At 35.1% G+C, this 72089-nt stretch overlaps 1 protein-coding gene and 1 long non-coding RNA gene across 2 annotated transcripts; one reads left to right on the top strand and one right to left on the bottom strand.

Annotated features, from left to right (window-relative positions):
- Positions 1-25167: 25167 nt before the first annotated feature.
- Positions 25168-28233, bottom strand: LOC132253357 (uncharacterized mitochondrial protein AtMg00810-like). The gene is made up of 2 exons (XM_059735133.1): positions 27540-28233; positions 25168-25247 (listed from the first exon to the last, which is right to left on the bottom strand). Exons 1-2 carry the CDS (start codon positions 28231-28233, stop codon positions 25168-25170), a joined length of 774 nt encoding a protein of 257 aa, XP_059591116.1.
- A 3707-nt stretch (positions 28234-31940) lies between these two features.
- Positions 31941-40923, top strand: LOC104877707 (uncharacterized). Its single transcript, XR_009465250.1, has 9 exons — positions 31941-31960; positions 32515-32580; positions 33152-33187; positions 33311-34192; positions 35244-35350; positions 35434-35630; positions 36583-36679; positions 36782-37168; positions 40683-40923. It is a non-coding gene; the product is annotated as an uncharacterized LOC104877707 (long non-coding RNA).
- The last annotated feature ends 31166 nt before the right edge of the window (positions 40924-72089 follow it).

Below are 72089 nucleotides of genomic sequence, written 5' to 3'. Positions count from 1 at the left end.
TTTTAAGTTATCTAAAAAGATAAAAACCATTAACGGGTCACACTTTCTCTTCATTAAAAGCTAAAACAACAAAACTTCCAATTTTTGCATGTGGAAACTTACCCGGCTTTCTTTACTCCAAGAGACAAAGAGCCTAGCCACTCATCCTCTTAGGAAACATCCTCAAAGTTTGATTTGCTAGAAATAAAAATAACGAGAAAACAAAAATATGAAGGAAAAACAGAGCAAGTGCTCTGTAAAAATATATTTCTTCTATGATCCTCCTCTCGTGGATTACATATATCGGATCTATGATGGATTGATTCATTCTTTACATTGGTTCAAAGATATATATAGAGAAGATATTTTCTAAGAAATATCCCAATAATATCTTTGACTGATTATAAGGAGAAAATAGAAATTTACACAAAATATCTTGAGAAAAATCTAACTAAGTCGGTTGTAAATATCTAAGTTTACACAGGTGGATTTCGCAACTCATTTCGCAACTGTGAAATGGGCTTTGGGCTGCGAAATTTTCGCACAGCTTAATGCAGTTGTCTTCAAATGGCCATAACTTCTTCATTTCAACTCCAATTCGTGCACCGTTTGAAGCGTTGGACTCCTGACTTCGCGAGCTTCGAAACGACATATAGTATGCATCTCCAGGAAGTACTCAAAATGTGTCCAACAATTGCTGTCCTTTTGAATTCTTCATGTTAGATTTCTCTCTTTGCTTTCCCTCTTGCATTCATGATTTGCTTTTGGCAAAGGACTACAAAGCTCCAAAGCTTGGATTCTTCTTGTAAATGAGCTTCCATTTGCTTTGCCATGGATTATATAGAACTCTCCCTCATCTTAGATTGCTTTGGTGATCAAAAAGCTATCAAAAACACCAAAACTTAACATAATTTTGATTAGAAACGATTACAAGGGTCCTTAACATGCCAATTGAGTTAAAAGGTAATAACTACTACTCAAAAGTGTTTAAAAGAGTTAATTACAAGCTATAAAATAGGACTTTTTGAGTAGTAATCATTAAGCTTTAGATTTTTTAAGATAATAATTTTGATATTTATATTTAGATTTTTTATGTTATTAATTATTATATTTATCTTTTTTAAAAGGCAAATGAAACAAATAAATTAATAGTGCTTAGCGAAAAAGCGCACCACAATACATAGGTTTAATTATTATATTTATCTATAAATTTTATATTATATTTATCTTTAAAATCTATCTATTATAATGTTTGTTTAAAAAAGAAAAAAAAAAAAAAAGAAAACCAACGAGTTGGAAATTGATTTAAAAATTCTTTATTTTTTATTACACTTTATTTTATACTATTATTTGATATAATCTAAAATAAAAAGTAGAAAGGAGAGAAAGAGAAAAATAACTACATGTATGCAATGTAAAAATAAAATAAAAAATTAAAGAAGGAGATAAACCAAATCATTAGCCTGATCGTATTTTTTTTATTTTTTTTTTATAGATAAACACACAGAAAATATATTAAGAAAAAGGGTGCTTAAGAGGCAACCCAAAGCATATAGAGAGTATACAAGAGACGCCAAAAGGCAAGAACAAAAAGAAGCAAACACTTATCAACCCTCAACTAGAACCAAACCAATTAAAAAAGTTTATTAAAGGTAAAGGTCCTACATCTAAACAAGACCTAGACCAAGACCAAAGATTACAAACAAACGAATTTTTCATCATTTGAATTGAAAATTCCTCATTAACAAAAGCTATCTTGTTTCTTTCCTTCCAAATCATCTAAAATAAACAAAAAGCGGCTGCCAACTAAGCCTTTCTATGCTTCTTGCCCACAAAGGAATCACGCCAACCTAAGAGTGTCTCTAGCTGAAAGCGGAAGGACCAAATTAACACCAAACAATGTAAACACAAGCTCCCACAAAACCTTCGCCTTAGAGCAATGAATAAGAATGTGATTAATCATCTCCTCTTCAACACAACACAGGAAACATCTGTTAGCTAAGTTCCACCCCCTCCTCTTGAGTTGATCTAGGGTTAGGACCTTCCCCCATGAAGCTTCCCAAGCAAAAAAAAAAACCCACCTTAGTAGGAACACAAGGGCTCCGAATGATGCTCCAAGGAAACGGGACTGCACAACTAGGTTCAAGAGTATTATAAAGGGATTTACCAGAAAAAATCTCATTCTTTGTCTCTTTCCACACCACCTTGTCCTCCAAACCAACAACTAGTCTCTTTCCTTAAAGAGTCGAAAGGAGCCCTCTCCACCGCCTCCACCTCTCAATCATTAAAAGATTTAGAGAAACAGGAATTCCACCCCCTGTCCCCGCCCCCTTTCTCCAAGGAATCCCAACAATCTGCTACCCACGCATCTTTAGAAACTGCTAAGTCAAACAAAGAAGGAAAAGAATCATGAAGGGTATTATTCCCACACCATTTGACCTTCCAAAATCTCACCCTTCTACCATCCCCCACAAAGAAAGTAATATTTTTAAGCCTCAAGGAACCTTCCTTTCTAATTTCCTTCCAAAACCCCACCCCATAGCCCTCCCTTATTTCACAAGTACTCCACCCTCCTCCTTCCTCCCTAAACTTCCTACTAATAACAAGCTTCCACGAGGACTCCCTTTCAACCATATAACGCCAACTCCACTTACATAAAAGGGCCCTATTGAGGATAGAAAGATTTTTAACACTCAATCCACCATTCTTTTTATTTGAACAAACAATTGCCCACTTTACAAGAGGGGGCCTCTTCTCCAAAGCTCCCCACCCCAAAAAAAGTCCCTTTAGATTTGTTCTAGTCTCAATTTAACAACTCTTGGTAACGCAACAAGGACATGAGATAGATTGGCATGCTAACCAAAGTACTCCAAATGAGAGTAATTCTCCCTCCCTTAGAAATGAATTGCCTCTTCCACAAGGCTAGTCTTTTCCGAATCCTCTCCTTTACACCATCCCAAACCACCACCGATTTGTGCGGAGCACCCAAAGGGAGCCCCAAATAAGTGGAAGGAAGAGCTCCCACTTTGCAGCCAAGCTCTAGGGCCAACAACTCTACATTCTCTACTCTTCCCACCGACAAAAAATTTCACTCTTATCCAAATTGATACTTTTCCCTGAAATGGCTTCAAACCACATTAGCAACCAACTTAAAAAAGACATTTGCTCCTAAGAAGCCTCACAAAAAACCAGTGTATCATCAGCGAACAACAAGTGAGTAATTTGGAGACCGTCGCCACCCCTTCCCCTTATCCTATAGCCTGTTAGGAAACCCCCCCCCCCCCCCCCCCTTGCTGCTCTATTAATGAGACAACTTAAAGCCTTCATCCCAATCACAAATAAGTAAGAGGATAGGGGGTCCCCTTACCTTAACCCCTTAGTCTTTGAAAAAAACCCATTGGAGAGCCATTAATCAAAATTGAAAACGTAGCCGTGGATATACACTAACTAATCCAGCCAGCCCATTTCTCCTAAAAACCCATTTTTTGCATCACTATCAATAGAAAATTCCAATGAATATGATCATAAGCTTCTCTAAATCAACCTTACACAACACTTCACTTTCATTCCTTTTCAACAAAGAGTCTATGGCCTCATTAGCAATTAATGCAGCATCGAGAATTTGTCTTCCTTCAACAAAGGCATTTTGGGTTAATGACACCACCTTTCCCATTACCTTCTTTAGCTTATTAGTTAAGACCTTTGCAAGCAGCTTGTACAATCCTCCCACCAAACTGATGGGTCTAAAATCTTTCTAATCATTTGCGTCACCTTTTTTTGGGACTAAAACCAGGAATGTGGTGTTCAAGCTTCTGACGAATCTTCCCCTCTCATAAATGTTTTTGAAGAAACCCATTAACTCATCTTTAACGAAATCCCAACAGAATGCCAGAAAGCGAGGGTGAACTCGTTCGGACTAGGCGTCTTATCCCCATTCAGCTCTGAAAGGGCCAAGTAAACCTCTTCCACAGAGAACACCTCCAAACCGGCTGCCTCCTCAACCCCAATTTTGTCAAACTCCAAACCGTTCAAACTAAGGTGCCAACCATCAGGATCCGATAACAGATTCTGGTAGGCCCTAACCACACCCCTCTTAATTTCTTGTTCTTCTGACAACTAGAGGCCATTAATTTTAATCTTTGTCAAACAATTCCTCTTTCTCTTAGAATTTGCCATCCTATGGAAGAATCTTGTGTTCTTATCTCCTTCCTTCAACCACGTTTCTCTTGATTTTTGTCTCCACGAAATTTCCTTCATAAGTGCCCACTTCTTGAAATCCTCCCTAGCCTCCTTTCTAGCCTTTAACTCCTGCCCGTTTAAAACTCTTAGCCGCTCCTGATCATCCCAAAAGGACACTCTGTCTACAGCCAGCCTCTTGTTCACCCCTACTTTTTCAAACACTTCCTTGTTTCAAATCTTCAAATTGTTTTTTAAAGCCTTTAATTTTTCTATCAGGATAAAGCTATAGGACCCACTAAAGTTGAAACCTTGCCACCAGTCCTTTAGCATCTCCTTAAACCCCTCCTCCTTCAACCACATAATTTCAAATCAAAAAGGAATTGGACCTCTCCTTACTCCACCCCCATCTAACGGAATTGGAAAATGGTCAGACACTGGCCTTGGGAGAATACACTACACCACCCAGCTAAAATGAGTCTTTCAATCCTCCAAAACCAGAAACCGATCCAGTCTTGACCTGGATTGACCATTCAGCCCTCCACTCCACGTAAAGGGCCCCCCTGTAGAGGCAGGTCTTTTAAAGCCGACTCATCAATCACTCCGAAAACCTTCTTCATGGACCTAGACATTCTTCCTTCTCTACTACGCTCACTGCGAAATCTAATCACATTAAAGTCCCCTCAAATGACACCTAACTCTTCCCAAAAAAATTCTCTGTATCTTTTCAAGGTAGGTTCGTAAACCCTCGTAAATGTCCACAAGAAGCCATCATCACAATTTTTAAAGCGACACAAAATTGAGAAAAGACCCACCTCCATGCCTATTAACTCTAAAACTTTGTTATCCTAAATAACTACCACCCCACTAGTTGCTCCCCTTGCATTCACTGCTCCCCAACCTAAAAATAATCCCACTCCAAGACTATGCACTAACCCCCAAGGATATGTCTTGAATTTTAGTCTCCTGAAAATACACCAAATCCACTCTTTGAGACATGATCAAGGCCTTGATTATCTTCCTTTTATTTATGTCATTAGCTCCTCTAACATTCCAAGATAAAATTTTTAACTTCATCTAAGGGTTGAGAGTTTGGCCCCACCTCCTCTAACCACAAAGTTCTCCTTACTCGCACCATTATAATTAATGGACCACTTTAATCTTTTTAGTTGTCGATCAAACTTAGTAGACCTTGTGGTTCCCCTCTTAATACTTTACTCTCTTTTTCTCTTGGTCCTTAGAAGCAAATTCAAAATTTCACATTTAAACCCTTCCGTTGAAAAACCCAAAAACTTGTTGAACCTCGCTAGACAACTGTCGTCCCATCGACAACCTTTCCCCTCCAAATCTTGTAGCAACTCCTCATCCTCACTCCCCACTCCTTCTTCAACTAGAGTCTTCTCCCCTCAGAGGTCATCTCCCCAGATCTGCCATCAGCCAAAATAATACTCAGCAGGTTCGGCTCCTCTCCACCATCCACGGAAGTCAACCCGCCAAAAGACCCCTCCTTCATCACAACCTGACCAAACCCAGAAGAACTAGTAGAAAAAGAGAGCTCTCGACCCCCCAAGGAGAACGAAAGAGTTTCGACGTACCTAGAAGCCTCTACAAATAGATCTCCATCAATCAACGACGCTCTTTCCACCACCTCAAGGGTCTCCAATGACAAAGCAGTCCTTGTCAACCCTACAAGAGGATCCACGTCTCCTCTTTCCTCTCTAGCCTTGCTAAGTGAAAACTAATCTAGAGCCCTAGAAAAAGGGACTGAAGACTCTGGCCCAATTAAATCCCCTCCTCCCATTGTTCCAACAACTTTGGGCTCAAGGTCCACAACCAACTCCCCCTTGCTGCACCTTTTTAAATCGTTTAAAGCAATGGGCCTAAAGACCTGACCCAAACCCACCTGCAGCTCCTTATCTTGTCCTTAGGCCTCCCTAAGGCCCAATCCAAAAGGCCCACAACTAAGACCACTCGTCCCTAAACCAAGTCCGCCCATCTGTTTAAAAAAAAAAATTACTTTTCAACCCCTCTCTCTTGGAAAGGAGAGTTACCTACCCTAAACCTCTCTTCAGTCTCTACAAAAGAGACCTCAACAGGAAGGGTAGTTGGGTTTCCTCTAACTAACGACACATCCTGTACCCCAAGTTGCAAGTTCAATTGCTCCACCTTCTACCTTTGACTCCCAAAGCAAGCAACACGTGAACTTCCCCCTTCTTCTTCTCCTTCCCATGAAACGCCCTCTCCATAGTTTCTTCCCGTCGGCACCACCTATGGGAAATTAGGTGGAGTCTCCCACCACAAATGAAAGGAATAGCACCCCGACCCCACAACAACCTGAGCAGAGTAAAACCCTTACCGCAACTTTCACCAAGATTTGAGCCCACTATAGCTCAGTCAAAGAATCGGTATCTTCATCCATTGCAACAAAGCCTCCACACCCATCGTCGATTCTTTTAAACACCTCATGACTCCACAAGTGAAGCGGGAGCCCCACTACCCTCACCCAGGCCTCATTAGCAAAGGAGTCCTTGCAAAGACACCCCACCTTTGGGTTTCATCTATCCAAAATAAGAAAATTCTCCTTAATACTTTTTTTGCCTCTAACTAGAACTCGCTCAATCTCACTTGGTGTCTCAAATTCAAATAGAAAGAGTCCTCTGCCTAACACAACAACACTCAGATTCCCCTTTAAAAGCCAATATTGATGCGTCCATCTCCTTACGAAATCCAACTTAGGTAATGGAGCTGAATTATTACCCCACCAGCCCACCAGACACTACTTCATCTTATGTAACCTTCCTCGCACTTCTCTTTCCCCCACCTCTAACCAAACTGAATCGCCTATTCTTCCCAATTTTGACTTTACAACATCTGCATAGGACTTTGTCTCCACCTCCTTCTCCCTCCACAAAACCTTCAAGCCCCCCTTCACCCTCAGTGAAACCTCTGGAACTCTAGTTTCCTTTAAGCCTCCTACAGGGACCACTCCAAGACCTCTTAACCTCTCGGCTAGAAGATTCCTACCATCAGACAGCCCCTTCCCTTTTGGAAAGAGAATGCTATTTTTTTTTACTCAAGATCATGGACAAAGCAAAGAATGAACCTTCTTGCCTCATTAAAACATCACTCCAGCCTATACTTCCTTTCCCCCTCTTCCCAACCAAGAACCCAACTTCAGTTATCAATCTCTCTACAATAGACTTCTACTCTTCCAATAAGCATCGCAAACTAACCTCCCCGAATCTAATCCATGAAGAGATACCTCTGCTTCTCTCCCAAATACAACCTTTTAACAAGATCGTATCTAATGCAATATAAGCATATCAAACACTAATCTCATACGTGCACCCATGTGGTATTATGTTGACACTTGACACAAATAGTTTAGTTGAAGTTAACATATCTATATATCATAGGATTTATCTATATTTCTTTTCTTTTTTTTCTTTTGTTTTTTTATAATTTTTTGTTCCCACTGTCACAATCTTAATTCCTTGTTCCCTTCCTTACAACTCTATGGTTATCCTACATCAGGATAGTTGATATGATCTTATTAGGTGTGGCATTGGAAAGAGTGGAGTCTAGTGAAAGTTTGTAAAGAATGACTTGTGTTGTAGTAAATAGAATTCAAGCAACCACTTTAGAGTCATTCTTGGTCGAAGTGGCTATGAATCTACTACATGCAATTGATTCTATGTTTATTCCATGAAGATATTGCCTAATGGCTTCCATTAAATGAAGTGAGAGGACCATTATATGTAATTTTTGTCATTGATTTTAACTAAAATAACCTCATTGTTTCTCAATGATGGTGTAAATATCAAATACCCATTTGAATTTCTTAAATATAAATACAAAGTAGATTAGAGAGAAACAAAACTGATCTTTTGATACAAAAGGAAAAGGCTCTAAGACTAAAGATTGTAATCAGTGACTACGAATTTGATCATGATCTTTTTGATGCTCTATAAACTTAAAATTATCCAAGAATGGAATGGATCCAATACCAGACAACCATTTAATACTTTTAGCAAACAGACCAACAGTGGATATAAGATCACACTCCTGGTTAAGGCCCAACCCAAACAGAATTAGATTAACTCAAGTAAAACCTAGTATTGGGAATATAGGGCAACATATTTACCCATTTATTTGTTTGACAATAGGAGAAGACAGTTTGCTTAATGGCATCTGGGGCTGATTGGTCATCAAAATACCCAAGGTAAAGGGCAATGTTATGACCTGTCATTCTATAAGAATCATTTGAAAGAATCATGTGAATTAAGTTTTTGTATAATGAACCTTAAAATGTAGATCTTACAATTCCTTTGTGAAATTCAGTTTACATTTTGATTATTGGAATTGGTAGTTTGGGAATATTTGCATATATATTTCATCTGAGCTCATATGATTTGAGATCCTATGCACCCTTGTTGGGGGTTCTAAGGCATTGTACCCCAACCCCTAGAGGGTTAAGTTAGAGGCTTTTTAATACTATTGAACTTTAGATCTTTTAGACTGGTTGGTATAGTTTAACCATATTTTATTTGACACAAGGAAAAAAGTAAAGGAATCAAGCCATGACTAAGAAAAAAGAAAAGGTTATATTTGAAAAATTTATGATATCTGTTTTGAGAAAATGAATTTGGTTAATATGTTGTGAATATGATATTCGCTATTTTGATTTCCCTTTCGAACTTTTAGTTGATCTTCCTTGTTTTATTTTCCCTTACTAGGCTACAAGCTCATCCTATTTTCAACCCCTGAGGTGATTATAAGGTGTGTGAGGTGTGGATAAGACGGAATGGAATCTAAATTTAGTCTTGAATTCAACATGGGTGCAGTCAGCTTAGGATTATATCATGTTTTAGAATATATTGAAACCTAGATGCTTGAATATGGCCTTGGTTTTAGAATGTTGACTCATCTCTTAAAGATGTAGTCTTATCCTCATTTAACTTGACAAACAACTGCATGGCTCCAAACAAACCCTACATTTGTCAAAAGCCCTCAAATCAAGCTCTAGGATAGTGTTTTAAGGGAGAAGGTCCTATCTTTAATTGGTATACCTTTCCTTCATTTCCTCAAGATTATCTTGAAGCAAAACATTGAAACATGTTTTCTTTTTTTTTCATGGTTGCTATAGTGCTTTAGAAATATTAACAAATTATGTGTTTTGCAGTAAATTAGCTTTCGGGAAGGGAATGTCAAATGAAGAGAAGAAAAAACTAAAGCAGGAATTGAAGTTCCTCAAGATGGAGGATATATCATCCATTCATGGAATCTCTGCCACCTGACTTTGTTACAATATTGCGTACAGACTAAGAAAGGAAAAAGTAGTTCTTTTCTCAAATAGATGTTGACTGAAGAAATTGTTTCACCACTTTTACCCCCTTTGTTATTCTGTTACAGTGGGCTACTGAGGTCTTTATGTAGCAAGTTGGGTGCTCCACAACGAGTGCGGCTGCTAGTCTATGGCAAATATGCATTATATTGCCACTCCCCCAAACTGAATCCTGATTCTAGTAAAACTTAGTAAAACATGCACACAACTCCAGCAAGTTGTCCAAGAAACAATTTTGTTGTTAAGCTTCTGCCAAGTAAATCTTGTTCCTATTGGATTTTCAGATTTTATGGGTATGATCATGTTCTCCAAATTTAAGACAAACTTGAGTTACTTACAATTCTGGTTGCTTCTCGATAATGAATTTACTCATTTCATTGTTTAATTAATGACCATATTGTCAAGAGTAGTGGAATGGTCAGTATTTCTCATGTTTCAGAGGCACTGGAGGTGCTTTCTTGGATGGAAGAGACCGGCCAATTATTCAACAAAATGTTCGGATAATTTGTTGCTGCAACTGACCGTTTCTTGGTGAGGATTTGTTTTATCTTTTTCTACCATAAGCCCTTGAGGAGATAATATTGGCAGTTGCCTCAGAATGTTAGTGTTATATAAAAAAGAGAACGCAAAGGAAGTCGAATGTTCCAAGTAATTGTAATTTGAGGTGTGCGTTCAATTCCTAGTAGTTGTAAGAGATTGCAATGGAAAAGTAACCTAGTGTTGTAATTTGTTGAATCTCAATTCATTGTAACAACCCCAATCATATAAGAGTCTTTGAGTGGAAATTCATCCTATTTATCTGTCCTAAATTCCAACCATGAGAGGTCATATTTTAACCCTAGCCCAGACTGAAAATGAACTCAATTAGCAGTGTCTGACTGCTCTAGATTAATTTTGATAACATTGATTCAAACACAATATGAGGATTCCGACCTCGATCAGTTGGACCAGTTGGTGAGCAGGGGCAACTTGATGATGAGGGATGAGAGAGAGAGAGAGAGAGAGAGAGTAGAGAATGAAGGACTAATGCTAAGCATTAACATAATGCTGCTATAAATGATCCGCGAGTTCCCATCATTTCTCATCAACACCTTTTTCTGTGTTGCCTAAGCTGGTATCTTGGCAGAATTTTTTTACCACATGGTTACTTGGATAAAGGAAAAAAAAAATATTTGCAGTTAGCTTCTTCAACTGTAAATGAATCATATTTTTGAAAATGAAGGTTGAAATTAAAAACATGTTAAAGCCAAGAATTTGGAATTCTTGGCCCATTCTAATGTTTGAGAATTTTAGAAATCATCCTAGAGTAAGAGTGCATTTGACAGTGATTTTAGGAATAGTTTCTAATCTTTTTAACACTTGAAATTTTTTATCTTTCAAGCATAAAAAAACTAGAAACGCTTCCTAAAATAACTACCAAACATATTTTAAGACTTTAATTAAGATAGGTTTTTGAAGTTAAATTCATAATTTTAGAAGAGAATTTCTATATTACAAAGTTTCATTAAACATAGGTAACTTTCGGTGGTAGCTAAAATGTGAATTAGAGGAAGCAACAGTGTATTTATATCAATTTGTTTAATTCACAAAGAAATGGACGTTATAAATTCTAAGAAAGAGGAATGCATTTGGTGGATATGGATGCTTGAGGAAAAGAAGTGTGTGTTCAGAGTTGGAGGATTCCAGGCCTGAGGTTCCTGCCCGATGCAACATTCTAAGGAATTAGATAGATCAAGGTCTTTCAGAGCCACATATGCTAAAATTGCTTGGACATGTAAGAAAGTCTTTAGTGACTTAAAAAAAGTAGGCTTATCTTTTGGATAAGTAAATCAAAAGGGTTATCATTTTTGGTTGATCCATATCAAGGTTTTTTTACATGTGTTCCCAAGCTTAGCTTCCTAGTCATTTTATAGGTAAACCAACTTAATAACTTAAATTTAAGTTATTAAGTAAATTACGTATGCTTAATAAAATAACTTAATGATGTGACTTCAAGGCAAAGGTAACTTCAAGTATTAAGTAAAAACAATTAACTTATTCTTAAGTTAACATCTTCATTTTACTTTTTTTCCCTCATTTATTCTAATTACCTTTAGGATTATTTTTGGTACTTTACAACCTCCACTATTACTCAACCTTCTTTGCTATAATTATAATTTATGAGGTTATATGTCAATTTTATGATTAAGAATAAGATTTAAGTTAATTTTATCAAACAACTTTAATATTTAAAATAAGAATTAAATAATAAGTTTTAAGTCAATAACTTAAATATAATTTAACTTAAAGTCAACTTAAATTATTAAGTAATAAATATTAAGTTTTACAAAACACTTCCTTAGTTTTCCTTGTCACTTCATCCACTCAATAGTTAGAAGATATTCAATAAATCAATTTAATGATTTAATGATTTAAATTTAAATTGATGAATAAATTAAATGTGTTTGATAAAATAATTCAATAACATAACTTAATATAAAAAATAACCTTTTAACTATTAAATCAAAATAATTTACTTATTTTTAATTGCAAATCTCTTTTACCTCATATACTCTCTAAAGGCATTACACAACCATGAATCTTTAACAACTCATATTTTATAATAAATATTTTTTAATTATCTTATACATCTATGATATATGTCTCATAAATAAATATTTTTTTAATTATCTTATACATTTATGATATATGTCTTATAAATAAATTTATTACTAGGATTAGTCAAAATAAATATTAGCTAAAATTGATCAAATGTAGAATGGTGTCCAAATGATAAGAGTCCAATGGAACAAAGAATAAAATTATATTAAACCTAGGACGGTGTCCTAATAATTACAAGCAAAAGGAACAAATAATAAATTTATATATATATATATATGATAAGAGTCCAAAGAAACAAAGAATAAACTTAGATAGAACCTAAGATGTCGTCTCAATGATAAGAGTTTAAAGAAACAATGAACTTAGATTTAACCTAGGATGGTGTCCTAATTATTAGAAACCAAATGAACAAATAATATACAAAGAATATAGCCTAGGATGACATCCCAATGATAAGAGTCCAAAAAGAACAAAGAATGAATTTAGATTGGACGTATGATGGTTTCCCAATGATTAGTAACTTAAGGAACAAAAAATAAACTTAGTTAGAATCTAGGATTGTGTCCCAATGATGAGTTACCAAAGGAATATAGAATAAACTAACATAAAACCTAGGATAGGGTCCCAATAATAAGAGTCCAAAAGAATAAAGAATAAACTTAGATTCAACCTAGGATGGTGTCCTAATGATAAGAAATGAAAGGAACAAATAATCAACTTAGATAGAATTTATGTCACACCCCAGTTTTTTTTTTTTTTTTTTTTCAAACTGAACAATTGATACTCAAATACAATATAAGTGCTCTCAAAGATATGGGGATACAAGAATTTAAATGTTGAGTTCCTGCTTGATTTTGTGCAAAAAGAGAATATGCAAAATCTGTTATAAAGAGTGCATCTTGTATTAAACTTCGTAACTATTTGTTAACAAAATATGTTTTGTTTCACAAAAGAAACTTGTACTACATTAATTTACATATACCAAAATCCCATGGTTCACTACGGGTAGCCCATACTACAAGTGTACCTAACAAATATATATATTACATCATTCCTAAAAAAAGATTTGGTCTTTAATACAAAGGCAAAGCCTCAAAACACCATCAATGCGAGCAAACAACATCCAATCATAGTAAAGCAATGCTCAAGCATTATTTCCCGCATAGGTCTTTTGACCTGCATTTAAAGATGGAAGGGATAGGGTGAGTTCACAACTCAGTAGGAAAGTTTATAACCATCCTAAACATACACTTAAAAACTTTGAATTAAACATGTAATAGCATGCATGATAAACATTTTATAACCATTAACAAATATGCAATCATGTCAAACATGCATGCATGTGTTTGCTGGTTTCATCTTTACTTTACCTTGTACATCCTTTCACGACTGATAAACTGTCACCCCCACCAATCTATATATCATATATCAATGCTCCACAAGATACATTATCAATATAATAATGACTATTTTGGGACATCACCAAAGGGCAAGTCATACCCCGTGCCTTTTGGGACTCATACCCAAGGGCAAGACCAACCCCATACACCCACATCGGAGTGTCTTCCTCGAGGGCTTTAGGGACTTTCACCCAAGGACCCACGATCCCACATAAATAATATATCAAAGGATAATGCCTGTAGTATCGCACAAATACTTCCCACCAATCAATTCTTTGAATATCATCTGTGATTATTCCATATCCTTTTGTCAATGCAACCACACCATGAACCATTTCCACAACACAGAACCATGAATCTTCATACCAATATGAGTTCCAATCTCAATGTAACATTTCAACACAATAAACCGAGATGCAATGACACATTAAAACATTTTATGAAATCATAGAAATGACATGAAATTTCCAATAAATCTTTCAAGGAAAGAAATCAGATACACCATGGGTTAGCATAAAATTCCCTACCTTACACAGACTTTCCTTCTATGATTCTTCTATGTAGGCGATCTTTACCTATTACAAGGAATTGAAATGAAACACATAATTTAGACTTCCTAATGATGAAAATTTATACAATTTACTGTTGCTAATTTTTAATTCTAATGTTCTCTAATCTACATGCCTATAGGTTTTTAAATCAAATTTGAATTGAATTAAACAATATTTATAATGCATATTAATATTCTCTAATTAATTACCAAACACTAATTGTTTTGATTTTCTTAAAGCCTAACCCATTAACAAATCCCAAGGGTCCAAATAACCTAATTAATCACATGTTTACTAATCTATTTTTCAATTAAACCAAATTAAACAAAGATTTATGCTGATCTTACCATTAATAAAATATTTAAGCTAAAATACTTTAATCCTTAATTAATTTTGATTTTTAACTAAAACATGTTTATAGCTAATTACACTCAACTTTTACAAAAAATTTACCATTAATTTGTTTCAGTACACCATTAGGAACAAAAATGAACCGAAAGCACTAAATTAAACAACTTGCTTACCTCAAATCTACACTTTTTCTCTCTAGATCCTCTCTCTAACCCAAGTTGTTGTAGGTAAAATGGTGCAAAATGAGTTGCATGCCCTTATATAGGGCTCTCCATGCAGCCAAGTAGAAGGTGGCAGGCCACATGGCGGCCAGCAACCCACCCAAGTAGGAGGTGGCAAGCCACTTGGCTGCCACTAACTCCAACTTCCCAATTTTGCACTTTAGTCCTTCAGGTTATCAAAAATTAAACCCATAATTACCCATTAGTCCTTTAGGTTTTCATAATTATAATCATCCCCTAAGAACCTAATAAGCATGGTTTTCATTAACTAATCTAACTTAACATTAATCAAAGTTTAATTCATAATTAAACAGGATTAACACTAAACTAGTTTTAACATCTAATTGAGCACGTTTAAAGTTAAGTACTAAGATAATCATTATTGCCTATTTAATTCATTGGTGCTAGGTATTACAATTTAGGATGGCATCCTAATGATAAAACTCTAAAAGGAACAGAGAATAAACTTAGATTTAACTTAGGATTGTGTTCCAATGATAAGAAACCAAAGGAACAAATAATAAATTTAGATAGAACCTTGGGTGGCGTCCCAATGATAAGAGTTGAAAGGAACAAATAATAAACTTATATTGAACCTTGGATGGTATCCCAATGATTAGGAAAAAAAAAGGAACAAATAATAAACTTAACTAGAACCTAAGATGACATCCTAATGATAAGAGTCCTAAGGATCAAAGAATAAACTCAAATTGCGGCTAGGATGGTGTCCTAATGATTAGAAACCGAAGGGACAAATAATAAGCTTAGATAGAACCTAGGATGATGTCCCAAAGATAAGAGTCCAAAGGAACAAAGAATAAATTTAGATTGAACCTATGACGATATCCCAATGATAGGAAACCAAAGGAACAAATAACAAACTTAGATAGGACCCAGGATAACGTCCTAATGATAAGGATCCAAAGGAACGAATAATGAACTTAGATTACACCTATGATGGTGTCCCAATAATGAGAAGCCAATGGAACATAGATAAATTTAGATAAGAGTCCAAAGGAAAATTGAATTAAGTTAGATACAAGGTAGGATAGTACCACAATGATAAGAGTCTAAAGAAATAAAGAATAACATTAGATTGAACCTAGGATGATGTCTCAATAATTAGAAACCAAATGAACAAATAATTAACTTAGATGTAGCCTATGATAGCATCCCAATGATAAAAGTCCAAAGAAACAAAGAATAAACTTAGAACTTAGGATGGTGTCCCAATGATGAATAACCAAAGGAACAAACAATAAACTTAGATAGATAAACTTAGATGGTGTCCCTTGTAGAATTGAGTAGAAAAACTTATCTTGGTTGATGAAAATATCTCTACATCATTCTCAATGAGTAGATTGTTATCTACCTACAAGATCTTAGAGCGCTACCACACTTCCCTTCACCTTCTTGTACACACAAGACCATTTGTTATGAAAATATATGGTTACATCATATAGATGTTAATATCAAGACAAAAGTTTAAGAACACTATCTTGACATCTTATTGTAATATCTCACAAATGAGATGCACCACAATGGATAGGAGTACTCTAATGGATTTGATTATAACTACTGGTGAAAAGGTTTCCTATATTCAAAACAATGTTCAGACTATAAACTTTAGCTACAACCTAATCACTTTCCATCTACTCCTTTGTTCCTTTTGTAGACCAACTTCCATTTATGGGTTTTATCCCTTCGGGTGCTTCTACAAGAACCCAGACTACATTAAAATTACAACGATTCTAACTATCATTCATAGCTCCTTGTCGAGTTATGAGCACCAACACACTCATTGCTTCATCATAATATATAGAGTATAAACCTCCCACTATGATGAAGTACTTATGTATTGGAAGTAATAGGAATGTTGTATCTCTATACCTTTGGATTTATAGTATCTTGTGTATAGTGAAACTATCTTCTAATGTTTTTTAGTCTATATCAATGTTTGTCTTATTACATATCATACAATCTTTATAAAAAAACAAAAAACCTTTTTAAAAAATTCTGAACACTGTTTTACCGTTGTTCTTAGGACACGATTTTAAAAACAAGGTGAAATAAAGAATAGTTTTTAGAGAACAAGTAAAAATTGTTTTCACCAGTTTTTAAAAACAGTAGTAAAACACATAAAATTTTAGAAAAATAATAAAAAGAAATAAAATTGAATATGATCCCATTCCCTTTCTCTTTTTACGATATAATACTGATATAAAAAATTTTAAAATATGATTTTCCTTTATATTACATGTATTTTTCTATTTTTTTAATTTCTTTAAAATTTTTCATTACACAAATAAATTTCAAATCAAATTATACTTGATACATAAAATTTATTAATTTTTAAAAATAATTTAAAACTCAAAAACCAATTTAATTAATATTAAGAAGGAACTCAATAATATTAATAAGCTATAGACCAAAATTTATTTTAAAAGTATGATTTAGGTTTTAATAAAACATCATAAAACTCTTTCTTGTTCTTTAGTTTAAAAACATTTTTAAAAAATTAGAGCCTGTTTAGCGGAGTTTTTAAAAACAACTTTTTGTTTTTTAGAAACATAAAATTGTTTTTAAAAATTCATAATACCATTTAATTATTGTTCTCTGATTCTAATTTTTAAAATCAAAGTGAAATAGAGAATAAAATTTAAATAACAAGTAAAAGTTGTATTCATCGATTTTTAAAACTAATAAAAAAACACACATTCTATTATTTCTTCTACATAGAATCATTATTTTTCGATTTTTTTTTTGTTAGGCAAATCAACTTCAAATTAAATAAGACTTAATATGTTAGATTTGTTAACAAGTCTATTAATTTTTAAAAATAATTTAAAACTTAAATAATAAACTCATTAATATCATAAATTTATAAATAAAAATTGGTTTAAAACAACTTTATTGTTTCTCTTCTATATAAAATTATTATTATATGATTTTTTTTTTTCAATAGGCAGATGAACTTCAAATTAAATAAGACTTCATTTATTGGATTCATTAACAACTCTAATAATTTTTAAAATAATTTAAAACTCAAATAATAAACTTATTAAAACCATAAATTTATGAATAAAAATTGGTTTATAATAACTCTATTATTTATTTTATGCACATAATTATTGTTTTATAATTTTTTTTTCAGTAGAAAAATGAACTTCAAATCAAGTGGTACTTTTTATTGAATTTATTAATGAGTTTAAATTTTTTTTTGAAATAATTTGCAACTCAAAAATAAATCTAATCATTGAAAAAAAAAACATATATATCATGAGTCATAACTTTACTATTTAACCCATACACACACCTATTTTTTTGAAAATTTTCTCACTAGGTAAATAGGTTATAAATTAAGTAAGACATGATTAATAATTTTAATTATTTAATAAATCATTTAATTTTAAGAATGATTTGTAATAAAAATATTGGCCCAATCAATTGTAGATTAAATCAAAACATTGTAGAATATTATGTTCAAAATTGAATATTAAATATGCGCATATGTAATAAAAAACTTGCTCATTTATATGTTAAAAAAAAACTTTATTCATTATTCATTTTAAATAAAATACTATTGACAATTAGTATTATTCATTTTAACAAAAAAAAATATACAAATATGTTAATATCCTTATGTTTCTAATATATAATAAAATAGTATATTTTCTACTAAAAATATTATTTATGGTTTTATTATAATATTAGTATTTATATTTTACTAAAAACAATCTATTTTTTTAATTTATTTATAATTACAAAATTATTTTCATTTTCAATAAGACTTCAATTAAATTTAGTTAATTAATATTATATAAATTTAATTTTATTTATTTTTACAAAATGAAAATATGCGCATATGTAATAAAAAACTTGCTCATTTATATGTTAAAAAAAAACTTTATTCATTATTCATTTTAAATAAAATACTATTGACAATTAGTATTATTCATTTTAACAAAAAAAAATATACAAATATGTTAATATCCTTATGTTTCTAATATATAATAAAATAGTATATTTTCTACTAAAAATATTATTTATGGTTTTATTATAATATTAGTATTTATATTTTACTAAAAACAATCTATTTTTTTAATTTATTTATAATTACAAAATTATTTTCATTTTCAATAAGACTTCAATTAAATTTAGTTAATTAATATTATATAAATTTAATTTTATTTATTTTTACAAAATGAAAATATGCGCATATGTAATAAAAAACTTGCTCATTTATATGTTAAAAAAAAACTTTATTCATTATTCATTTTAAATAAAATACTATTGACAATTAGTATTATTCATTTTAACAAAAAAAATATACAAAGATGTTAATATCCTTATGTTTCTAATATATAATAAAATAGTATATTTTCTACTAAAAATATTATTTATGGTTTTATTATAATATTAGTATTTATATTTTACTAAAAACAATCTATTTTTTTAATTTATTTATAATTACAAAATCATTTTCATTTTCAATAAGACTTCAATTAAATTTAGTTAATTAATATTATATAAATTTAATTTTATTTATTTTTACAAAATGAAAATATATATTTAAAAAAAAAAAATATTTATCCAAGAAATTCGTTTTATAAAAATGACTTGCCAAATACCCTTATTTTTATAAATTTTTTATTTTATTTTTTAACTTAAAAACGGTTTTTAAAAACAAGCATGAGAAATCATGGTTGAATATTAAAATTATTTTTATCTTTTAGTAATGTTTATATCACTAGAATAAAAAAATTGTTTTATAATTAAAAAAAATTTATTTATCTTTAATTTATAGATAATTGTAGATTTAATTTTTATTTTGTTAACATGACTTAACTTGAATTTGATTTTATATTATTAAAAATTAAATTTATAAATGAGTTTTTTTGTTTAAAAAAACTATTTTTTAAAACATCTTGTCAAATACTTTTATTTAAAAAAAATTTAGAGCATGTTTGGCAGTGATGTTCAAAAGTGTTTCTATCTTTAAAAACACTTTTAAGTGTTTTTGGGATGAAAAATAAGGTGTTTGGCAAATTTTTAAAAACACTTTTGAAAATCCGGAAAAACACTTAAAGTGATTTTTAGAGAATCACTTGACAGGTGTTTTTTTTTTTAAAAAAAACACTTCAAAAAATTTGAAATATTCCAAAAATGCCCCCAAGTGATTCCCGATACCTTCCTTTCCCTTTCATTCATACCTCTCTCCTTCATTCTCTTCATCCATCGCTCTCTATCCGAGACTGCATAATAGGAAGACCCTCTGTTCAGCCAGAAATCGAATCGTTTGGATTCAAGATTCTATGCCCAATTTCGGATTGCAAATTATTCTACCCCAGCCTCTATCTACTCAAGTTCTTGAGAATTAACATTGATGAAAACATAGGTCGCCCTATGTTGCCGTCAATTTCGAATGAGAATGCATATCTGAACCGTGTGGTTAAGCCTATTTATGACCTTTGTGTTGAGGTTAAGGGAAGCATAATGGGAACAACAATTTCAATTGAGAAGAACAATGGTCCCATTTATGCATGTTGTAATAGGTCAGTTTTTCTGATCATAATATCAGTATTCAAATCCTTGGTCTATGGAGGAAGATCATTTGATTTTCAGGAGTTGGAATCGGCAATACACCAAGTGTTCTCAGTTCCCACTGTGTTTGCATCCACCAGGTGTTCGATGATTGGTCCATGAGAAGCCAAAGTAGAAGGAGGAAATCATCATAGAATGGGATATGGCAAACAACAAGAATACATGAAGCCATTCAAAGTGGAAGACGATATGTACTCAATCTGCTATAAGTTGGGGTTTTATCGTGTGGGTTTTGGGCAATCATGTATTGTTTTATTTGAAAATTATCTTTTATTCAATGTTTATTTTTTATTTATTGATTTAGATGTTTTTTTGTAAATATTTTTTAACATTTTATTATAATGATAAAAAATTATTAATTTTAATTAGAAAAGTCTTTTTTTTTGAGAAATTAATAGGTAATCATATATTATTTTATTTTCAAAATTATCTTTTATTTAATCCTTTTGTAAACATTTTTCAAAATTTTATTTAAATAAAAAATTTATTTTTAGTTTTTTTTAACAATATATATATATATATATTCTTTTGAAAAGTTTTTTGTTTATCATACTATTTTCTTTTTGTAATTAAAATTATATATCATTTTTGGTAATTTATTAATATTAAAAGTGTTTTTATACTTATACAATATATTATCAAAAACATTATTAGAATCATTTTTTCTTATTCTCATAAAACTGTTTTTCATAAAAACAAAACACTTTTAAGAACAATACTTTTATTAGAATTACTGTCAAATAGATTTTTAGTTATGACTTTTTTTCTCACTAATTTAGAAACGATCTTTAAATTAAAAATTACCCTATGTTCAAGTTTAAAAAAACATGGCTAAATAGACTTGAAAATAAATAAACTAGGACAATGAAATTAATTATTGGGACATGAAAATATTATATAAATTCTGGTTAAGTGAAGCTGATGACCTGACATATAGATGTACCATACTCATTCTTTAGTCTCGAGACTTTCCTCTCTTTCACCTCTTTTTCTTCTCCTCTTCTCTTTTATGGACCTTATTGTCGTCACGATCTCACCTTCTCGTTCCAAACAAATTTTTTCCCCTGCTAGCTTAGAAAGTGAAAGAAACTGGAGGTAGGAAGACGAGGCTTTTGTGTCTCATCTATGGTGGCGTCTCCCCGAAGTGGAATCTAGGGCGCGGCGGAAAGAAGGGGAAGTGAAAGGCGGAGGACTTTTGAGTTTTATTGGCCGAGAGGCTAGGGCACGGTGTGATTTGGTTCGATCTCGGTGTGGAAGCTCGGGGAATCAACTTATTGCGTAGTGGTTTTGTGGTTGTGGGATTTTGGAAACCTTAGATTTGGGTCAGGGCTGTGTGGTTGGCTGATTAAGCTAGGGGCGGGGCTGCCCTTGCGATTGACTGGGTTTTCATGCTGTCAAAACCACTGCCTTGGGATCGGAAGGACTTCTTCAAGGAGAGGAGAGGAAGCACGAGAGGTCGGAGTCTTTAAGTTTGCTGCAAGATAGAGGACTCGCATCAGGGTTCTTGGGAGTTTGCTCGCCGGAATCGGCAGACTTGCGCCGTCCTACAGGTGAGTTGAATCCCACCGGGTTCTTGATGATGTCGGTTTTGCTTTATACCAAGAAAAATAGTCGGGTTCTTGGAAAATTTGGTCTCCGAGCCCTTTTGTTTTTTATGAATTGTTCCTTTTTGGTTTTTAATTTTGAATTTATTCTCTCACGGAAGAAGCACGAGAGGTCTGAGTCTTTAGGTTTGCTGCAAGATAGAGGGACTCGCATCAGGTTCTTGGGAGTTTGCTCGCCGGGATCGGTAGACTTTCGCCCCCCTACAGGTGAGTTATGAATCCGGGTTCTTGATGATTGTGATGAAATTCGTAGGTTTTGGTTTAAACCAAGAATAATAATAGGGTTCTTAGAAAATTGGATCCGAGTCCTTTTGTTTTTATTTTTTATGATTTGTTCTTTTTTGGTTTTTAATTTTTAATTTTTAATTTATTCTCTCCACGGGTCTGATTCTTTGTTTGGGGAATTAGTTTTTGATGATGATTCTTTCATGGTTATTGTAGATCTGTTTTTTAGTCCATTCGTTTGTTAATGTGCTGTTGCAGAAATTGTAATTAAAAAAACAGATAGTTTTTTAATCTTTTTAAGTCAAATAAAACTACCTGTAAGAAAGTTCTAGGTTTTGAATTTTTGAAATTTCATCGTGTTCTTTGGTATTTTGATTTACCATGAACTTTTTTTACCTATCAAAAAAAAAAAAAAAAAAGGCTGGGCTAGAAATTCATAGACATCAACTTGCTCAAATCCATGATAGAAACCCTATCAAAGCTAAAGGTAAAAATCCTCTCCCTTCTCATCCTACCATTCATCAATTCAATTATTATAATGATTTTTTTCATGAATAAATGAACAGAAACAGATAAGTAGCAATTTTTAGTGAAAGATAACCTTGAAAATGGAAGTTTCTGAATCTAGGCTTTGGACAAAAACAGTATCACCATGATCTCTTCTCTCTTTTGAACTTAAAGGTCTAAAGCATGCATAGACTGTTATGTGCGACATATTTTTATGGTGCCAAAAACCTTTATCTTCCAAGAATTAGTGCATAACTATCATGAAATTCAGCAAAATAGAGTATGACTTAATCCACCTGAAAATTCTAGAACTAGAGCTTTGTTTTGTCATTGAGGCATTTTCTAATTCATTACTGAAAATTTTACATTATTATTTATTAGTACAGTATTAACTATCACACAAACTTGTATTTGTCTCTTAGAAGGTTTGAAACCTCTAATTGGTGATACACTCCTTGTTGCAGGGACACTTTTCTTTGCCATGAGCAATGCTGGTGAGGTGGGTAAATATCAATACACTTGAATATGATTGTCACATCATTTGGGGGCTTTTGACTCTGGAAGATTTCTGATTAATGTCATTAAATTTTTTCTTTTTCTTTTGAAACAATATGCCCCTTGAAGACTTGCTTTGAATAAATAAGATTTTAACTTGTTTAGCATTGTCTATTGTTGTCTTATTGCATTAGAGAGAAGAAAAAATTACACCTTGATTCCATTATTCTCCTTTTCAATTCTATCTAGTCAACATCCTAAACAATTTATCATCTTTGAAAACTTGAAGACCTTCTACTTCTAGCTTTATCTTGCAGAAGGACAATGATTCCTGATCTATCTGAATGAGGTTTAACACCAAGAACCAGATTAGGCCTTGAACAACTCAGATGGAAATTAAATCTTGTCTGCATCACTGCTCCATCTCCAAATTGACTTGAGCTTTTCTTATTTATTGACATTCTATTTTTGTACAGATTTTTATACACCGGATCTGTAGAAATTATATTGGATATTGCACAAGATCTCCTCATAGCTACTGATCAGTATCTCTTGCAGGGATAAAGCGTCCCTATGAGTGTACCATTGCCCATGTGAGTTAAGGAGCTCGATTTTTTGGATATGAATTCCTTTACTGCTTTGAATCAGATTGTGGACACCTGGTGACTCTTTTATTTTTATTTTCAAGGATATATCACTGGAAAATGTTTCAAGAATGCATGAGCTTTCAGAAGCCTTCCATGCTATTTCCTTAAGACACACATGCCTCATGTCTATCTTGGAGCAGTTTAGTAAACTGAGTTCTAGGGCCGGGTATGTGATGCTCTCTCTCTCTCTCTCTCTCTCTCTCAATCTATTTATATCTGCCATTTCTACTAATAGCTTACTAAGGAAGAAGTTGGAAATACTTTTGGAGTTGTAGGAAGTCTCAATGGAGGCAATTGCCTGGTTGTCCACTCTAAATGAATACCCAACTAACCGAAGCAAAAGGAGGATAGCGCAATGCAAGAAAAAAAAAACTATTTTTAAGTTCAGTGGTCATTTTAGCTCAACATTGGTCTATCACTGGTAGAAACATGCCTCCGAAAATCATGATTTTCCATTGTTAAAAAAAGCCGCCTAACCCACATAATTCGAGGCTATAATACAACTGACATTTGATTCTTGATCTCTAGCTAAATATTTTGTATAGAAAGTGGTAGAAAATAAGGCTGCAGGTTGCTTTCAGAAAATTGGCTGCAGGTTATACATGCTTCATCATGTACTAGAAAAATAAGGCACTAGTAACATATTGATACACTCTGCTCAATTTCTTTTTGTTTTTTTAAAATAGATACTTCTATTTTTATTTTTGTTGTTATCATGAAATGTAGGTTATTTACTTTTTAACTTTGGGTATAAATATACAAAAGGAAATCTATAAGTTGTACCTAATCTTACAGAACTGTAATTTAACTAATACATCATTATTGGGATTGTCTTAATTTTCTGTTTTTTTTCCTTTCTCTGTTTGAGAACAAGGCTGAAGGTCATTCTGTCCATGATCTTGCTGAGATAGTTGCCCACCTATCTTCATACTTGAAGCATGCTTGACCTAAGTCACCTGGAAAAAAATCAGGACAATAAACCTGGATTCTAACACTTCCTCAGTCCAATAAAAAATTAGAGCTTCTCTAATTGGCTCTATCATGTTACTCTGCATGCCAATAAAGTTTCTGCTTTCCCTTTTGATTAGTTACACAAAAATAATAATAATAATAATAATAATAATAATAATAATAATAATAATAATAATAATAATAATAATAATAATAATAATAATAAAAGTCACCTGGAAAAAAATCAGGACAATAAACCTGGATTCTAACACTTCCTCAGTCCAATAAAAAATTAGAGAAAGACAATAAACCTGGATTCTAACACTTCCTCAGTCCAATAAAAAATTAGAGCTTCTCTAATTGGCTCTATCATGTTACTCTGCATGCCAATAAAGTTTCTGCTTTCCCTTTTGATTAGTTACACAAAAATAATTGTAGGGATGGTTCTATCACTGAATCTTTCTGGTTCCAGCTAAACACGTACCACAACTACCATGGATTTAGAAAACCATTAGGATTGGAGAGGTGGCAGAGCTGCATCCTTCAACATTATTCCCTGCAGCACTGGTGCTGCAAAGGTATTAAAAGGACCTGTATCCATGGATTCAAAACCAATCTTTTGGGTTGTCATGAGCCACATTCAGTTGATGCACTACAGCCGAATCTATGATTCTGTCTTCTCTGGTTGATTTTCTTTGCTGGGAAAGGCAAAGGAATTATTCTGCAAATACCACATTCTAATAGAATGGATGTAGAGCATATGGAAGGGTGGGATTTAATTATATTGTTGATCAAAATATAAATGTCTTTCTTCTTATAAAGATTAATATTTTTTTCCAACAACCAAGGGTGTTTGATTTTTCTTTTTTCCTTAATTCATATCAATCCCAGTTGAAAGGCACGATGAGTACAGAAGAAACTCAAATTTTATAAAGGAATTCATTTTCCTTGGTGGATGTTTTCCTTCATTCATTAGAGTAACAATGGCCATACTGTTGCATCAAGACACTGGTAAAAGCTAATACAATGATTTGGAATTGATCATCTTTCTTCCACTTTCTGAAAAAATTAATCTAAGAGAGTTGTGTAAATGCAGTATATTACTGACAAGAGTAGCATTTTGCCATTTTTTTTCTTCATGGGATTCTATGCAGAAGAATTAGTGACTTAAATGGAGAGGGTTCCACTTTTCCACCCCTAAGAAGCATGAAAAGAATGTACAGGTTTTAAGTGGTATTTATGATTAAAAAAATGCTCTAAAGCAAAGTAATTCACACTCTCTAACACTAGTACTTACATGGACTTAGTTTATGTTGCAGGATGTTGAGGGATTGTAATATCTCAGGACCAATCCCCATATATATAGTAGAGATGACAGAATTGAGATTTTTGTAACTCTACCATGCATTTCTTTTCCTCTTTATTTTTCTTTTATGGCAAATTTGTTGTCCCTAAATGGTTGGAGTAGTGGATTATGTCAAGTATCATTAGCTTTCTACAGTAAGAACTTGTATTGTGGGCTACCATGTAAGGGGCTTCCTCTTCTTGTTCCTTCCCTTTACCCTTGACCTTTAATCATTAAGGCAAATTGTGCCTTTTTTTTTTCTACATTTTTATTTTTACATATGAAGGTAGAAAAAGTAGGAAAGACAAATATTTTACAATATGGACCAAAGCTATATTGGGAGACTGTATGTTGATGGAAATTACCAGCTCCTTTGGGTCTAAACTATATTTTTATCTTTTGACTCCTTAGTTGGAAGCTCTTTTTTCTCTGTCCCTTTTGCGAAGGGATCCTTTCCTCTTGTAATTCACCCCCCCCTCTTATTGAATTTGTTGGGTGGTTTTTCTGTGCCAAAATACTTTTGTGAGATTAAATTGGCCCTCAAATGATAATATACACACCCTGACTTTATTATTATTAAGAATGGGGATAAATGGCTGATCTAAGGGTCAGTAATTCTATGTTTATCAATGAGTTATGCCTCTTTTCTTTACCCTTCTATCTTCAGACTAATGACCTTTTATCTCTTGAGATTTATATTGCACCAAATTCAATTAAGCCATCATTTGGCTGAACTTCTAATTTGGTGCTTTATTATGACATTTGTACTGTTGTTTTCTCACAGAGATCTCAGCTTCAACAAGTTGAACGGAGAGATTCCAAATCTTGATGGCCTAACTGTCAAAATATGTTGTGAATGACCGAATACCTTGGCCTTGAGTTTTGTATATTATATATAGACTTTACAAGGATGCTTTACATGGAAAGCAAATAAAAGCAAATAAATTCCAACATGATTCTAGCCCTATACATGTAAACTATAATCTGTCAAATAATATATGCTAACTGTACAGAATAATAAATGGAGAAATAAGGAAACAATTGTGGGCTAAAATAAGGAAAGAAGGGTGGGCTAAATTAAGGAAAGAAAGGGTGGGCTAAATTAAGGAAAGAAGGGTGGACAGCTTGTGGGCTAAAATAAGGAAGGAAGTGTGGACAGCTTGTGGGCTAAAATAAGGAAGGAAGTGTGGACAGTTTGTGGGCTAAAATAAGGAAAGAAGGGACAGCAAAGCTGTCCTTTGACAGCCCCCCTCAAATTGATGCAGGTTGATCAACAAGCATCAATTTGCTACTTAGCAAGCAATGTCGATGACGAGGGAGAGCCTTGGTGAAGATATCAGCAATTTGTAAGTCAGTGGAAATATGTGGAAGAGTGATAACACGAGCTTCAAAGGCTTCACGGATAGAGTGACAGTCCACTTCAATATGCTTTGTGCGCTCATGATAGACAGGATTGGCTGTGATCTGAATAGCGCTTGTATTATCGGCATGTAGAGGTGTAGGATCGGTCTCAGAAAAATCTAACTCCGCAAGCAAACCTCGAAGCCAAATGATTTCAGAACAAGCAAGAGACATTGCCCGGTACTCAGATTCCGTAGATGACTTAGAGACTCTGTCTTGCTTCTTACTTTTCCAAGATATCAATGCATCACCTAAGAACACACACCAACCAGTGCTGGAGCGACGGGTATCCGCACAACCAGCCCAATCAGCATCACTATAAGCAGCAAGGCGAGTAGAATTGCCTACAGGGAAGAACAAGCCACGAGTAGAAGTGCCTTGAACATAGCGTATGATCCTACGAACAGCAGCCAAATGAAGATGACGAGGAGTCTGAAGGAACTGGCTGACTTGCTGTACAACAAAAGAAATGTCCGGTCTAGTAATGGTGAGATAAACAAGGCTACCCACCAACTTCCTGTATAAACTGGGATCAGCAAGTAAGTCGCCCTCCTCTTTGCGAAGCTTGACATTTAATTCCATGGGAGTATCAACAGAAGTAGCCCCTTGTAGACCAGCTGTAGCCACCAAGTCACTCGCATACTTATGTTGATTGAGGGAAATACCAGAGGGACTATGATGCACCTCAAGACCAAGAAAATATGTGAGAGACCCAAGATCTTTCATATGAAAGGACTCGGAGAGATGAGTTTTGAGCTGACCAAGTAAAGCAGAATCGAAACCAGTGATCACAATATCATCAACATAAACCAAAAGAACAACAATACCCATGTCTGATTTCCGAAGAAACAAGGAAGTGTTGTACTTGCTCTGCCTGAATGAAAATTGTAATAAAGTGGTGCGGAATTTATCAAACCAGGCCCTCGGAGCCTGTTTGAGACCATAAAGAGAGCGACGAAGCTTACACACATGTGAAGTCGGAGAGGGAAACAATCCCGGGGGTGGCTTCATATAAATACACTCTTTAAGATCCCATGAAGAAAAGCATTTTTGACATCCATCTGATGTAGTGGCCAATCACTGGAAGCAGCAAGAGCTAGAATCGTACGAACGGTAGTCATTTTAGCCACAGGAGCAAAGGTCTCTTCATAATTGACACCATATTCTTGATTATTCCCAAGTGCAACAAGCCGAGCTTTGTAACGATCCAAACTTCCATCAGATCGGACCTTGACTGAGTAAACCCATTTGCAACCTAGAGGAACAATAGTGGGAGGACAGGGCTCAATGTCCCAAGTGTGATTGGCCTCTAGAGCGGCAATTTCTTCCTGCATAGCTTGTCGCCAACAATCATGCTTAGCAGCATGTGAGTAGCATGTGGGAATATCAAATTTGGACAATGCAGCAGTAAGGGCTGAAATAGAATTGCCAGAACTGGAAGAGGGAAATCCATACCTATTCGGAGGTACAGACACTCGAGAAGAGCGACGTACTGAAGGTGCTGCAACTGACTGCATCTGGAGCGTGGTAGGATCATATATCGGGTGAGCCACCGAAAGAGACTGTGGGCGGGAGCGTCTTGTATACACAATGCCTGGTTGAAAGCGAGAGCTGATTGGATGAAGATCTGAGAACTGTTGCTCAAAGGAGGGAAGGACCACAGTAGAAGAGGATGACACAGTAGAAGAGGATACAGGAAAGAAATGTTGATTTTCAAAGAAAATAACATTCCTAGAAATACGTGTACGATGTAATGTAGGATCATAGCAAACAAATCCCTTTTGACACATATTATATCCTAAGAAAGCACATCGAACAGATTGAGCAGATAATTTATGTCGCTCATGAGGAGGTAAATGAACAAAGCATACACAACCAAAAATACGAAGGTGATCATAACTAGGTTGCTTAGCAAATAAGCGGAAATAGGGAGACTCCATATGTAGGACTTGAGAAGGTAAACGATTAATCAAGTGAGTAGCAGTTTTTAGAGCCTCTACCCAAAACATGGATGGAACAGAAGATTCTAACAAGAGAGTACGTACCACATCTAAAAGATGACGATTTTTGCGTTCGGCAACTCCATTTTGTTGAGGAGTAGAGGGACATGAACGTTGATGAATAATACCCTTAGAAGCCAAGAATGCTTGAAACTCAGTAGACAAATACTCACCACCGGAATCTGTGCGTAATGTCTTAATAGAAGTAGAAAATTGATTGTCAACATACGCTAAAAACTCAGTGAAAGTACGAAAGACCTCAGATTTAGAGCGAAGAAAGTAGACCCAAGTAAATCTGCTATGATCATCAATGAAAGTCACATAATATTTAAATTTCTCATATGAACTAATCGGGGAAGGTCCCCAAACATCACTATGGATAAGATCAAAGCAGTGAGATGCTCTACTTGCATGCAAAGGGAAGGGAAGAGTTTTACTTTTACCAAGTTTGCAAGAATCACACTCAAGAGATAAAGAATAACGATCCTTATTACCAGGTAAATCAGAGTTCAATACATGAGATAAGATCTGAGTATTGGGATGGCCTAAACGACGATGCCACACCATACTAAGATCTGAAACATTATTACAAGCAAAAGACTTAATAGAAGAAAGTGGAGAAAAATCTGGAACAGGTAAAAATAGTGGAAACAAGCGCCCCACTTTAGGTCCCTTTGCGATCGGCTTCCCCGTTACCTGGTCCTGCACAACACAACCATTACCAGAAAAATTAACAGCACAATTGTTATCAACTAATTGGCCAACAGAAATAAGATTCGTGGAAAGTTGAGGAGCAAGAAACACATCAGTGAACTTAGAAGAGGCATCGCCAATAGCAGCTATGGGCAAAGAGCTGCCATTGGCAGTCTGAATGGAAGATTGACCAGTGTAGGGCCGAACATGACACAAAGCGGTGGGATTATTAGTCATGTGATTAGAGGCCCCCGAGTCCACGTACCAGATTTTAGTAGAATTGTTACCTTGAAACCCCATTGCTGATAATGCTGAAATTAACATCTGTTGCACCATTTCTGGGGTGCAGTAATCTGGTGCAAGAGGTGCAGGAACAGAGCACGCAGTTGAAGGAGAGTCGTGTGTTGCAGAAGTTGCTATAGGAGGGATAATAACCGAAGTCTGAAATGCTTGGGCCTGACGATTCTGGGGGCGAATACGACATTCTTTGATAATGTGACCCTTCTTCTTGCAATAAGAACAAAACTTCTTAGGGCAAGTGGCAGCAATATGCCCATATTCCTTGCAGCAAAAACACTGCAAGTTTTTAGAATGCATAGGTGGTCCGCGTCCTTGGGCAGCATAAGCTACAGTTGCCGTCCCGGAACTGCCATGAGATTGCTCCAAAATAGCTTGAGTACTAAGGCTTTGCTCTTCGCGAAGTAACTCACCAAAACAAATATCAAGAGAGGGAACAGGAGATCTATTCAGTAAAGCGGAGCGGACAGATTCATATTCCGGACGTAGTTTCATAAGAAATTGATCACGCCGGGTAGTCGCGTGAATAGTCTGAATAGTTGAGAGAGCGGCAATAGGAACATCCGCTGTAACCAAATCAGCATATTCATGCCAAAGAGTCAGAAATGCCGAGTAGTAGTCCTGGATGGAAAGACTACCATGTTGAAACATGGCAATCGCATGTTCTAATTGAAAGCGACGAGCATCGTTATCCTGATGATAAACTTTCTTCAAATAAGCCCACATAGATTGAGCGGAGCGATGGGGCCGCAAGTGGGTGACAATATGAGGCTCCACTGAACCAAGAAGCCAAGACATGATGCGTGCATCAAGCACAGCCCATGAAGGAGAAAACCCAACATCCTGAGATTTTTCAAAAGTGGATGGTTTTTCAACATCCGTGCCATCAATATGACCCCAAAGGTCTTTTCCCTTGAGAAAAAGTTCAAACTGAAATGCCCAGGTAGAATAATTTGTGCCTGTAAACTTAACACACAAAGGTGCGGAATCCATAGAAAATAAATAGAACCCGAGACAAAAGGATTGACCAAAAAAAATCCCACAAGAAAACTGACCCACAACGTGATCAACACAGACTTGACCGAAAGACATGAGAGGCACTTCCGAAACCGAAAAGACAGAAAAGAATTTGAGGGAAGAAAAATTAGCAACGTTGCTCTGATACCATGTCAAAATATTGTGTGAATGACCGAATACCTTGGCCTTGAGTTTTGTATATTATATATAGACTTTACAAGGATGCTTTACATGGAAAGCAAATAAAAGCAAATAAATTCCAACATGATTCTAGCCCTATACATGTAAACTATAATCTGTCAAATAATATATGCTAACTGTACAGAATAATAAATGGAGAAATAAGGAAACAATTGTGGGCTAAAATAAGGAAAGAAGGGTGGGCTAAATTAAGGAAAGAAGGGTGGACAGCTTGTGGGCTAAAATAAGGAAGGAAGTGTGGACAGCTTGTGGGCTAAAATAAGGAAGGAAGTGTGGACAGCTTGTGGGCTAAAATAAGGAAAGAAGGGACAGCAAAGCTGTCCTTTGACACTAACAAACGTGCAGGTCATGTAAGAAACAGAAACTTAGGACATGTGTAATTGTAATGCATAGAAGTCTTCCCTATCTATGTTGTGTCTATCATAAAAATTGATAGAGGGGTTAAAACTATACACTATTAGTTCATTCTTATAATTGTTCTAGGGTCATACATTTGCCTGGTTATGAGTAGCAGGTATACTCACTTGCCCCCAGCTATATGGGTTATGGAGGTGGCCACAAGTCTGGTGCATTAAGAGACTGCATCACTTGGGGCAAGGGCTTTCAATACCTATGGGGATTACCCTTGTGAAAATTTCAATTTTTTCTCCATCTTCTCATGCAGAACATCTTGAGATAATAACAAAAGTTGCATTAGTGGTCTAGTGGTAAAATAGTACCCTGCCATGGTTCATAACTAGGTTTAATTCCCTGTCAGTGCATTATTATTTAATAGTTCTTTCTACATCTACATTCATTTTCTTTAATAGGTCTTTCTACATCTACATTCATTATTATTTTGTGCTCCCCATGTTCTGTTACGTTGGAAAGCTCTAACAATAAACCATTTTTGCGTGCTGATTAGGTGTCTGACAGGCAACCGGCTTAATGGAAATATTCCAGATGGAATCAAGGGAAGGCAGAGCCGCACGTATGTTTTTCATCCAACATCTTGAGTTAATTTTGCTTGAGATTTGATGTCCATCTTTTGTTATCTATTACCTTTGTTTTTATCTACCCAACCATACACAGGTAAGGTTGTACACATGCATACACATGAACTCCCCTGTACGAGCACATTCATCTCTGACCTCTATGGAGTTTGATTGCTGATTCTATTCTTGCTATTTGCATCCCTCTATCTGCAATGGGTCAAAGAAATGTTCTCATTAGAAAAGCTCCTAACTACTTGTTAGCTATTAGTTGCAAATTAGATTAAATTCCGCATACAATCTTCTTTAGCACTTATAACTTGTACGATTCTTTCATAATGTTTTGTATATTAGCTTTCATGGAGTTATATTGTGTTTAAAGAGTCATTTATGTTTTTGCAGTGAAATAGATCTTTCTTACAGTAACTTCTCTGAGCAATTTGCACTACCTTCTTGTCGAGATAGCTTGCAAGAACTATTTCTTAGTAAACTAAACCTTGTCAAGCTTTAGGCGCAGTTTTTCTTTCATTCACTGTCTACATTAAATTATCTTCTTTTTTGTTTTATTAGGAACTTGTTCAGAAGCTTTTCTGAGGAGGGGAACTTGTAAGCTTTTTACTTTATAATTTGTGTGTGAAGGGAAGCAATTTGTATATATTTTATCTTGCACAACATTGATTCTTTTCTTTTCTTTTCTTTCTTTTTTGGACCAATGCTACATTAATTCAGAGAACTTGGTGGGTGCCTGGAAAACTGTCCTTGTCAAAAAAGTGAGTACATAAAATGTGAGGTGAATTTCTTAATTATTTTATCCTAGATGATTGGGACTTATCTTTGGTATTGAAATGAAATTATATCATCTCATCAAGGACATAAAATTTAGTTTTATTTATTTATATATTTATATATTTATTTATGTTTAATATAACTGATCACCGTCTATAACTTTTCTGTATTCTTAAGATCGTTATTCATTGCATATAAATTGTGGTGGAAAGAAATCTACTGTTGGAAATGTTGTTTATGAAGGGGGATCAATATGAAGGAGGTGCAGCAAAATTTCATCCTGACTGATGATTGGGGATTTAGTAGCACTGGACACTTCTGGGATCATAACAGAACCATAAATGATTACATAGCACAAAATGTATCCGTACTTGGAATGAACCACTCTGGATTGTACACCAAAGCACGACTTTCTCCTCTATCTTTTACTTACTATGGGCGCTGCTTAGCAGATGGGAACTATACAGTAAAAATTCACTTTGCAGAGATAATTATCAGAGGCAATAAATCCTTTCATAGCCTTGGCAGACAGATTTTTAATGTTTATATTCAGGTACTCATAATAGGAAAAATTAGATTGGTGCTTGGTTTGTTATAGAAGGTTAGTTGATTTAATTAGTTAATTGCAGGGAAAGTTGGAATCGGAGGATTTTGATATTGTACCAGCAGCACAAGGGGTTGAAAAGGTAGTTGTAAAAGAATTTAAAGCAGTTGTGAAGAATAAAACTTTAGAGGTCCGCTTTCATTGGGCTGGCAAGGGGACAACAGCTATACCAAGCAGAGGAACTTATGGTCCTCTCATATCAGCTATTTCTATGGAATCTGGTGAGTTTAGACCTTATTCATTCCTAGTGAAATATCATAGTCTTTCTCTTTCATATTTAAGTTGGATGTGCGTTTTTGTTGCCCAACTTGTTCTGCTATGACAAATAACTATAAAGTTATTATGTTAAATTATGAAATCAATAGTTTTGTAACCTCAGATAGTTATTTAACAACTTCATGAAAACCAGCTCAATTCCTCTATTTTATTTTATTTTTCTAACCAATTTACTCCCTGATATCTGCAATGCTAAAGAAATCTTATTATAGAAAACATCAATTGAATGGAATTGTGTGCTAAGCATAGCATTCAAGCTAACACTGTTGTTTTTATTTTTGATATATTTCAAGCCTCTTTCTAATGGCAAAAAGAAGATACTCATTGCACTTCTAGTTTCAGTATTGGTTTTCATTTTCACAATTTTGGGCCTTATTTTCTGGAAATGCTACTTTGGACAGAGAATATCAAGTGAACAAGGTAATGTAAATCTATGACACAAGCTTTGGTGTGACCATGTGAGAAGGATAATAAATAAGTATGTTTCCCAACTATTGCAGGAAGTAGGAAGAATTTGTGGCAACTTGAATATAATTATAAGTAGCCGATAGACTCAAACTGGCCATGACCTAAATAAAAAATAATCATCTGGAAAACATAAGAATACATTATCACTAGACACTCAAACATTGGAGGAAAAATTTCTTGGACAATGAGAGGTAAGAAGCATAAACTCTGCACCAAAAGATGTATTATGTGCAACAACTAGTTGAATCAAGAAGCCTTCCTCTTCCAGTAAACAGGTTTTTTGGGATATATATTACCAAAATGAAATATTTGATTAAAAGGATTTTGAGCACATGCCCTTGTAAGAAGACAAATCAAAACCTAGCATCAGACATTATTTTCAAGTTATTTCATATTTATAGCTTGTTGGGTATTATAAATGAAAAGGTTTGCAATAGGTTTGGTGGAGTCACATGTATTGTTTATACTATTGTTTTAATTCTATTTTCATCTATCATGTGCTAATATGGCAACTTATTATCATGTCAGGTTTTAATGCATGACTTCATTATAAGATATAATGTCATGGCACCTATGCTTGGACTAGTCTCTTATTTACCCATATTGGAGACATACTTCATTAATAACCTAGCAAGGTATTAAGTTGTTTTTGCATTACCTCATTTGCAGTTTATTTTTTTAATAATTGGTGTATTTTTTTCACATTAATGAAAACCAGTGTAAGGAGTTTGCAACTGGAACTCAAGTCTTGCATTGAGGAGTTTGAGAAGCTTGACAAATTCCATATGGAACAAATGGAAGAAGAGGTTACCGCAAGAAATGCCCACATACATCAACAGAAAGTTGGTAGTTTGGAATGTTTTATGGTAGCTAAGAGCAGTGCAGAAGAATTTTCAAAAACTGATATTGTTGAAGGTATGTGCATTAGTCCTTTGCTTTGCTTGATTTGATATGCACTTTGATTCTATAGTTGCTTGATCTGTTCCTTGTGTCTTCTTGAAAATTTATTCACTTTCCAAGTTAGGTTCAAATATCTATTTTATTCTCATTAGTCATTTTTCTAAGTAAAGATATTGACATTAGTTATTTTGTATATTTTAACCTTTTTTTTTTTAGGATTTTAATCTTTCTTTCTTCTTATGCAAATAGATGTATTATTTGATCTCTCTTGGAAAGAGCTTTTTTGTCTCGAAGAGTAAGACGTGTTTGATCATGTATGTTCATTAATCAAAGGTTTCTCTAGTCTCACTATCTTGTAAATTAAATCTTGGGGAGAGTCCTAGGCCCAATCTGAGCATTCTTCCAAAGGTGGATACTCCATCTCGAGTTACTTACGATTTGTTGATAATGTACTGATCCTTGATTGGGTAGCCTCACATTGGATTGCTTTTAAAACCTATACTTTTTTGCTTCTCAATATTGTCCTCATTTTGGGGTCTAATATTGGTTTCAAAACTCCAAGGTTGCTTGAACTGCATGCTTGAATCGGATGCATAACTCTTACAAGTTTTCTAAAGAGCGAAAGAAAAACCTATTGTCTAATAATGAGACCCTGATATTTGACATTCTGAAAAGCTTAATCACCGGTTTTTGGCTGCTAGATAACTTATGGTATGCGGTTACTGATAATGTTATTGATTTTATTTATGCAATTTATCCAACTATTGAAACCTTAGTTGTTGACTTGAGGAAAATGTCTCTTAGTTTCAAAATTACATTGAAAGTGGTACCATGCGTCCTTTCAATTGTTCTTGTAACAAAACTTAGTAGATATTTATTCATTATGTTCCATGTTGCTATTAACCAATTGACGCATATGGTGTCATGTATCCAAATAGAAATCTTAATTGATGGTTTTGGCTGCCAGGAAACATAATGGTATGCTGCTGCTGATAATGTTATTGTTGCTATTTATGCTACTCATCCAACTCCTATGGAGAAATATGGAAGTTGTGGTTGAAAAGGTTTGCAATAGGTTTGGTGGAGTCACATGTATTGTTTATATTATTGTTTTAATTCTATTTTCATCTATCATGTGCTAATATGACAACTTATTATCATGTCAGGTTTTAATGCATGACTTCATTATAAGATATAATGTCATGGCACCTACGCTTGGACTAGTCTCTTATTTACCCATATTGGAGACATACTTCATTAATAACCTAGCAAGGTATTAAGTTGTTCTTGCATTACCTCATTTGCAATTTATTTTTTTAATAATTGGTGTATTTTTTTCACGCTAACGAAAACCAGAGTAAGGAGTTTGCAACTGGAACTCAAGTCTCGCATTGAGGAGTTTGAGAAGCTTGACAAATTCCATATGGAACAAATAGAAGAAGAGGTTACTGCAAGAAATGCCCACATACATCAACAAAAAGTTGGTAGCTTGGAATGTTTTATGGTAGCTAAGAGCAGTGCAGAAGAATTTTCAAAAACTGATATTGTTGAAGGTATGTGCATTAGTCCTTTGCTTTACTTGATTTGATATGCACTTTGATTCTATAGTTGCTTGATCTGTTCCTTGTGTCTTCTTGAAAATTTATTACTTTCCAAGTTAGATTCAAATATCTATTTTATTCTCATTAGTCATTTTTCTAGTAATATTTATTTATTATAATATTGAAATTTCTATTTATAAAAGTTTATAGTAAAATATAAACAATTTATTTAGGAGGCGTTGGGATATACTTATCAAAGAAAACAATTTTTTTTTTCTTCCTCTTTTGGGTCCTTGGGCTATTTAGGATGAGGTTAAAAAAATAATTGGAGGGTCCAACTAAAAATACAAGCCCATTGGGTCCTTTCATTTCAACAAACAAAAGACTGAAAATGCCCAACTAAAATGCAAGTCCATTGGGTACTTTCATTCCCTTAGTTGGGTGCCTATTATGAAGAATTTAATTCTTAGCCCAACCTGGTCCAGATATTTTTAAGGGGTTCGGGTTCGAGCTTCGTTTTTATTTGAGGTGAGGCTCAAAATTCAAGTTGGGCAAGCCAATGGCCGAATTTAGGTTAAAAATAAATTTGGCACAACCCGGGTACATGGTGATTAAATTTTTAGCTTAAATATCAATTACAATACTTTAACTTAAACAAATTGAAGGGGAAAAAAAAAGAAAAAGAAAACCCAATTTGTGTCCCATATTAAATTTTCAAAAAATTATTTATATTTTAAATTATTATTTAATATAAAAAATAATTAAAAACACCTAAGATTTATTCTAAAAATAATAATTTATTTTTAAAACAAAATTTTAAAAAAAATAATTAAAAACATTTTTTATATTTTTTAAACAATTTTTAAAATTAAAATGAAATAAAAAATAATTTTTAGAAACACAAGCAGGAATTGTTTCCATCTATATTTTTTTAAAAAATAAAAATAAAAATATGGGTATGTTTGATTATGTTTTTTAAAACTTGTTTTTAAGGTAAAGAATAAAAAATAGTTTTTAAAAGCAATTTTCAGAAAATATGCCAAACGGGTCGTAAGATTGCTTAATTTGGGTTCTTTTAAAAAAGATGAAAAATATTAAAATTTGGTTTTTAAATAATATAAAGATTTATTTAACTATAGCTTAAATTTCTTATTAAAATAAAAAAATTATTTAAAATTTTAATATTCTTATTCTGGTGAATATGTTACAATGATAAATACTTAGATATTATTTTTTAAACTTATGGTAATTTTAAATAACAATTAACCAAATTCCTTAAACTACTTTCTAATTAAATTTCCCTTTAATTAATTAACAACGATTTTCTAAAAAAAAATGGTAGTAATATTTATTTATTATAATATTAAAATTTTCATTTATAAAAGTTTGTAGTAAAATATAAACAATTTATTTAGGAGGCGTTGGGATACACTTCTCAAAGAAAACATTTTTTTTTTCTTTTGGGTCCTTAGGCTGTTTAGGATGAGGTTAAAAAAATAATTGGAGGGCCCAAATAAAAATATAAGCATTGGGTCCTTTCATTCCAACAAACAGAAGACTGAAAAAAACTCAACTAAAATGCTCCATTGGGTACTTTTATTCCCTTAGTTGGATGCCTATTATGAGGAATTTAATTTTTAGCCCAACTTGACTCAGATACTTTTAAGGGGTTCAGGTTCGAGCTTTGCTTTTATTTGAGGTGAGGCCCAAAATTCAAGTTGGGCAAGTGAATGGGCTTCAGGTTAAAAATAAATTTGGCACAAATACATGGTGATTAAATTTTTAGCTTAAATATCAATTACAATACTTTAACTTAAACAAATTGAAGGAAAAAAAGAAAAAAGAAAAACCAATTTGTGTCCCATATCAAAGTTTTAAAAAAATTATTTATATTTTAAAATATTATTTAATATAAAAAGTAATTAAAAACACCTAAGATTTGTTTTAAAAATAATAATTTATTTTTAAAACAAGTTTTCAAAAATTTACATTTGTTGAAAGTTTGTTAAACTTGTTTGTCAAGTTAGATATATTTTTTTTAAATTAATAATTGAAAACTATTTTTGTTGTAAATAACAAAAAAAAACCGTTTTAAAAAACATTTTCAAGTTAGTTTCAAAATTTATATATTGTAATAGATTTTAACACTTAATAATTTTTTTTTTTTTAAAAAAGGCTTGATAATAGTGTATTTAACAGTAATTTTAGAAATTATTTTTAACCTAAAAAATATTTTTTAAAGAAAAATTAGATGTTTAACAAATTAAAAAATACTTTAAAAATTTTGAAAAATCATTATTGTAATATATATATTTTTTTTAAGAAACATTAGATTGGTTTCCTAAAGACACTTTCAGAAATGCTTCCACTAAAAACACGAGCCTAATAGTGACAATAGTGACAAAGAAATCATACATTTGTGATCATCCTCTCAAATTGCAATAATGATAGACAAATGTATACCATGTTCACACCCCCTAAGACATGTTCTTGTACCCACCTTGGGTGTGAGAGACAAACTATAGTATTAGTGACAGATAAATCACACATTTTTATCACGCACTTGTGGCCCCATACCCATGATTGACAAATCACACATTTGCTATTGCATGCATGTGGCCCTATACTTGCCATGAGAGGCATAAATCATGGTAGTAGCAGACAAATCTTAATCCTCCCAAATCAAAGTAGTGGTAGATAAATCATACATTTGTGATTACATATAATTAGACAAATAAATAAATGGGGGAGTGATTTCAACTCGAGACCTCTAAATAACCTAAAATCTGATTATGTTAAGTAATCAATTTTCCTTAAAGTTTTAAGTTATCAAGAATTGGACCCATATTTTGTATATCATATTCTAACAAAAGCAATATTAGTCTAGGTTAGGCTAATCTACATAGGTGGTCTAAAAATATTCTTGGCCCCTGACCTCCAAACCGGTTTCTCCTATTGGCAAGAAATAAGTATAATGACCAAAGAACTTGCTATAATCCTTGGTCTAATTGAAATTTAAGTTGGCATTCCATGAATTGTTTGGGGGAATATAATTGAATTTCATTTATTCTTGTATTTGGGAGTTCAAGCCAGGCAAGGCACAATAAGTTTTTGTGAGCATGTTAGATACATTAAAAATCAATACATGAGGAAGTTCAAATATGATCATTAAAAAACAGGAACTAGAAAAAAGGTATTAGAATGTGCAGTAAATTGCAAGATACAATCTTTTGTGTTTGACTTGTTCAAAGGAAGGGATGTAAGCATGGAATCCTATGAATATACAAGCTTTCTAGTTGTCTTACCCTCAAACCCCCTCTTATTATGGGATGTTAGTTCCTTTCCTTAAATTTTTTTTTTATTTACTCTAAATTCTTGTTTCATGCAGTATTGTTTTCTGGTTGGAAATTTATGTGACATGGTCAATGCACAACTAACATGATTTCCTATTTAAGTTTTTTTTTCTTTGAACCAATGATTGCATAAGAATAACCCATTACAATTTAACCTTTTTTTTTATGTCTAGCATGGACACATTGAAGAGTCATCTTCCTATTTCTGGACCAGAGGGACTTCATGAGCTAAGGAAAATTGTTGAAAGGTTTGAGGAAAAGATTTATTCTACTGCCACAAGCCAGGTATATCCATCATGCTAGTATTTACTCAACCATTCCTCAAGACCTATGAACATTTTTTGTATCTATCCTTAGTGTAAAAGATTAAAGTGCAAAACTTGATATTATCTTATCTTACTTTGTCTTTAATAATTTGATGGATTGATATATTTTTATTTTTACTTCTAATTCAATCTGATTACTTTCGAAAAATATCTTTGAAGATGTTGACAATGGAAACAAAATCTTTTAATGCTACAACCAATTCTCTGCCATCCAACTCTGCTGGTCACAACAAAAAATCCCCTAATGACAAGAAATCCCCTACTAGGAAAAAGGCCCTCAGATCCAAGTAACAACATGAAGAAGTAATGTGTTTTTTTTTATGAAATGCAACAATCAAAATTTTGCTTCTATGAACTGCAACAGTGGAAATTTTGCATTTTATGAAATGCAATGGTGGAAATTTTGCTTTTATGAAATGCCACAATAAAAGTTTAGCTAACACATCAATATATTCTTCTTTCATTTTGTAGTTACACTTGACATGCATTACATTTATTGTGTACACCCATGTATTATATGTGTACATATGTGTATAATTCTTTTTCTATTTCCATGGCTACACATTCCTCTTGTTAGGCAATAAAAAATTTGTGGCTGAGCTTAATTTATGCAGGACGATTTGTATTGAATAGGGTATGGAAGCAGTCAGTGGCTGCTTCTTTCCTCCCTTCCTCTGGGTTGGAGGGATAGGGTTATGGAAAGGAGTATCGAATTAATTGGAGCAATGGTCTATGATTTGAGCTCTTAGAAGCGCAAAGGAGGGGTGCGCATGGGAGTAGCTTGCTACTTCTTCTTTTTCCCCTTTCCTTTGGATTGGATTGGGGGGTAGGGATAGGGTTGTGTGTTAGCATCTTGACTTGGATGATGTGGTACCAAGGCCGCATTGGATGACGCTTTGCACTCACGAGTGCCTATTCAGCATGCAAGTTGATGGACCAAGGTTTGATGAGAGATCATGTGAAGGCTTGGTTGCCACTCAAGCAGACAGCAGACGACATGCAGACTAGCTTGTGGGGCAACTTGACTTAGCCAAAATTCAAGTGTTTGATTATAGGTCGCTAGTATTTCCCTTCAAAGAAATGGTCTTGAGAATGGTTTCCATGAGGAATTATAATTTCTTTAGATTTTTCATTTTTTTAGAAAATTAATTATGCGTACTCAAGCACCTATGATGCGTCTTGGTATTTTTTCATTTGAATGATAAATCATTCCATATATTGTAATGGAGGTTGAGATCATGCCCTCATTTAAATGATAAATCTCACTCATTTTATAAATTGGACAATAAGGAACCACCTTCCATTTAGTCATCTTAAGTTCATGGCACAAGAGAGCTAATTCTGTTGGTTAAAATGATAAGCCAAAAAAACAATGTAGTTCTCATAATCCCATGAACCCTTGGAAGTTGTCATCACCTATCTCAGTGTGTCCTTCAAAATGCGACACACCAAGCAATTAGCCTATAGAGATCCTTGTGGTGATTTTTTACTTCTCAAGAAATCCATGGCCACCATCCCATGAATCTAGAACCTCAAACTACAGTCCTCTTTCATGTTACTCTACGAGTAGGAATGTTCACCAGACCTCTAAGATGCGTCAACATTAAAGGAATTTGTCATTTAATATGGTAAGAGGCAAGTGGAGGAAAACAATCTCAACAAAAGATTTAGCCATTGGTAAATTCTGTAACCACCAACATTTTTAGTTCCATTAACTAAAATGGAAAACCAAGCTAGAGAGATGTTGTGATATCCTATATCAATTTGGGGAAGAGGCTCTTGACACTATATATGCATAGGGACTATTTGTTCCATGCCAAGTCATGGAAGCATTTTGATGATTTTGAATTCATTATGGTTTTGGGCTGATAATTCTTTTGGTTTCTGCAATTTCTTATTAAGTAGTATAAGTTGGATGCACTATGGATATCGCTTCGATTTGTAATAATGCAAATCCCTTCAATTTGTAATTGTTGTCGTTATGGTGTGGGCCATAACCTTGAAATTTACTTATATTTGTTTTGAATAGGGACTATTTGTTCCATGCCAAGTCATGATAGCATTTTCATGATTTTGAATTCATTATGGTTTTGGGCTAATAATTCTATTGGTTTCTGCTATTTCTTAAGTAGTATAAGTTGGATGCACTATTGAAACCACTTAAATTTGTAATAGTGCAAATCCCTTCAATTTGTAACTGTTGTCATTATGGTGTGGGCTATAGCCTTGAAATTTACTTATATTTGTAGGTTTTGAATAGGGACTATTTGTTCCATGCCAAGTCATGATAGCATTTTCATGATTTTGAATTCATTATGGTTTTGGGCTAATAATTCTATTGGTTTTTGCTATTTCTTAAGTAGTATAAGTTGGATGCACTATGGAAACCACTTAAATTTGTAATAGTGCAAATCCCTTCAATTTGTAACTGTTGTCATTATAGTGTGGGGCATAGCCTTGAGATTTACTTGTATTCTTAGGTTTTTTTAATAGAGACTATTTGTTCCATGTCAAGTCATGTTTTCATGATTTTGGATTCATTATGGTTTTGGGCTGATCATTCTTTTGGTTTCTGCATGAAATAATATGATGTGGGATATGAGATTGACATCTAATAGTAACTGATATTTCTTTTTTACTTTTCTGCCTTAATATTAATCATTTTTTTCCCGGTGCATGGATATGAGCATATTTTGTTTGATTTGAAGATACTTGATTTATAAGTACTTCTACAAAAGAATTGTATGTCATTCAATATAATGAAATTAAACTTAAGTATTTGTTATTATGAAGATTGAGTTGTTAAGTGTTATTTGTACAACTTGTTTGGTTACCTATATTGACAGTTGTGACCTTATTTATGCGGGATTGTAGTTCAATTGGTCAGTGCAATGCCTTTGCAAGGCAGAAGCTGCGGGTTCAAGCCCCGTCAATCCCAACTAGACTAATGATAGGGTTGTGGGTCAAATGTTCTAGGAGTCATCCTCTTTTCATAATGTTCTTTTTTCTCTTTTACGTTACTTCGCTCAATTGCATTCTTATCTTACTAGATAATGTATTTGGGTTGTTCGAAATTTTCTTTTATTTATTTATTTTTTTTCTCATAGATTGGCTTGATTTCTTGTACTTGACTTTGTACCTAGGTTTGAGTTATGAAAATCATGTATGTGGCAGTTTGTGGTTAAAAAATCATTGAAAGTCGTCTTATTGAATCATTGATATGGTAAAAAAACTCTTCACTTATGCCATTGTATTTTAAGCAGTTTGTGTTGTAGAATTGCTTTGTCTTTGATGGTAAATTTGTGTCACTTTCAAAAACTTTTCATCCCTACACAATCATTGTTGTATACCCTGTGCAACAAGAAAGAAATGATGTTGTAGACCCCCATTTTGGGGAGCTGTCATTCTTCTCACGTTTCCTTTCTTGCAGCTAGCTGTGGCCAAGTGTCACCATCTTGCATGGCCACGTGTCACTCCCGGATTAGTCAATATGGGATCAAAATAGTGGAATTGATGGACCAATCAGAGGAAGACACCTGGAAAGTGAAGAACATTCTGGAATCAGGGGAGCGTATCTTCTGTTATGGGAAGGTTGCCAGCTGCATGAGGGGGGAGTGGAGGCTGGCAGCTGCAGGGAGGTGGTCTTGGGCTCGGCCGTTAGAGATATTTTGAAGGAGAGACAACTGGAGAAAAAAAAAAAGGATTGAGGGGTGTGGCCGGTTTGGAGGGATTTTAGAGAGTATTCCTTGAGCTTGAGTATGAAGCTAGCTGCAAGGGAGATTCCTTGAGCTTCAGAGGAGGAGGCTATTCATCTGAGGGGGGAGAGGATATTGTTTTTTTTTAGGGAAATGAGAGAAGATCCTTTCAGCTAAGGAAGGGAGCAGGCTGTTTGGCTTGGGAAGGACTTACAGAGGAGTTTATTTAGTTGGAGAAGGAAGATATCCAGGGAGGACAGAGAGCTTGAGAGAGGAGGAAAGAAAGGTATGACTGCCACAGTTCCTTCGTTTTCTTTATGAGTATATAGTCTCATTCTTTTTTTATATATATATTACTGTGGATTGATTGATTATACATTCTTTTTTTTTTTGTTGTTCCTGTTTGGTTCATGGATTTTATCTTAGGGTGAGTTGAGAATAACAGCTCTGTTTTAGTCTGTGATATACATCATATAGTAGCTTTGTTTTGTTCTTATCTCCCTGAGACATATTCTAGCTCACTCACCTACAGCCAAGCCCGTTGATCTAAACGTGAAACATGGCTCTGGTTGGTTTATTTATTTCATTGGTTTGTGCTCTGTTTTGCTTTGCCATTCCCCTGTTCTTGGCGTCCTACCTTGTTGTACATCAGGTTGTGCATCCCTATCTGAAAGGGACCAGGTAATGTCATCACAGGACATAGCTCGTGAGTGTTGAGGATGAATAAAGCTCCTCCAGGTGGTTTGGGTTTGCACATAGATCTTGAATGGGAATGATTTCTGGGTATATTCAGAACGGCTATATGGATAAGGCTCTGTCTTTGTTTCATGTGATGTCTCTTGAAGTTGTGATGTTTGGGACTGATTTCCCGATGTTTGCCACTTCTCATTTCAAACTGTACACCGCCTCAACAAATATGCTCGTTGGAATTGCATGAGAAAGCATGTTTTACGGAAGGAATTCATAGAGATTGAAGTACGTGAGGTGATTGTTGAAGTTACTGGGTTTCGTTGGAATTTATTTAGCATTTGGGTTGTTCTTGAGGATCAAGTGTCACTTGCCGTTGAAATCCAAATTTCTGATACTGGGAAAAGCCATAGTTGAAGAAGCTGGTGCGTTTATAGTATCTCAAACTGCTGGGGGTGTTCTCGGCTGCAACTGTCACATGCCAATGGACATCTATATGACTGAATCTCTTTGATAGAGATCCATGCATCAACAGTAGCCAAGAAGTCTCCTGCTCAGCGCCTTCCAAATCCTAATGCTAAGGTTCTTGCATCTGTACATGTGAGAAGGAGGATTGTCCCTCCAAAAGCAATATCGAAACCATTAATTTCAATCCTTTCAGCAGTGTCTAGGCCAGTAGATCCTCTAATGATGAATGGCCTTTGGTTGATCAGTTACCATCTGCTAATGTGTCCGCTCTCTTGGAGCTTTCTGCAGAACCTAAGCCCTTTTATAGAGCAAACACACTGATCCCGGGATAATAGTCAGCATATAAATCCCCAGTTGGATGAGATTCAGGTCGAGGATGACAGCGGAGATGAAAATCTTAATGAATGCCATGTTACATCTGTTTCTATGCCCAACAGAAAGATACCGGAAGGCAACTCGAGAGGTCCATCGAAAATATGATGAGTTGTAGATGCCATTAAATTCTAATCATTGCAGTGGGGTCAATGCTTGTCACGTTTCTTCCTCCAGTAAACACAACAGCAGGTCAAAAACGATACTACAACAGGAAGACCCATGCATCGCAAAAGAAAGTCCTCTGATACGGTGCAGCCAGTCCTTAATATTATGAGCCGACACCTATTTTCTATGTCCAGACCCCAATCCAATGGTGCTGAACCCAAAGCCTTTTGCCAGTCCACTCGTACCCACCTCCCTTATTCTTTCCCTATACATTTAGCCTCATTTCCCATTTGCTCAGATTCCTATGTCTAGCCACCTCCATTTTTCCCTCTTTTAAATACCATCATACCCATTTACTATACCCTGCAGTGGCTGTCCCCAGTCTTCCACCTCAGCTATCCATGATACCACTAAAGTCATCCCGCCTTTTGTTCCTTAAATAACGAGCCAAAGCCTTGCATGATCACTCACCAAAGCCTCCCCTCTCCATTGAACCCAAATACCCTCACACCTTCATTCTTCTCATACCTTATACTCACCATATCCCTCCTTTCATCCTTCCCTACACCCTACGTACCCATTTCATCTCTCAACCTCTCACTTTATTCACACCAGAGATGCCCTTAATGACGTTTCTCAAAACCCATGCTGCAGCTTCTGATATACCTAATATATCTCCTCCCAATGCTGGGTTATCTACTGTATGTGCACCACTCACCAAGCAAAATGCGCTCTCACTGTTAGATTGGATTCACAACCCGTAATATAAGCAAGGTCTCCCAGCTTAGTTCTCGGTATCCATTAAGATGAGAAACTGGCTCAGAATTTCCCTCAGTGGCAGTCTTGGATATAGGCCGCCATCATAGTCTTTCCTGCTTGCTTCACCAGATGAAAATCTTTTGCAGGACTAGTCAGTAATGGCTGATATTCCTTTGGTTGACCAAGGGTTTTATGGAAATGGCATCAATTGTTATAAGGAGGGGCTCAAAACTATTGGAGTAATGTTTGAATATGGCGAGGCCTATGAGTTTATGGGAAGGCACCTCATGTCTCTTGGAGCTTTCTCTGCATTGACTAAATCCCGTCTCCAATTGGATCTGTTTTACTTGACCAAGAATGGAAAGCTGCATCACCAATTAGTAGCATCCCCTCCATTGACCAAGACCACAGTGGCAAGGAAATCCTTTGTTTCAAAATGTAACTCCAGATGCTTGGTGCGTTAGTTGGCTTTGACAAAAATGGCCACTTGGTCGCTGATCACTTCAAGTCTCAAGCATGCTCAAGTCATCCAACAGTTGAGTCTATTCTTTTGATATTTGAATGCATGGCATTTCTGACTGAGCAATGATATAATAGACCCATTTCTCATGGACTCGACGTACAATATTGTGTGGATGAATAATGTGAAAGAAAATTGAAAGCTCACTGTGAAATTGGAGCAGAAACTCTATGGAATATGATGGAGGTGACGACACAAGCTCAGCATCTTCAGGTCCACTTGATAGGAGGGGTACTGTGATCAACACATGTGAGGAATCAGAACTGTTTGTTGTGAAGAAATTGCCGAGGCATTTTGGGATCCTCATCCTGGATTATAAGCTCATGGAGTGCCAGCTTGCCGTAACCCTAGATGAGGGGAAAAACCTTAGAGGATGCGAAGTAACCTGTCATCTTATCTGCTGTTTCAAATATCCTTAGGAGAATTCATTTGGATAGTGCCCCCTTCAGATACAAAATCGACGAGAGGGAAGTGCTGCAAATAGTTTTGTTGGGCATTCAATATCTGTTTGCCCATCACCTTAGGATGCCGAAAGTGGTGAGAATGGGAGCTCTGGAATGTACAGAGCAGAAATAATATTCTAGCTCAGGTACAGTGGCATATAACCATACAGAAAATTGCCTTGCAAGCTGGCGGATTGAAAATTTCAGAAGGACAGGACACGTGTAATGTGCAGCCATGCAACCAGTGATACAAAATTTTCAAATGAAGCTCCGATGAGACCTCATTCGATGATGATTGGAACTTTAGATAGCGCATAGTTAAAAGGACCCTAAGCTACTAGAGGTCTTCGTGATGTGTTTCCACTGAAGATGAGCTGACTTCACATTGAGATTTCTCCTCATTAAATGAGAGCATTCCAAGCGTCAATAGAGGAATCTCAACACAATTGCACCCAGCTGAGGACCTTTCTCCTTAATGACAGCCTATATCCACCCTTGCATGGTCTGAATGGTCACTCTAGGCCATGTGTCACCTTCAGGTTCACCATCTTTAATTTTAAAAGTGATTTTCTTCCCAAATAATATTCTTCAAATAAATTTTCGGATTTCAATTCTTCCATTTTTACCCTTAGTATTTTTTTTTTTAGGTTTCGAAAAATTTCGTTTTTAATAAAATTGGTTGCCATCTTCTTTCCAGCAAGCCACTTTTGAATTTTCTTTGATTCTCAAAATGTTTTAAAATAAGCAAATAATCAAATTCCGTAATTCTAAATGATGGAATTTATGGAATTAGTTCATGCTAAAATAAAATGGGCTTTGGTGGGGGCCCTACATATGAGATTTCATGATTGATTGATTCATTAGCTATATGTGATTGATTTACTCTGTTCCTTGATATACACATTATCCTTCTGTGTTTGTTCACTAACCCTATTTCTGATAGTGCGTTACGGCTCGTGGCCCAGGTACGCACTCTCTATACCTATTCTGTTTTTTATAAGTGCAAGATTGATTTGAGTATTCATTGATTTTCCCATTGATTGCCATGTCAGCTTCATTTTATTAGTAGAGACCCGATTTTAGGGACTTAGAGGGGTGCTACGGTCTTTATCGTACCTTCCCGATAAGTAACTTGACCCTCGAACCCGATCCGGTTTTTCGTAGATCACCTTTTCCAAAATAAGGAGTCGCACTTAGGGTTTTTTTTCTTATTTTGTTTACCCTTTAAAAATAAAATAAAAATAAGTGGCGACTCCAAGTCAATTTTTTTTAATCAATAAAAATCATTTTCAAATAAAAATCGAGCTTGCCATTCGAGTGGGAAACGCATTGAGCCGAAATGCGGGGTCCACAGATGTGTTTATATTTTTTTGTTGATAGTTGTTATGATTCACACAATAATGAGTTACACTATGTGGTTGGGTTCAATAAGGGTGTTGGAAGTCTTAAAATGTGATTGCATTAAGTTTGCTTTGGTTTGTTAACCTAAAACCCATGTTAGTTATTGGTGATTTAGGTCAATTTCCAACTGTAGCTTGGTGTCTTACTCTATAAGGAATAGAAAGAGGCGAACAAGGGTCCCACTAGGATTTCCCTTATGTAAACTGCATGCTTTAATTAATATTTAAATCGGCTATTAACAAAAGAAGAGGAAAAAAGGAAGCACTAAATCACAGTGGTAGAGCCAACTCTATTTTAGTAATCCACTACAAAAGTTGTTTGTTTCTTATTATTTTTGTGGTTTTCTTAAGAAATAATATAATGTAGAATGTGAGGTTTAATAAGTTCAAAGCTACGGCAATGACAAGAAGTGTGTGTTTTTTCTTCTCTGCCTTAATATGTAAATCAACTTATGCTTTTGTTGTTAGAGCAGTTAGTTTAATCAATGTTGTTTTTAACAACCTATTTGGTACTTATATGAGATTGACATTTCTCTTGTTCTGTCCCTTAAGACAAGTAATCTCTATCTCCCTTTCATGATGGTGATGAACTTGTTAGATTTTCCCTTAGGTAGTATATAAGTTTTGGAGTTTGAATTTCTAGATAAATTTGAAAGATGAATTTCTGTATTAGTTTTTTGAAGTGCTTTGTATGCTAGTTTGGTTAAAAATTCATGTTAGATTCTTTTTTAAAGTTCTTTGAATGCTAGTTTAGTTAAAAATTCATCTTAAGTTATTTTCTAAAGTTCTTTGAATGCTACCTTAGTTAAAAATTCATGATGTTTGATTATTTACCTTTGAGAGCTTGTTATTCTTTAGAAAAAACTTAATTGATTTTTGAGTCAAAATTTCTTTTACAAAAGAAGATCTTTTCTCCATCATGAATGAAAAGGTAGCCAAAAAGAAGGTCTAAGTTGATTTTTCCTTTCTTTTCAAATTGTTTTAAGTTATGAATAAAAAATCCCAACTTTTAGGTCTTTTGTTCAGAATTTTTTAATTTTCTTAGTTCCTTTTTTTCTCCTCCTAAAATCAAAATTTAAAAAAAAAAAAAAATAATTTAAACTATTTTCAAAAGGATTTGAATCATTTTCAAAAGTATTTGAATCATTTAAGGACTTTAAAAGAAAATTTGTTTTAGGTTTAGGGCAAAAATATCACTTTCTTTTAAAAACATGCAACTCATTTCATACAAGTTGCATTCTCTTTTTGGTTTTCCAAAAACTTTGTTTTTATTTTGCATAAGTTTGAACTTGTGCCCCCAAACTAATGGGAATGTCCTTGGCTTTGGTAATCTTTTTCACTTGAGGTTGAGGATGTATGGGTTATGGAATATTGAATGAAGATTTGACACAACCCTACATAAAATATATTTTAAAATTTATCCTTGCTACCAGTTTCAACTTAGCTAATGACCTTTTAGTTTGAAAATTTGTTTTAATTATTTTTGGAGTGTATTAATTTTTTTTTTCCACAATTGTGTGATGTTACTCACTTCTTGAAATTGATTCTAGAATGTTATTTGCATTGAAAAAGTTGATGTCTTTGTAAGTTCATGCCATGCAGATATTATGCTCTCGTAATTGCTTGTCATCATCTTTTATCCTAGCTTCTCCATTTGTATTGAAAGTGCATTGCGTTAAAGATATGCTCTTCAGGTACACTCTCCACCATTCACTTCTTTTTAGTTACATATGAAATGTTGTGTGAACCATACCATGTTTGATATTGGCGCTGAGTGCCTTGATGTTTGTTTCATTTTTGCTGATGAGATGCATGCTATATATTTTGTTGTTTGAATTAACTTCAGTATCTTGTAATAGCACTTTAAATTGCAGTCCTACGCATCTTACTCTTCCTTTATGGTCTAACTTGAATTATTTGTTTAGCATGCTTAATATGTTATTGGAATTTAAGTAATCACCATTAGTCTTCCTTGATTCCCTCTATTAATCACTTAATTGTCTTACTTCCCTCAACTTAAGTAACCTGATTATTGGACCTAGACTTGGGTTTATTATTTCAAAGGCATGTTTTTTCAAAAGTTTAAGGTGTCATTTTTCATAGGGTTTTAATTTCTTATAATATTTTCCCTATAAAAAAAATAAAAATAAGTGGCACGAGAACTCCAAATTTTAATGAAATATCAAATTTTTACAAATAAAAAATGAGTCTCGTTGTCGAGTGGGGATGCAAGTGAGAAATGCAAGTCCATAGTAACCCCCTTCCTAGACTTTGTTTATGGCACCTTCTTTCATTCAGTTTGATTAGAGTACCCCCCATCCTTAACATTGTTTAGGGCACCCCCTTTTCCTTGAGGTTTTTTTTTGGGCATCCCCCATAGTTTGTTTAGGACATCTCCCTTTCCTTTAGTTTGTTTAACTCATTCCCCTTCATTAAGTTTGTTTAGCATCACCCTTTCCTTTAGTTTATTTAGGTCATTTCCCTTTATTAGGGCATCCACCTTCCTTTAATTTGTTTAAGGCATCTCCTTTCTTGGAGTTTCCATAAGTCATCCTATTCCTTTGAGTTAAATTAGGAAATCACCCTTCCTTTATTTTCTTAGGTCATCTGTCACACCCCGGTTTTTGTTATTCTTCAAACTAAACAATTAATACTCAAATAAAGTATAAGAGCTCTCAAAAATTTAAATGCTGAGTTTCTGCTTGATTTTGTGCAAAAAGAGGATACTCAAAACTTGTTATAAAGAGTACATCTTGTATTAAACTTTATTACTATAGTTAATAAAATATGTTTTGTTTCACAAAAGAAACTTGTACTACATTAATTTACGTATACCAAAACCCCATTGTTCACTACGGGTAGCCCATACTACAAGTGTACCTAACAAATATATATATTACATCATTCCTACAAAAAGATTCAGTCTTTGATACAAAAGGCAAGGCCTCAAAAGACTTTCAATGCGAACAAATAGCATCCAATCGCAGTAAAGTATTGCTCAAGCATTATTTCCTGCATAGGTCTTCTGACCTGCATCTAGAGGTGGAAGGGATAAGGTGAGTTCACAACTCAGTGGGAACGTTTATAACCATCCTAAGCATACCCTTAAAAACCTTGAATTAAATGTTTAATAGCATGCATGATAAACATTTTATAACCATTAACAAATGTGTAATCATGCCAAACATGTATGCATGTGTTTTTGCTAGTTTCATCTTTACTTTTCCTCATCCATCCTTTCACAACTGATAAACTACTAACCCCCACCAATCTACACATCAGATATCGGTGCTCCACAAGATACTCGATTAATATAATAATGACTATTCTGGGACATCACCCAAGGTCAAGTCATACCCCGTGTCTTTTGGGACTCATACCAAGGGCAGGACCAATCCTGTGTCTTTAGGGACTAAAACCCAAGGGTAGGACTAACCCCATACACCCACATCGGAGTGTCTTCCTCGAGGGCTTTAGGGACTTTCACCCAAGGACCCACGGTTCCATATAAACAATATATCAAATGATAATACCTGTAGCATCACATAAACACTTCCCACCAATCAATTCTCTGAATATCATCCTGTGATAATTCCATATCCTTCGTGCAATGCAACCACACATTAAAATGGAATTTCTACAACATAGAACCATGAATCTTCATACCAATATACATTCCAATATCATGGTAACATTTTAATGTAATAAACCGAGATGCAATGACACATTAAAATATTTTATGAAATCATAAAAATAACATGAAATTCCAACAAATGATTCAAGGAAAGAAATCAGATACACCATAGAATAGCATAAAATTCCCTACCTTACATGAGTTTCCTTTTTGTGTTTATTTTATGTAGGTGATCTTTGCCTATTACGAGGAACTGAAATGACACAACATAATTTAGGTTTTCTAACCATTAAAATTTATTCAATTAAAACTTATGAAATTTTCCTTTCTTACTAATTTTTTACAACTTACTATTGTTAAATTTTTTTAATGCTCATATTCCCCAATTAATTACCAAACACTAATTCTTGTGATTTTCTTAAAGCCTAGCCTATTAACAAATCCCAAGTGTCCAAACAACCTAACTAATTACATGTTTGCTAATTTTTTTCCAGTCAAACCAAATTAAACAAATATTCATGCTGATCTTACCATTAATAAAATACTTAAGCTAAAATACTTTCATCTTTAATTAATTGTGATTTTTAACTAAAACGGGTTTATAGCTAATTATACTCAACTTTTACACAAATTTTACTGTTAATTCTTTTCAGCATGCCATTAGGAACTAAAATAAATGAAAATTACAAAATTGAACAACTTGCTTACCTCAAATCTACACTTTCTCTCTCTAGATCCTCTCTCTAACCCAAGTTGCTGCAGGTGAACTGGTGCAAAACGAGCTGTAGCCGCTTTTAAAGGGGTCTCCATGCAACCAAGCACGAGGTGGTAGGCCACATGGCTACCACCAATCCACCCAAGTATGAGGTGGCATTCCACTAACTTCAATTTCCCAATTTTGCACTTTAGTCCTTTAAGTTATCAAAAATAAAACCCATAATTGCCCATTAGTCCTTTAGGTTTTCATAACCCTAATCAGTCCCTAAGAATCTAATAAGCGTGCTTAGGTCATTAACTAATCTCAATTAACCTTAATCAAACTTTAATTCATAATTAAATAGGATTAACACTAAACTAGTTTTAATATTTAATTAAGCATGTTTAAAGTTAAGTACTAAGATAATCATTATCGCCTATTTAATTCATTAGTACTAGATGTTACATCATCCCTCTTCATGGAGTTTTTTTTTTTTCAATTCATCCTTATTTCCTAATTTTGTTTATGACATCACCTTTCCTAGAGTTTCTTTAAGGCATCCCCTACCCTTAGTTTGTTTAGGTCATCCCATTTCCTTGATTATTATTAGGGAATCTCCCTTCCTTGACTTTGTTTAGGACATCCCCTTTTCTTTTAGTTTTTTTTAGCATCCCCCTTCCTTGAGTTTTTTTTAGGGCATCCATTTTCCCCGAGTGTTATCATGACAACCCCCTTCCTTTAGTTTGCTTGGGCCATGGGGTTCCTTTAGTTTCCTTAGTGCATCACCCTTCCTTCACATTCTTAGGTCATTCCTCTTCATGGAGATTGTTTAGTTCATTCCCCTTCCTAGAGTTTGTGTAGAGCATTCACCTTAGTTGAATTTGGTTAAAGCCATCCCTACTAAGTGTTTCTTCAGTGCACTCCCACTTCGTTAAGTTTTATAGGGCATCCACCTTCTTAGAGTTTTTTAAGGACATCCCGTGTCCTTGAATTTGTTTATGGCATAGAGTTTCATTAAGGCATCCTTTTCCTTTAGTTCTTGTGGGGAATCCCCTCCTTCCTTGATTTTCTCTTGGACATCCCCTTTCCTTTAGTATGTTTAAAGTATTGTCATTCCATGAATTTGTTTAGGGCATTCCCCTTCCTTTAGTTTGTTTAGGGCATCCCTATTTCTTGAGTTACATTAGGGCATCTCCCTTTCTTGAGCTTCTTAGGTCAATCCTCTTCATGGAGACTGTTTAGTTCATTCCCTTTCCTGGACTTTGTGTAGAGCATCCCCTTTCCTTAAGTTTGTTTAGGACATCCCCCTTTCAATAGTTGATTTAGTGCACCCCCACTTTCTTGAGTTTTATAGGGCATGCACCTCCTATAGTTTGTTCAACACCTCCCATTTTCTATATATTTTTAGCACATCTCCCTTCATTGAGTTTGTCTAGGGAATCCCCTTTCTTGGAGTTTGTCTATGACAATTACTTTCCATCACTGTTATTAGCACATCCCCCTTTCATTAGTTTTCTACGACGTCCCCCTACCCCTTGAGTTGGTTTATGGTATACCCTCTTGGAGTTTGTTTAGGACATCTTCCTTTCTCCAATTTGTTTAGGATATATTCCTTCAGTGACTTTGTTTAGGGCATCTCCCATACTCAAGTCTTATAATGGCATTCCCCTTCCTTCACTTAGTTATGGCATCCCACTTGGGCATCCCCCTTCATTGAGTGTGTGGCATCCCCCTTCCTTGACTTTGTTTATGGGATCCGCCTTACTTTAGTTTGTTTAAGGCATTCCCCATCCTTGAGTATGTTTAGGGAATCCCCCTTCATTGAGTGTTACTAGGGCATCTCCCTTCCTAAACTGTTATTAAGGAATCCCCCTTCCATTAGTTTGTTTAGGGCATCCTCGTTCCTTGAGTTTCTTAGGGCACCCCTTTCCCTTTAGTTACTTTAGGGCTTCATCTTCCTTAAGTTTCTTAGTCTCTTTTCATGAAGATTGTTTAATTCATTCTCCTTTTTGGAGTTTGTGTAAAGGATCCCCCTTGCTTGAGTTTGTGGCACCCCCCTTCTAAGAGTTGATTTAGTGCACTCCCACTTCCTTAAGATTCATAGTGCATCTGCCTCTTGGAGTTTGTTAAGCCCCTCCCCTTTTTTGAGAATTTTTTTTTGGCACATCTCCCTTTGTTGAGTTTGTCTAGGGCATTTTCCTTCTTAGAGTTTGTTTACGGCGTCCGCTTTCCTCGAGTTTTAATAGGGCATCCCCCTTCCTTTAGTTTGTTTTATGCATCCATGTTCCTTGAGTTTCCTTAGGCCATCCCACTCCCTTGAGTTACATTAGGGCGTCACCCTTGCTTTAGTTTCTTAGGTCATTCTTTTTCATGGAAATTTTGTAATTCATTCCCTTTCCAAGAGTTTGTTTAGAGCATCCCCCTTCCTTGAGTTTGTTAATGACATCCCCTTCCCAAATTTTGTTAAGAGAATCCCCCTTCTTTGAGTTTCATTAGCGCATCCCCCTTCATTGAGTCTTGTTAGCACCTCACTTCTTTGAGTTTGTTTACAACATTCTCCCTCCATATCTTTGTTTAAGGCATCCCCCTTCGTTGAGTCTTATTAAGACGTCCCACTATCCCTTAGTTTCTTTATAGAATATCTATTCCTCGAGTTTGTTTAGTGTTTGTGCCCTCTTCTTTGAGAATTTTTTTTAGTGCATCCCCCTTCCTAGAGTTTGTTTAGGGCAACCTAATTCTTAGAGTTACTTATGGCATCCCCTCATTTGATTATGTTTAAGGGAACCCCCATCCTTGAATCTTCTTAGCGCATTCCCCTTCCATGAAGTTCCTAATGGCAGTGCCTTTTTTTGAGTTGTTTTAGGGCATCCTCCATCGTTGAGTTTATATAGGGCAACCTCATCTTTTTTGTTTCTTTAATGCATGGACCTTCTTTGAGTTCATTTAGGGAATGTGATTTCATTGAGTCTTATTAAGGCATCTTTTTCCATTATTTTGTTTAAGGCGTCCCCCTTCATTCAGTTAATTTATGGCATCCACCTTCCTAATCTATGTTTAGATCATCCCATTTTCTTCAATGTTATTAAGGCATCTCCTCCTACCCATCCCATAGTTTCTTTGTAGCTATTCCTTGCATTTGTTTAGGTTATGCCCACATCCTTGAGTATGTTTAGCACATCCCCCTTTCTTGAGTTTGTTTAAGGGTATGCCCTATTCCTTGAGTATGTCCTTAAGTTTGTTTAGGGTATTCCCCTTCATTGAGTTTATTTAGAGCATCCTCTTTCCTTGAGTGTTATAAGGGTATTCCCATTCCTCTATTTTTTTTTTTTAAAGGATATTCATGTTCATTGGGCTATCAAACTACCTTGATTTACTTAGTCCATCACCCTTCTTTAAGTTTCTTACGTCATCCATCTTCATGAAGATTTTTAATTCAATCCCTTTCCTAGAGTTTGTTTAGACCAACCAACTTCCTTCAATTTTGTTAGGGCATACCCTTTCCTAGGGATTACTTAGCAGACTCCCACTTCCTTTAGTGTAGTAGGGCATCCCCATCTAGTAGTTTGTTTAGCGCAACTCCATTTCTTGAGGTTTTTTAGCACAACAGATTTTGATGGGATTGGGCATCCCCCTTGGTAGCGTTTGTTTGTGGCATGCCCTTTCTATGAGTCTTATTAGTGAATCCCCCTTCTTAATATTCATTTACAACGTTCTTCTTCCATTGGCTTTTTAAGGGCATCCCGCTTACTCGAATTTGCTTAGAGCATCCCCCTTCCTTGACTTTGTTTAGAGAATTCCCTTCATCAAGTTTATTAAGGGCATCCCACTTCCTTAAGTTGGTTTAGGGTATCCTTCGTCCTTCACCCCATAATCAGGATGTCATCCTATGTTCCTATCTAAACATAATCATTTGTTCTCGAGATTCCTCATCATTGAAACGCCATTCATTGTTCTATTCATTTTCATTCTTAGTTTGTTTAGTTTCACATCGTTGAGATGTCATCCTAGGTTCTATCTAAGCTAATTCGTTTGTCTTTTGATTGCTCATCATTGGACCATAATTCTTGGTTCTATCTCTGTTCATTGTTAGTTCCTTTAGTTACCCGTCATTGGGTTACTATCCTAGTTTTAATATGAGTTTATTTGTTTGTTCCCTCTTATTTCTCATCACTAGGGCGTCATCCTAGGTTCTATCTATATCCAATTTGAGTTAATTTTGTGTCCGATCATTTGCATACCATCCTAGGTTCTACCTAAGCTTAGTTGGTTGTTTGTTATGTTACTCGTCATTGTGATATCATCCTACTTTCTATCTAGGTTTGTTCTTAGTGCCTTTGGGTTCAAACATTAGGATCCAATCCTAGGTTCGTCCTATGTTCATTGTTCGTTTCTTCGGTTTCCCATCATTGTGAACTATCTAAGCTTATTGATATGTTCCTTTGGTTTTTGATAATTAGGACGCCATCCTATGAGTTTTTAAGCGTATGCACTATTCCTTGGGTACGTTCAGGACGTCCTCCTTCGTTGAGTTGTTTTTTGGCATTCCTTCCTTAAGTTTGTTTTTGGTATTCCCCTTCATTAGGTTTATTTAGGGCATCCTCTTTCCCTGAGTGTTATAAGGGTATTCCCATTCCACTATTTTTTTAGGGCATTCCTGTTCATTGGGCTATCAAACTACCTTGATTTATTTTAGTCCATCACTCTTCCTTCAGTTTCTTAGGTCATCCATCTTCATGGAGATTTTTAATTCATTCCCTTTCCTAGAGTTTGTTTAGACCAACCAACTTCCTTCAATTCTTTTAGGGCATACCCTTTCCTAGGTATTACTTAGCAGACTCCCACTTCCTTTAGTGTAGTAGGACATCCCCATTTAGTAGTTTTTTTAGTGCAACTCCATTTCTTGAGGTTTTTTAGCTCAACCATTTTTGTTGAGAATGGGCATCCCCCTTGGTAGAGTTTGTTTGTGGTATGCCCTTTCTGTAAGTCTGATTAGTGAATCCCCCTTCTTAATGTTCATTTACAATGTTCTTCTTCGATTGGCTTTTTAAGGGCATCCTGCTTACTCGAATTTTCTTAGAGCGTCCCCCTTCCTCGACTTTGTTTAGAGAATTCCCTTCATTAAGTTTATTAAGGGCATCCCACTTCCTTAAGTTGGTTTAGGGTATCCTTCGTCCTTCACCCCATAATCAGGATGGCATTCTAAGTTCTATCTAAACATAATCATGTGTTCCCGAAATTCCTCATCATTGGAACACCATTCATAGTTCTATTCATTTTCCTTCTTAGTTTGTTTAGTTTCATGTTGTTGAGATGCTATCCTAGGTTCTATCTAAGCTAATTCATTTGTTCTTTTGATTGCTCATCATTGGACCATAATTCTTGGTTCTATCTCTATTTATTCTTAGTTCCTTTAGTTACCCGTCATTGGGTTGCTATCCTAGTTTTAATCTGAGTTTATTCGTTTGTTCGCTCTTATTTATGATCATTAGGATGTCATCCTAGGTTCTATATCCAATTTGAGTTAATTTTGTGTTTGATCGTCACATACCATCCTAGGTTCTAACTAAGATTAGTTGATTGTTTGTTATGTTACTCGTCATTGTGATATCATCCTATTTTCTATCTAGGTTTGTTCCAAGTGCCTTTGGGTTCAAACATTAGGATCCAATCCTAGGTTCGGCCTATGTTCATTGTTCTTTCCTTCGGTTTCCCATCATTGTGAACTATATAAGCTTATTGATATGTTCCTTTGGTTTCTGATAATTAGGACGCCATCCTATGAGTTTTTCTTAAGCGTATGCACTATTCCTTGGGAACGTTCAGGAAGTCCTCCTTCCTGTAGTGGTTTTTTGGCATTCCTTTCTTAAGTTTGTTTTGGGTATTCCCCTTCATTAGGTTTATTTAGGGAATCCTCTTTCCTTGAGTGTTATAAGGGTATTCCCGTTCCACTGTTTTTCTAGGGCATTCCTGTTCGTTGGGCTATAACACTACCTTGATTTACTTTAGTCCATCCCTCTTCCTTCAGTTTCTTAGGTCATCCATCTTCATGGAGATTTTTAATTCATTCCCTTTCCTAGAGTTTGTTTAGACCAACCAACTTCCTTCAATTCTTTTAGGGCATACCCTTTCATAGGGCTTACTTAGCAGACTCCCACTTCCTTTAGTGTAGTAGGACATCCCCATCTAGTAGTTTGTTTAGTGCAACTCCATTTCTTGAGGTTTTTTTCAACCGTTTTTGTTGAGATTGGGCATCCCCCTTGGTAGAGTTTGTTTGTGGCATGCCCTCTCTACGAGTCTCAGTAGTGAATCCCCCTTCTTAATGTTCATTTACAATGTTCTTCTTCCATTGGATTTTTAAGGGCATCCCGCTTACTCAAATTTGCTTAGAGTATCCCCCTTCCTTGACTTTGTTTAGAGAATTCCCTTCATCAAGTTTATTAAAGGCATCCCACTTCCTTAAGTTGGTTTAGGGTATCCTTCGTCCTTCACCCCATAATCAGGATGGCATTCTAAGTTCTATCTAAACATAATAATGCTTTCCCGAGATTCCTCATCATTGGAACACCATTTTCATTCTAAGTTCTATTCATTTTCATTCTTAGTTTGTTTAGTTTCATGTTGTTGAGATGCCATCCTAGGTTCTATCTAAGCTAATTCATTTGTTCTCTTGATTGCTCATCATTGGATCATAATTATTGGTTCTATCTCTGTTTATTCTTAGTTCCTTTAGTTACCCGTCATTGGGTTGCTATCCTAGTTTTAATCTGAGTTTATTCGTTTGTTCGCTCTTATTTCTGATCATTAGGATGTCATCCTAGGTTCTATATCCAATTTGAGTTAATTTTGTGTTTGATCGTCTACATACCATCCTAGGTTCTACCTGAGATTAGTTGATTGTTTGTTATGTTACTCGTCATTGTGATATCATCCTAGTTTCTATCTAGGTTTGTTCCAAGTGCCGTTGGGTTCAAACATTAGGATCCAATCCTAGGTTCGTCCTATGTTCATTGTTTGTTCCTTCGGTTTCCCATCATTGTGAACTATCTAAGCTTATTGATATGTTCCTTTGGTTTATTTAGGGCATCCTCTTTCCCTGAGTGTTATAAGGGTATTCCCATTCCACTATTTTTTTAGGGCATTCCTGTTCATTGGGCTATCAAACTACCTTGATTTACTTTGGCCCATCACTCTTCCTTCAGTTTCTTAGGTCATCCATCTTCATGGAGATTTTTAATTCATTCCCTTTCCTAGAGTTTGTTTAGACCAACCAACTTCCTTCAATTCTTTTAGCTCATACCCTTTCCTAGGGATTACTTAGCAGACTCCCACTTCCTTTAGTGTAATAGGACATCCCCATCTAGTAGTTTGTTTAGCGCAACTCCATTTCTTGAGGTTTTTTAGCTCAACCGTTTTTGTTGAGATTGGGCATCCCCCTTGGTAGAGTTTGTTTGTGGCTTGCCCTTTCTATGAGTCTTATAATTGAATCCCCCTTCTTAATGTTCATTTACGACGTTCTTCTTCGATTGGCTTTTTAAGGGCATCCAACTTACTCGAATTTGCTTAGAGCATCCCCCTTCCTTGACTTTGTTTAGAGAATTCCCTTCATTAAGTTTATTAGGAGCATCCCACTTCCTTAAGTTGGTTGAGGGTATCCTTCGTCCTTCACCCCATAATCAGGATGTCATCCTATGTTCTATCTAAACATAATCATTTGTTCTCGACATTCCTCATCATTGAAATGCCATTCATAGTTCTATTCATTTTCATTCTTAGTTTGTTTAATTTCACATCGTTGAAAAGCCATCCAAGGTTTTATCTAAGCCAATTCGTCTGTTCTTTTGATTGCTCATCATTGGACCATAATTCTTGGTTCTATCTCTGTTCATTGTTAGTTCCTTTAGTTACCCGTCTTTAGGTTACTATCCTAGTTTTAATCTAAGTTTATTCGTTTGTTCCCTCTTATTTCTCATCACTAGGACGTCATCCTAGGTTTAATCTATATCCAATTTGAATTAATTTTGTGTCCGATCGTCTGCATACCATCCTAGGTTCTACCAAAGCTCAGTTTCAATCTATATCCTAGTTTGAATTTTGTTTGTTATGTTTCTTGTCATTGTGATGTTATCCTACTTTCTATCTAGGTTTGTTCTTAGTTCCTTTGGGTTCGACACATTTGGATGCAATCCTAGGTTCGACCTATGTTCATTGTTTGTTCCTTTGGTTTCCCATCATTATGAACTATCTAGGCCTATTCGTATGTTCCTTTGGTTTCTCATAATTAGGACGCCATCCTCCTTGCTTGAGTTTTTTTTGGGCATCCTCTTTCCTTGAGTGTTATTAGGTTATTCCCATTCCTCTATTTTTTTTAGGACATTCCCTTCCCTCAATTTCTTAGGTCATCCATCTTCATGGAGATTTTTAATTCATTCCCTTTCCTAGAGTTTGTTTAGACCAACCAACTTCCTTTAATTCTTTAAGGGCATACTCTTTCCTAGGGATTACTTAGCAAATTCCCACTTCCTGTAGTGTAGTAGGGCATCCCCATCAATTAGTTTTTCTTTAGCGCTACTCCATTTCTTGAGGTTTTTTAGCACAACCACTTTTGTTTGGATTGGGCATCCCCCTTGCTAGAGTTTGTTTGTGGCAAGCCCTTTCTATGACTCTTATTAGTGAATCCCCCTTTTTAATGTTCATTTTTGACGTTCTTCTTCCATTGGCTTTTTTCATGGGCATCCTGCTTACTCGATTTTGCTTGGAGAATCCCTCTTCCTTGACTTTGTTTAGAGAATTGCCTTCATGAAGTTTATTAAGGGAATCGTTTAGGGCATCCCTCTTCCTTAAGTTTGTTTAGGGTATCCATCGTCCTTCACCCCTTAATCATTTGTTCTTGAGATTTCTCATCATTGGAACGCCATTCATAGTTCTATTCATTTTCATTCTTAGTTTGTTTAGTTTCACATCATTGAGATGCCATCCTATGTTCTCTCTAAGCTAATTCGTTTGTTCTTTTGATTGCTCATCATTGGACCATAATTCTTGGCTCTATCTCTGTTTATTCTTAGTTCCTTTAATTACCCGTCATTTGGTTACTATCCTGGTTTTAATCGAGTTTATTTGTTTGTTCCCTCTTATTTCTCATCACTAGGACGTCATCATAGGTTCTATCTATATCCAATTTGAGTTAATTTTGTGTTCGATCGTCTGTATACCATCCTAGGTTCTACCTAAGCTTAGTTGATTGTTTGTTATGTTTCTCATCATTATGATGTCATCCTAGTTTCTATCTAGGATTGTTCTTAGTGCCTTTGGGTTCTAAACATTTTGATCCAATCTTAGGTTCAGCATATGTTCATTGTTCATTTCTTTGGTTTCCCATCATTTTGAGTTATCTATGGTTATTCGTATTTTCCTTTTGTTTCTCATAATGAGCATTCCTTCCTATGAGTTTGTTTAAGCGTATGCACTATTCCTTGAGTATCTTCAGGGCATCCTCCTTCCTTGAGTTGTTTTCGGGCATCCCCTTCATTGAGTTTATTTAATGCATCCTCTATCCTCTAGAGTTATAAAAGTTTGTCCATTCCTCTATGTTTTTAGGACATTTATGTTCATTGGGCTATCAAACTACCTTGATTTACTTTAGTCCATCACCCTTCCTTTAGTTTCTTAGGTCATCCATCTTCATGGAGATTTTTAACTCATTCCCTTTCCTAAGAGGTTTTTTAGACCAACAACCTTCCTTCAATTCTTTTAGGGATACCCTTTCCAAGGGCTTACTAAGAAGACTCCCACTTCCTTAGTGTAGTAGGGCATCTCCATCCAGTAGTTTGCTTATCACAACCACGTTTGTTGGGATTGGGCATCCCCCTTGGTAGACTTTCTTTGTGCCATGCCCTTTGTATGAGTCTTATTAGTGACTACCCCTTTTTAATGTTCATTTACAACATTCTTCTTCCATTGGCTTTTTAAGGGCATCCGACTTACTCGATTTTGCTTAGAGAATCCCCCTTCCTTGACTTTGTTAAGAGAATTCCCTTCATTAAGTTTATTTAGGGCATCCCACTTCCTTAGGTTTGTTTAGGGTATCCCTTGTCCTTCACACCATATTGTTGATGCCATCCTAGATTCCATCTAAACATAATCGTTTGTTCCCAAGATTCCTCATCAATGGAACGCCATTCACAATTCTATTCATTTTCATTCTCAGTTTGTTTCGTTTCACATCATTGAGATGCCATCCTGGGTTCTATCTAAGCTAATTCGTTGGTTCTTTTGATTGCTCATCATTGGACCATAATTCTTGGTTTTATATCTGTTCATTCTTCATTCCTTTGGTAGAGTTTGTTTGTGGCATGCCCTTTCTATGAGTCTTATTTGTGAATACGCCTTCTTAAAGTTCATTTACGATGTTGTCCTTCCATTGGTTTTTTAAGGGCATCTCGCTTGCTTGAATTTGCTTAGTGCATCCCCCTTCCTTGACTTTGTTTAGAGAATTCCCCTCATTAAGTTTATTAAGGGTCGTTTAGGGCATCCCATTTGCGTAATTTTTTTAGGGTATGCCTCGTCCTTCACCCCATAATCAAGATGTTGTCCTAAGTTTTGTCTAAACATAATCATTTGTTCCTGAGATGGCTCATCATTGGAATGCCATTCATAGTTTTATTCATTTTCATTCTTAGTTTGTTTAGTTTAACATCATTGTGATTCCATCCTGGGTTCTATCTAAGCTAATTCATTGGTTCTTTTGATTGCTCATCATTGGACCATAATTCTAGGTTCTACATCTGTTCATTCTTCATTTCTTTAGTTACCCGTCATTGGGTTACTATCCTAGTTTTAATCTAGGTATATTCATTTGTTCCCCTTTTTTTTTTTTTTATCACTAGGACTATATCCTAGGTTCTATCTATATCCAATTTGAGTTAATTTTGGGTCCGATTGTCTACAAACCATCTTAGGTTCCACCTAAGCTTAGTTGGTTGTTTGTTATGTTTCTCATCATTGTGATGTCAACGTAGTTCCTACCTAGGTTTGCTCTTAGTTCCTTTGGGATCCAAGCATTTCGATGCAGTCCTAGGTTCGGCGTATATTCAATTTTGGTTCCTTTTTTTCACATCTTTGTGAACTATCTAAGCTTATTCGTACATTCCATTCCTATGGATTACTTAGCAGACTCCCATTTCCTTTAGTGTAGTAGAGCAGAGCCGTCTAGTAGTTTGTTTAGCGCAACTCCATTTTTTGAGGTTTTTTTAGCACAACCGCTTGTGTCGGGATTGGGCCTCCCCCATCAGTAGAGTTTGTTTGTGGCATGCTCTTTCTATGAGTCTTATTTGTGAATACGCCTTCCTAAAGTTCATTTACGATGTTGTCCTTCCATTGGATTGTTAAGGGCATCCCGCTTGCTTGAATTTGCTTAGTGCATCCCCCTTCCTTGACTTTGTTTAGAGAATTCCCCTCATTAAGTTTATTAAGGGGGTTGTCTAGGGCATCCCATTTATGTAAGTTTTTTTAGGGTATGCCTCGTCCTTCACCCCATAATCAAGATGTTGTCCTAAGTTCGGTCTAAACATAATCATTTGTTCCCGAGATTGCTCATCATTGGAATGCCATTCATCGTTCTATTCATTTTCATTCTTAGTTTGTTTAGTTTCACATCATTGAGATGCCATCCTGGGTTCTATATAAGCTAATTCGTTGGTTCTTTTGATTGCTCATCACTGGACCATAATTCTTGGTTCTATATCTGTTCATTCTTCATTTCTTTAGTTACCCGTCATTGGGTTACTATCCTAGTTTTAATCTACGTTTATTTGTTTGTTCCTCTTATTTTTTATCACTAGGACTTTGTCCTAGGTTCTATCCATATCCAATTTGAGTTAATTTTGTGTCGGATTGTCTGCATACCATCTTAGGTTCCACCTAAGCTTTGTTGGTTGTTTGTTATGTTTCTCATCATTGTGATGTCACCGTAGTTTCTACCTAGGTTTGCTCTTAGTTCCTTTGGGATCCAATCATTTGGATGCGATTCCTAGGTTCGGCCTATATTCAATTTTTGTTCCTTTTTTTCCCATCATGGTGAACTATCTAAGCTTATTCGTATGTTCCTTTCCTGTGGATTACTTAGCAGACTCCCACTTTCTTTAGTCTAGTAGGTAGAGTTTGTTTGTGGCATGCCCTTTCTATGAGTCTTATTTGTGAATACGCCTTCCTAAAGTTCATTTACGATGTTGTCCTTCCATTGGTTTCTTAAGGGCATCCCGCTTGCTTGATTTCCTAAAGTTCAATTCTTTGTGGGCATACCCTTTCTTAGGGATTACTAAGTAGATTCCAAATTCCTTTAGTCTTGTAAGGCATACCCATCTAGTAGTTTGTTTAGCGCAACTCCATTTTTTGAGGTTTTTTTACATGACCGCTTATGTTGGGATTGGGCCTGCCCATTGGTAGAGTATGTTTGTGGCATGCCCTTTCTTTGTGTCTTATTAAGGAATCTGCCTTCTTAAAGGTCATTTACGATGTTGTTCTTCCATTGGTTTTTTAAGGGCATCCCGCTTGCTTGATTTCCTAAAATTCAATTCTTTGTGGGCATACCCTTTCTTAGGGATTACTAAGTAGATTCCCAATTCCTTTAGTCTAGTAAGGCATACCCATCTAGTTGTTTGTTTAGCGCAACTCCATTTTTTGAGGTTTTTTTACATGACCGCTTATGTTGGGATTGGGCCTCCCCATTGGTAGAGTTTGTTTGTGGCATGCCCTTTCTTTGAGTCTTATTAGGGAATCTGCCTTCTTAAAGGTCATTTACGATGTTGTTCTTCCATTGGTTTTTTAAGGGTGTCCCCCTTGCTTGAATTTGCTTAGTGCATCCCCCTTCCTTGACTTTGTTTAGAGAATTCCCCTCATTAAGTTTATTAAGGGGATCGTTTAGGGCATCCCACTTCCATAAGTTTTTTTAGGGTATCCCTCGTCCTTTGCCCCATAATCAGGATGTCATTTTATGCTCTATTTATAAAGAATCATTTGTTCTTGAGATTGGTCATCACTGGAATGCCATTCATAGTTCAATTCATTTTTATTCCTAGTTTGTTTAGTTTCATCATTGAGATGCTATCCTAGGTTCTATCTATATCCAATTTGAGTTAATTTTGTGTCCGATCGTCTACGGACCATGCTAGGTTCTACCTAAGCTTAGTAGCTTGTTTCTCATCATTGTGATGTCATCCTAGTTTCTATAAAGGTTTGTTCTTAGTCCTTTTAGGTTCCAAAGTTATCGATGGAGTCCTAGGTTCGACCTATGTTCATTGTTTGTTTGTTTGGTTTCCCCTCCATTGTGAATTATCAAAGCTTATTCGTATGTTCCTTTCGTTTCTCATCATTAGAACACCATCCTATGAATTTGTTTAAGGTACACCCTATTCCTTTAGTATGTTGAGGATATCCTCCTTCCTTGAGTTGCTTTCGGCCATCCCCTTCCTTGAGTTTGTTTAGGGTATTCCCCTTCATTGAGTTTATTTAGGGCATCCTCTTTCCTAGAGTGTTATTAGGGTATTCCCATTCCTCTATGTTTTTAGAACATTCCTGGCCATTGGGCTATCAAACTACCCTGATTTACTTTAGTCCCTCATCTTTCCTTGAGTTTCTTAGGTAATCGTTCTTCATGGAGATTTTTAATTCATTCCCTTTCCTAGAGTTTGTTTAGGCCAACCAACTTCCTTCAATTCTTTGAGGGCATACCCTTTCAAGGGATTACTAAGCAGACTCCCAATTCCTTTAGTCTAGTAGGGCATACCCATCTAGTAGTTTGTTTAGCGCAACTCCATTTTTTGAGGTTTTTTTAGCATGACCGCTTTTGTTGGGATTGGGCCTCCCTATTGGTAGAGTTTGTTTGTGGCATGCCCTTTCTTTGAGTCTTATTAGTAAATCCGCCTTCTTAAAGTTCATTTATGCTGATGTTTTTCCATTGGTTTTTTAAGGGCATCCCCCTTCCTTGACTTTGTTTAGAGAATTTCCCCTCCTTAAATTTATGAAGGGGATCATTTAGGGTATCCCTCGTCCTTCACCCCATAATCAGGATGTCATCCTAAGCTCTATCTAAACAGAATCATTTGTTCCCTAGATTGCTCATCATTGGAATGCCATTCAAAGTTCTATTCATTTTCATTCTTAGTTTGTTTAGTTTCACATCATTGAGATGCCATCCTAGGTTCTATCTATATCCAATTTGAGTTAATTTTGTGTTCGATCATGTGCATACCATCCTAGGTTCTACCTAAGCTTAGTTGGTTGTTTGTTATGTTTCTCATCATTGTGATGTTATCCTAGTTCCTATAAATGTTTGTTGTTAGTCCCTTTGGTTTCCAAAGTTTTTGATGGAGTCCTAGGTTTGGCCTATCTTCGTTGTTTGTTTGTTTGGTTTCCCTCCATTGGGAATTATCGAAGCATATTCGTACGCTCCTTTTGTTTCTCATCATTAGAACACCATCCTATGAATTTGTTTAAGGGTACACCCTATTCCTTTTGTTTGTTGAGGATATCCTCCTTCCTTGAGTTACTTTCAGGCATCCCTTTCCTCGAGTTTATTTAGGGTATTCCCGTTCATTGAGTTTATTTAGGGCATCCTCTTTCCTCGAGTGTTATTAGGGTATTCCCATTACTCTATTTTTTTTAGAACATTCCATTCCATTGGGCTATCAGGCTACCTTGATTTACTTTAGTCCCTCATCTTTCCTTGAGTTTCTGAGATCATCCCTCTTCATGGATATTTTTAATTCATTCCCTTTCCTAGAGTTTGTTTAGGCCAACTCTTTCAATTTTTATAGGGCATACCCTTTCCTAGGGATTACTTAGAAGACTCCCATATCCTTTAGTGTAGTAGGGCATCCCTATCCAGTTGTTTCTTTAGCGCAACTGCATTTCTTGATGTTGTTTTAGCACAACCACTTTTGTTGGGATTGGCCATCGTCCTTAGTAGAGTTTGTTTGTGGCATGCCTTCTTAAATTTCGTTTACGATGATGTTCTTCCATTTGTTTTTGAAGGGCATCCCGCTTACCTTAATTTGCTTAGTGCATCCCCCTTTCTTGACTTTATTTAGAGAATTCCCCTCATTAAGTGTATTAAGGGGATCGTTTAGGGCATCCCACTTCCCTAAGTTTTTTTAGGTTATCCCTCGTCCTTTGCCCCATAATCAGCATGTCATTCTAAGTTCTATCTAAACATAATAATTTGTTCCAGAGATTGCTCGTCATTCGAATGCCTTTCAAAGTTGATGCGAACCTCAATCAACATGATTTGAGACCCAACAAAGAGGATTGGAATAATTGCCCAAGAAAGCTAAAATACAGATTTTTTATAGAACCTTGACCAAACGTTTATAAGTGAAATGCGAACCAAAAGTATAAATAACAAACCTTGACCCAATGATTATAATGGAATCACAAACCAAAAGTATAAGGTTTGAACGCCACAAGGAAGAATCCCTGATAAGTTCACAGTTTTTGAAGAACCAAAAGAAGAGCAAAGCCTCACATTTTTTTATTTTTTTATTCAATAAAAATTATCCCCTATTACAATGAGTGCGTGCTATTTATATGTCATGAAAAAAACTTACTAAATATTAAAACCCTAAACTAAAAAAGGTACTAAATACTAAAACCCTAAATAAAGGTTGATTTTGTCTGAAATTAACAGATCCAAAATAGGAAAATAGCTAAAAAACGTTCTAAATAATAAAAGCCTAAAATTAAGGTAGATTTGGCCTGAATTTAGAACCTCTAGAATAGGAAATAACTGATATGAAGCTGGAAAGTCAATCAGTCATTAATCCATGGCATAAATCATGCCCAATCAAGCCAGATTAGCCCTCAATAGCTTGCATTAAATATATTACACCTTCATCTTCCTTGGGGCCAAACTTGGAATGTCCTGCGTTAGAATCAGCCCAAATCTCTTGAATTAGCCCATTAAGTGCTTCTTGGATCTTCTTAGATCTTGCTTTAGTAATAGGCCCAACTGGAACATGCAATGGATCCTTGAATGCTTGTTGATTCTCATAAATAGTTCTATTCATTTTCATTCTTAGTTTGTTTAGTTTCACATCATTTAGATGCCATCCTAGGTTCTATCTATATACAATTTGAGTTAATTTTATGTCCGATCGTCTCCATACCATTCTAGGTTGTACCTAAGCTTACTTGGTTGTTTGTTATGTTTCTCATCATTGTGATGTCATCCTAATTTCTATAAAGGTTTATTCTTAGTCCCCTTGGGTGTCAAATAATTCGATGGAGTCCTAGGTTCGACCTATGTTCATTGTTCGTTCATTTGGTTTCCCTCCATTGTTAATTATTGAAGCTTATTAATGTTCCTTTTGTTTCTCTTCATTAGAACACCATCCTATGTATTTGTTTAAGGGTACACCCTATTCCTTTAGTATGTTGAGGACATCCTCCTTCCTTGAGTTTGTTTAGGGTATTCCCCTTCATTGAGTTTATTTAGGGCATCCTCTTTCCTGGAGTGTTATTAGGGTATTCCCCATTCCTTTATTTTTTTTTTAGAACATTCCTGTTCATTGGGCTCTCAAACTACCTTGATTTACTTTAGTCCCTCGTCTTTCCTTGAGTTTGTTAGGTCATCCATCTATATGGAGATTTTTAATTCATTCCCTTTACTAGAGTTTGTTTAGGCCAACCAACTTCATTCAATTCCTTGAGGGCATACCCTTTCCTAGGGATTACTTAGCAGACTCCCACTTCCTTTAGTGTAGTAGGGCATCCCTATCTAGTAGTTTATTTAGCGCAACTCTATTTCTTGATGTATTTTTAGCACAACCACTTTTGTTGGGATTGGCAAATGTCCTTAGTAGAGTTTGTTTGTGGCATGCCCTATAAGTCTTATTAGTGAATCCGTCACACCCCAAATTTTTTGTTATTCTTCAAACTAAACAATTGATACTCAATACAATATAAGTGCTCTAAAAAAATTAAATGTTGAGTTCTTGCTTTATTTTGTGCAAAAAGAGAATATAGTTAACAAAATATAGTTCGTATCTTAAAATAAACTTATACTATGTTAATTTACATATACCAAAACCTCATTGTTCACTACGGGTAGCCCTTACTACAAGTGTACCTGACAAGTACATATATTAGATCATTCCTACAAAGAGATTCGATATTTAATACAAAGGCCCCTCAAAAGACTTTCAATTGAGCAAACAACATCCAATCACAGTAAAGGATTGCTTAAGCATTATTTCCTGCGTAGGTCTTCTGACCTGCATCTAAAGGTGGAAGGGATAGAGTGAGTTCACAACTCTGTAGGAAAGTTTATAACAATCCAAAGCATACCCTTATAAACCTTGAATTAAACGTTTAAAAGCATGGATGATGAACATTTTATGACCGTTAACAAATGTGTAATCATGACAAACATGTATGCATGTGTTTGCTACTTTGATCCTTGCTTTTCTCCATCCATCCTTGCACAACTGATAAACTGCTGAGTCCCAACAATCTACACATCAAATATCCATGTTCCATAAGATAATCAATATAATAATGACTATTCTGGGACATCACCCAAGGGCAGGACCAACCTCGTGTCTTTAAGGACTAAAACCCAGGGGGAGGACCAACCCCATACACCCACATTGGAGTGTCTTCCCCGAGGGCTTTATGGACTTTCACCCAAGGACCCACGATCCCACATAAACAATATATCAATAGATAATGCCTATAGCACCACATAGACACTTCCCACCAACCAATTCAATGAATATCATCCATGATTATTCCATTTCCTTCTTGCCATGCAACCATACCATAGACCATTTCCACAACACAGAACTATGTATCTCTCCACACCAATATGCATTCCAATTTCAATGTAACATTTCAACACAATAAACCAAGATGCAATGACATATAAAACATTTAATGAAATCATAGAAATGACATGAAATTTCCAATAAATGTTTCAAGGAAAGAAATCAGATACACTATGGGATAGCATAAAATTCCCTACCTTACACCGACTTCCTTTTTGTGTTTCTTCTAACTAGGCGATCTTTGCCTATTACGAGGGACTGAAATGAAACAACATAATTTAGATTTCCTAACCATGAAAATTTATGCAGTTTACTACTGCTAATTTTTAATTCTCTCATTCTCTAATCTATATTCCTATAGGTTTTCTAATCAAATTTGAATTGAATTAAACAATATTTACAATGCATATTAATTTCCCTAATTACTTATCAAACACCAATTGTTTTGATTTTCTTAAAGCCTAACCCATTGACAAATCACAAGTGTGCTAATAACCTAATTAATCACATGTCTACTAATCTATTTTTCAATCAAACCAAATAAAACGAAGATTTATGCTTATCTTACCATTAATAAAACACTTAAGTTAAAATACTTTAATCCTTAATAAATCATGATTTTTAATTAAAACATGTTTATACCATTAGGAATCAA

Source organism: Vitis vinifera, chromosome 19, assembly GCF_030704535.1.
Source record: "Vitis vinifera cultivar Pinot Noir 40024 chromosome 19, ASM3070453v1".
In the NCBI taxonomy this organism is placed as follows: domain Eukaryota; kingdom Viridiplantae; phylum Streptophyta; class Magnoliopsida; order Vitales; family Vitaceae; genus Vitis; species Vitis vinifera.
The sequence above is the reverse complement of the archived record's forward strand: the minus strand, read 5'-3'. Positions and strand labels throughout refer to the sequence as shown.

What these genes read in the sequence shown, in the direction of transcription:
- LOC132253357 (XM_059735133.1), bottom strand. Translation starts at nt 28,233, where the DNA reads ATGGGTATTGTTGTTCTTTTGGTTTATGTTGATGATATTGTGATCACT. An exon ending in TGAAATCATTTGGCTTCGAG is followed by an intron (nt 25,248 to 27,539) that starts GTTTGCTTGCGG and finishes CCATGGATACAG; the next exon opens with GTCCTTTTAATACCTTTGCA.